This window comes from Siphateles boraxobius, unplaced genomic scaffold (genome assembly GCF_051911475.1).
Source record: "Siphateles boraxobius isolate OS27281-9 unplaced genomic scaffold, OSU_SipBor_1 61, whole genome shotgun sequence".
Classification (NCBI taxonomy): domain Eukaryota; kingdom Metazoa; phylum Chordata; class Actinopteri; order Cypriniformes; family Leuciscidae; genus Siphateles; species Siphateles boraxobius.
The window spans coordinates 13,829,623-13,901,711 of NW_027509188.1; the positions used below are offsets into that span (position 1 = coordinate 13,829,623).

The 72,089-nt window shown below is 41.2% G+C and overlaps 1 protein-coding gene across 2 annotated transcripts; it reads left to right on the top strand.

The window, feature by feature from the left end:
* Window positions 1-13,526: 13,526 nt before the first annotated feature.
* Window positions 13,527-57,850, top strand: kdm5a (lysine demethylase 5A). 2 transcript variants are annotated; one of them, XR_013196302.1, is made up of 28 exons: window positions 13,527-14,129; window positions 25,416-25,493; window positions 25,567-25,689; window positions 27,335-27,505; window positions 27,608-27,748; window positions 30,155-30,218; window positions 30,309-30,403; window positions 30,836-30,994; window positions 32,718-32,837; window positions 32,912-33,070; window positions 41,382-41,563; window positions 42,060-42,222; window positions 42,302-42,421; window positions 42,510-42,704; window positions 45,594-45,775; window positions 45,877-46,001; window positions 46,576-46,729; window positions 47,499-47,622; window positions 47,700-48,055; window positions 49,967-50,105; window positions 50,208-50,387; window positions 51,907-52,611; window positions 52,685-52,813; window positions 53,068-53,212; window positions 53,411-53,631; window positions 54,137-54,538; window positions 56,970-57,337; window positions 57,532-57,850. XR_013196302.1 is itself a non-coding variant. In XM_077209303.1 (27 exons), exons 1-27 carry the CDS (start codon window positions 13,980-13,982, stop codon window positions 57,156-57,158), a joined length of 4,971 nt encoding a protein of 1,656 aa, XP_077065418.1. In that variant the 5' UTR covers window positions 13,527-13,979; the 3' UTR covers window positions 57,159-57,850. The 2 variants fall into 2 exon arrangements, 1 of the variants encoding a protein (XP_077065418.1); XM_077209303.1 differs by having other exon boundaries at window positions 56,970-57,850.
* The last annotated feature ends 14,239 nt before the right edge of the window (window positions 57,851-72,089 follow it).

Sequence of the window (72,089 nt, forward strand, 5' to 3'; positions counted from 1 at the left end):
ACACACAGGTTCCTTTTTAAAACCTGTAACTTAAAGAAATGCAACATTAGCACCTTAAAACAGACATAGCATTACTTAAGGAGAACTCTATAATAGAGTTTTGTTAGTAATCCATCAATTTGAACAGAAATATTAGACCGCAATTGCAAGTTGCATATCTCAATTCTGATTTCAGATACAGAACTCTTAAAAGGCTCACTTTTAAAACATTTCAGAATAAAGAAAAAAAAAATTAAAATACAACTTATAAAAGTTGTGCAGACCTCCAACAGGTTGAGATCGGAAATGTTAACAAAAACATATGCTTTATGAAATAACTCACATTCAGTACTACAGGATTACAACATTTAAACCCTGTTAAATGCTTCCCCTGATTTTATGGCTTGTACAATTACGCATTTAAAGTCTTCATACGTAGTCATGTGCGCTACCGGAAAAGTAATTGTTTGAGTGCAAGCGCTCACTATTGGGTAGCATATGGTGTGCTGTGGCGTTCGCTCTTGACAATCATGGTCAAATTTAAAAACTATGAAGGTAAAATGATGACATAAAGAATCGCATGTGCAGGGTAAGATTTGTGAAAGAGTACATAAGATTGCAAGGGTAAAATAAATTTGCAAACGGCTTCTACGGGGCCATAACATAATATACAAAGTAATGGAGCCTTTTATACATTGTCGTGTTTCTTTAGAAATAAATAATGGACAAATGAAGTCTTTGGACGCCTCAGATGTAAAGTTATTCGCTGTCAAAGTGACGCCAAAATGAATGGGAGTCAATGGAATGCTAACAGCGGGTGATGGTCTGCTACAATGGCGGCTCCCGCGAGGCTTCAGTTTCCGGCTGATGGAGTTTTACAAGCGCGAAGAGGAGGGCGGGTCCACCCTCATCATGTAGCCAATCAGATGAGCTTCTTGCTGACACTCGATTTACTCTGATCTGATTGGATCAATAAACACGCCAGTCACCAGAACACATCTTTATTTGGCTCAGAAATGTTCTCATTGCCGAAATGGTACTTTTAATGCACACATACATGTTAAATAAATGAATGTGAAGGTATGAATTGTTTTCGCTTGTAAATTACTGTTCACAGGCTTGCAGTGCTTTTGGCCGCATTTGTGCGCAGAAAGGGTGGTGATGGCGCAGTGGATAAGACACATGCCTTTGGTGTGAGAGATCCGGGTTCGAATCCACTGTGAGGCACCAATGTGTCCCTGAGCAAGACACTTAACCCCTAATTGCTCCAGAGGCGTGCGACCTCTGACATATATAGCAATTGTAAGTCGCTTTGGATAAAAGCGTCAGCTAAATGAATAAATGTAAACCGTGCCAAAAGTTTAAGCGCGGAAAAAAGTCTGAAGAATTGTAGGGTATGGACCAATCAGACACATACTATTTATTCATTATATACAAAGGTTTATGAAACTCCTCACACAGCCCAAATGAACAAACACAAGTGAAAGAAACAGTGTCATGTTACAGGGCATGACAAGGAGATTTTACGACCTCCGAGGAATGTGGCCACATACTCAAGAGAGACTATGAAACAGAAACCCTCTTTAAAACAGACTTTGCTGCGTTAATCATAGACTAACTGATCTATAAATGAACATGCATAAAACTGTGAAAGAAACAGTGTAAATGGTTTACTGTCTCGTGTACTATTAGGTATATATTATGGTATGTATCCTGGTATACAACCAACTAACGATCAATGTAACCTCACCTGTATAATGCCTCCTACCTAACTAATCCTCATTTAATGACTCACACTTTGATGTACATCACCTTCTTCTAGAATGCAGTGTGGATGTGTTATAGCTATTTTAGCATTAATGAAGGTATAATCATATTATGGGACAAAGATCCGTAAATCAACTAAGAGCCACTTTCCCTCTCAGACATGTCCCCTTTCTGATTGGTCGAGTTCATTCCTTAGGGGAGGATCTTCTCCAGGCCTTATTAGAGACAGTCCACATGTGACCTCCCTCTCTTAGTTTTTTCATCCAGCCGCAACACTGTTCTGGTGAGACTGGGGAGCCCCCTCCCCCTCCACGGGGGCCCCAGGGCCCAGCAGGCCTCGATTCCAACCAGATCCGGCCACATGGAAAAGAGAGAAGACTCTCTCACAAAGAACCAAGGACAATCTCAGGAGTTTTGGAACAAAGACTCCAACCAACAAAGACTCCAACCAACAACGACTCCAATCACCCATCCTTTTGACTTCCTCACTTCTCCTGGGTGCTCGGCGTGGCCTCAACAGAGTCCCAGGCCTTGACCAAACCAATCATGCGTTCCTGGAGAAAGAGAACGCTCAACCAACTTCCACTTGACACTGCCGGAACCATCAACGACTTCAATTTTCAACAACTTCAAGAATTGTTCCCATTACAAATGCAAGTATTCAATTCAATGAAATGTGAAAATGAAATTCTGATGGTTCTTCTCATAGACCCTCTTCCGGTTTCCAATTTCATCCTATCACTAACCTATTTATGTATTCATGTGTGTATGTTGTTTAGTTTATTTATATTCATATAAATATCTATATTTAGTTAATAAAACTTGTACATAATATGTATTTGGTTCTGTTTTGCTTGCAATACAAGTCACTTTACGATCACGGTTTTTGCTACTGGCTCAAAGTACAAGTACAGGCGAAGAAATAATTATTCTTCGGTGGGCATGGAAGATACCCTTTTCTTAGAATAAATTAATAATCAAAAGAGTTCGTTGGAAGAACTGATTAATTGATTGTAATATTAATTCAGCCACATCAAGTTAATCCAATTAACTGACCCAAATATTTATAATTAATAATAACAAGATATTATTGATTATTAATATTTCCAAAAAGCTGAGTTCCTTACAGAATACAGATCTTATTTATTTTGCATTAGCATGAAGCTGAAGCTTCATAATACATGAATTACACTTACGAACAGTTATATGCTGCAAATATTTTTTTCTTACACTTGATAGGCGATTTACACCTTTACAAATCTTCTCTTGCACATGCAAATTTTATTTACGCTTGAAATCTTATGTACTCTTTCACAAATCTTACCCTGCGCATGCGATTCTTTATGGCATCATTTTACCTTCATAGGCCTGGCCCACAGCTGATTTACTAGAAGTATTTCAGTACGACAGTGATAATGTCAGGGTTACATCATCCAGATCACCATCTCCGCCCACTCGTTCCCTTTCACCCAACCAGACTTTTCCCCGTTCATTATCCCCTGAGTACTAATCACCGTCACCTGTGTCCCATCAACCATATGGACTATATAACACTCACCTTCACTGCAGTCACTTGTCTGGTCTCGTCATTCCATGGCTCACAGACTTCCCGATCACTTACCTTCTACTTACCGTCGCTTCACTCATCTTGGATCAACCCATCCGTACCTGCCATCGCCACGCCACCTGCAAGAGAGGGAAAGAAAGAGAGAGACTTAAAACCACAGCTAAGCTTCATTGAACTTTCTATGTTACTTCTTCTCACCTGTTATCTCCGACCGCAATCCTTCTGCAAAATAAACACTGATAACTTACCATCTTGTCTGATTCCTCTGTGATCCGTGACAGATAACCTGAGTTAGCCAGTTAGCAGGAGAACTACACAATATAAAACTCAAAACTAAGTATTTTGAACACCATCTTTCAGGAGAAGCGGTTTGCGAATTCTGCATTGAACTCCGAGATTTGAGAAGCAGTCGTCAGTATAATAAAGGGAACACAGCAGAAGTTTAGGATTATACTGCTGTGGTATCGTGGTAAAGATGAATTTTAACCACTGATTCTTCACATGCTCGTCCTTGGGCAGTGAAAAGAAACTGGCTTTACCTTCACATTGTAGAGCACAGTGTCTTCTGGACATGATATCCTGTATCATAGACTGTAAAAAAAGATGGACGACGCCCCTTCGCTCTCTTCCATTGGCGAGAAGTGAAGCCGCCATTGTTCCGATATGGCGCTGACATCTTGGGACTTGAATCTGCGCACTTGCGATTTCGGGACCAGACATGCGCAGTAGTGAGCAGGAAGTAGAGCCGCGAAATCAACGTCGCGCTCTGGTCCCGCCCTCACTCCCGCTGAATCAAGCGTAAGCACGCACCTCTGCTGCATAACAAACCATTATGTTGGTGTGAAACAATTAATTATAGAAATTTAGATATTAAATTTAATGCTCCAATCTCCTCAGTCCTCCAAAGATCCCGAAGAAAAGTCCGTTGGTGCTTCAGTGACTACTTCGCTCAGAAGACCTGTCAATCACAGCTGTCAATCATGTACGTCACAGCGCCGTTTTTATAGCATCAAATAACTTACTAAAAACAAACCTATTTTAAAAACAAACACTTGAAATTACATCAGCGTGATGAAAACTACAGTAAATGACAGAAACTATCTTTGGAAAAAAGATATGTGAAGTGTAATTTAATTGTATATTTGGTCTCGCGTCCCTTTGAATAACATGGGGAGGCGGGGTTTATGAGCTATACTAGGACCGGCCACTGGGCGGCGATCGAGACGCTTTGGCTTCACTTTTCAGGGCTTGTGCGGCACACTTGTCCTGTATCCACAGGGATCAGCTGCAGTGTTTGAGGTTCAAGTTTCCCTGGTGTCTGCGTGTGAAATACGTGGGCGGGCAATATGTTAATGTTTCGTCTTGACGTCACGACGAAACGGCTTATGACTCGTTTGAAAAACGATTCATTTCATTGACTCAGAGTCGACTCTTACTTTTGAAAGACAATAACTTTATATACGGTAAACTTTCAGATTTAAAACTTGGCAGGATGTTGTCATTCACCTAGAGCAGGGGTAGGCAAGTTCGGTCCTAGAGAGCCGCTGTCCAGCAGAATTTATTTCCAACCCTAATCAAACACACCTGAACAAGCTAATCAATGTCTTCAGGATTACTACAGCTATAGGCAGGTGAGGTTTTTCTCAGTGTTGGTGCCAAACTCTGCAGGACAGCGGCTCTCTAGGACCGAACTTGCCTACCCCTGACTTAGAGCTATGTTAAACACTACATGAAAGGTCATTTTCAAAAATCCATAATAGGGGCCCTTTAATGAAGTTATCAAAATCATGTCTGACCCACTCCATGTCTCCCAAAATATTGCACATCCTATCTTACTCATGCTGTTCACTTTTCATAATCAACATAGATGGAAAAAAATATTATAATATTTTAACAAATATGAAACTAAATGCGCTTATTTAATGGCTACAACATATAGTAGGCCTGCAGACTCTCTATTGTACAAATTGCTGCACTTTCATTTAATTCTGAATTTTGCACACTTAAGTTGAAAGGCATTTTTTATGCATAGTAAAACATATCTGCATTAAGTTCACGGATAATTGTGTGTGCATTTATTAATAATTATGATACTAAAATCATAATAAAGTAGGCTATACTATGTACAAAAAAATCTGATGAGTCCAGAATAACAACGCAACGTGTTTAATTAGCCTACACATTAAGCATTTTCCTCCCATAGAAAACCATTATAAGAACGCTTGGCTTAATGCAGATTGGAATGTCCCAGCAGTTATTATGTTGAAATAACTAGATATTATGTCGAAATAACGACTTAATATCTCGAAATTACGGAGCCCCCCTAGTCCCACTTTGTCAAAACAAAAATTATAACTATCTTGTGGCCTCAAGATAGTAACTCGTGGCCTCAAGATATACTAACTCGTGGCCTCAAGATATACTAACTCGTGGCCTCAAGATAGTAACTCGTGGCCTCAAGATGTACTAACTCGTGGCCTCAAGATAGTAACTCGTGGCCTCAAGATAGTAACTCGTGGCCTCAAGATGTACTAACTCGTGGCCTCAAGATAGTAACTCGTGGCCTCAAGATATACTAACTCATGGCCTCAAGATATACTAACTCGTGGCCTCAAGATATACTAACTCATGGCCTCAAGATATACTAACTCGTGGCCTCAAGATAGTAACTCGTGGCCTCAAAATATACTAACTCGTGGCCTCAAGATAGTAACTCGTGGCCTCAAAATGTACTAACTCGTGGCCTCAAGATAGTAACTCGTGGCCTCAAGATATACTAACTCGTGGCCTCAAGATATACTAACTCGTGGCCTCAAGATAGTAACTCGTGGCCTCAAGATGTACTAACTCGTGGCCTCAAGATAGTAACTCGTGGCCTCAAGATATACTAACTCGTGGCCTCAAGATATACTAACTCGTGGCCTCAAGATATACTAACTCGTGGCCTCAAGATATACTAACTCGTGGCCTCAAGATATACTAACTCGTGGCCTCAAGATATACTAACTCGTGGCCTCAAGATAGTAACTCGTGGGCTCAAGATATACTAACTCGTGGCCTCAAGATAGTAACTCGTGGCCTCAAGATATACTAACTCGTGGCCTCAAGATAGTAACTCGTGGCCTCAAGATATACTAACTCGTGGCCTCAAGATATACTAACTCGTGGCCTCAAGATAGTAACTCGTGGCCTCAAGATATACTAACTCGTGGCCTCAAGATAGTAACTCGTGGCCTCAAGATATACTAACTCGTGGCCTCAAGATATACTAACTCGTGGCCTCAAGATAGTAACTCGTGGCCTCAAGATATACTAACTCGTGGCCTCAAGATAGTAACTCGTGGCCTCAAGATAGTAACTCGTGGCCTCAAGATAGTAACTCGTGGCCTCAAGATATACTAACTCGTGGCCTCAAGATATACTAACTCGCGGCCTCAAGATATACTAACTCGCGGCCTCAAGATATACTAACTCGCGGCCTCAAGATATACTAACTCGTGGCCTCAAGATATACTAACTCGTGGCCTCAAGATAGTAACTCGTGGCCTCAAGATAGTAACTCGTGGCCTCAAGATAGTAACTCGTGGCCTCAAGATAGTAACTCGTGGCCTCAAGATATACTAACTCGTGGCCTCAAGATAGTAACTCGTGACCTCAAGATATACTAACTCGTGGCCTCAAGATAGTAACTCGTGGCCTCAAGATTGTAACTCGTGGCCTCAAGATAGTAACTCGTGGCCTCAAGATAGTAACTCGTGGCCTCAAGATAGTAACTCGTGGCCTCAAGATTGTAACTCGTGGCCTCAAGATAGTAACTCGTGGCCTCAAGATATACTAACTCGTGGCCTCAAGATAGTAACTCGTGGCCTCAAGATAGTAACTCTAGCCTCAAGATAGTAACTCGTGGCCTCAAGATTGTAACTCGTGGCCTCAAGATAGTAACTCGTGGCCTCAAGATAGTAACTCTAGCCTCAAGATAGTAACTCGTGGCCTCAAGATAGTAACTCGTGGCCTCAAGATTGTAACTCGTGGCCTCAAGATAGTAACTCGTGGCCTCAAGATAGTAACTCGTGGCCTCAAGATTGTAACTCGTGGCCTCAAGATAGTAACTCTAGCCTCAAGATAGTAACTCTAGCCTCAAGATAGTAACTCGTGGCCTCAAGATAGTAACTCGTGGCCTCAAGATTGTAACTCGTGGCCTCAAGATAGTAACTCTAGCCTCAAGATAGTAACTCTAGCCTCAAGATAGTAACTCGTGGCCTCAAGATAGTAACTCGTGGCCTCAAGATTGTAACTCGTGGCCTCAAGATAGTAACTCGTGGCCTCAAGATAGTAACTCGTGGCCTCAAGATTGTAACTCGTGGCCTCAAGATAGTAACTCGTGGCCTCAAGATAGTAACTCGTGGCCTCAAGATAGTAACTCGTGGCCTCAAGATAGTAACTCGTGGCCTCAAGATAGTAACTCGTGGCCTCAAGATAGTAACTCGTGGCCTCAAGATAGTAACTCGTGGCCTCAAGATATACTAACTCGTGGCCTCAAGATAGTAACTCGTGGCCTCAAGATATACTAACTCGTGGCCTCAAGATAGTAACTCGTGACCTCAAGATATACTAACTCGTGGCCTCAAGATATACTAACTCGTGGCCTCAAGATTGTAACTCGTGGCCTCAAGATAGTAACTCGTGGCCTCAAGATAGTAACTCGTGGCCTCAAGATAGTAACTCGTGGCCTCAAGATTGTAACTCGTGGCCTCAAGATAGTAACTCGTGGCCTCAAGATATACTAACTCGTGGCCTCAAGAAAGTAACTCGTGGCCTCAAGATATACTAACTCGTGGCCTCAAGATATACTAACTCGTGGCCTCAAGATATACTAACTCGTGGCCTCAAGATATACTAACTCGTGGCCTCAAGATATACTAACTCGTGGCCTCAAGATATACTAACTCGTGGCCTCAAGATATACTAACTCGTGGCCTCAAGATATACTAACTCGTGGCCTCAAGAAAAAAAAAACTTTTTTACTCGGACAAGTGGATGACAGATTTATTCATGAAATATCCATGCAACGGTCATGTTGTGTAAAGTCAAGAAATGGTTAACAATATTGAACATAGGTCAGTTTGTGTTTGTCTTATGTTCCAAAGACCACAGATGGAGAAACGGGTCATGTGACGCAGTCGACCAATGTTAACCTCGAAAATATGCAAATAAAAACAAATACAGAGTATAATTAGAAAGCTTGGGTTCAGGATAAACTCTTATTATACATGGAACCAGGATTACATTACCTAGGTTAATAATGACGTGGGTTTGTGTGAGAAAAGAGCATTAATATGTTATTATTTACACATTAAAGCTTTACTTCTACAGTCACAGCAGTTTTTTTTAGAAAAGTTATATGGCTTTGGGAAACCCCCTAATCTACTCCAGTAAAAAAAATTCTGGAGGATGACCCACCCACATTGTTTTTACTTCTGACGCCCATGCACTGCAGTCTCATGTGAAAATGCGAACCGAACTGAAAGGCCTGTTTACCGTTGCCTCTCTAATTAATTATTTTTAGTAACAAACTGAGCAGAACACAAATGTTTTTCTTGGTCATCATTACAGATGCAATCAAAAAGTGGAATAGCAAGGCCACTGATCACGAGATCTACAAAGCCGTGGGAGACCACCTTAAACGCCCCTGGACGATCTGGCGGTGGAGGATATGTTAGGGTGACCACCATCAAACAAACCACATGTGGGACAATTATAAGTTTGTGTGGGACAATGTGGGACATGTTACCAACACTAAAACATAACCTGAAACTGTTATATATTTATCTAACTTAATAAAAACATTTGTATTCTGCATTTCAGCTGATAAAAATGCTTTGTTCTTTAGTCCCTTCCAGAAAACACCATTACATCACAATATAACATAACATGTCTTTATTTTACATCAGGCAGGCAGCCAATGATCAGCAGGCATCATGCAGATAACTACAATTTCTGACCAAGTCCAACTAAAATCCAACTAAATAAATAATGAACAAATAGAATATTGTCACGGCTTCCAGTCCCGCTGTCTCTAATAGTAACCGGCAACGAACGCCCTCGCCTGAATACTAATATCTCCAGTACTACAAATCCCATTATGCATCACTCGCACTGATTGCCTGTCACCTGTGTCTAATGATTACCTGTCTGTTACCTATATCAACCATGCCCACGGCTCACTCTGTGCGAAGTATTGTTTCACAGTTGTGTTGCATGTCCGAGCCCTTCCCTGAAAGCTTACCTGACTCTACCCCTTGCAATCCTAGATCTTCGTGTCTGTCAGCAGCCTGCCTATTGACCCTCTGCCTGTCCCTGGACTTCGTTGGTTTGCTGCCCGCCTCTCGATCCCCTGCCTGGCTTACTTCACGTTTCTGCACGCCCCACTACACTGGTTAAAGCTGTCCTGTCTTCTGTTGAGCGACTTTAATAAACGTTGTTGCAAATGGATCTGACTCCGACTTCTGATTCACAACAAATATAAACCAACATGAATTTAATATATTAAATATGAATATATTATACCAAAAACGTTCATATTTTTTTTTAGGAAGGATGTGAATTAAAACAACCACAGCAGCAACAAGTTGATAAATTGTGTTAAATTTAAATTTACCGAATTATCTGTTTGTTTTCTGACAGAAACACATGAACGAATTACCGCTCCACATTTTGATTGACAGCATCACAGACCTCTAGTGACTGTGTTTACTCCAGTGCTTTCAACCATAAGATAGGATTTTAAAAACGGCTGTTGTATTTGTACTTCTGACGAAGCGCTGTTAAATACAGGTGAAAAAACTACGCCGCAAAAAGAATAAATAAACTTGCTTTCTTAAAAAGGCAAAAGAACGCATGCACGTTTTCTTAATATGATAATTAAAAACCAGCAGACCGATGAAATGCGGGACATTTTCTCAATATGTGACGTGCGGGAGGAGCGGTGACGCAGAGCGGGACGGGCGCTCACACTAGGATATCTGGCTAAACAATAATGAGTTTTACCTGTGTTTGTCAATAAATGTTTTCTTGTTATTTTTTGTCAGTTGTTAATTTTGACAGTATTATTATTAATAATAATATATATAATATAATGAATATATTACATTATAATGAATTTATGCTTGAAATTAGGCTAAAGTCAAGCCTGAAAAAGACATCACTTTTCAACCCAATTTCGATTTAAGATGGGCATCTATAATAGGTCTTTTTAACCTGAAAATGACGTCTTTTCCCCTATCACTTTTCAAACAAATTTAGACCTAAAATTTATAGATGTCTTTTCAACGACCTAAAAAAGATGGCTTTTCACCTTTTACTTTTCAGCCAAAATTTAACGTTGTTTAGACGTCTGGCAAAGTCGTCTTTTCAACGAGTTTTTGCTGGGTGGGTTCAAAGCATACTTTGTATTTAGTATATTATTGTGCACTGCTGATGTAAAAATATAATTTTAATAAGTGTATTTAAAGTGTATAACTTTTACAAATGTACTTGCTTATATTTAGAGTATTGTAGGGGAGAGCCGGGACGATTGAAACGCGGGACGGATGAAACATACGTCAAATTTCGTCAGCGATGCCGACCAGACCCGCGAAAACATTTCTTCTTTACGTCATGCCGTTTTAAAGTTAGAGCCGGAAAACTGTTTTTGAGTGCAGTTAGTGAATTCTTTCGTGCAATACTTTTTTTTGACTGACAAGTTGTATTTATGTTTTCATGTGCCATTGTAATGATAATACGGCAGGTGTATTAGACCTGCAACACACACTTAAGTGTGTAATATCCCAGTGGGATATTGATGTTTAAAAGACATCAAATTGATGTCAAAATCAACGTCAAGGAACAGGTCAAATATGCAAATCAAATTGTCGTCAAAACCAATCCATGACATTGATTTGATGTAAACTGAATGTCAAACATATTGACCTGCATATACATAAACCAATTTCAGTGTGGGTATTACCTTTCTCTTTTCATCTAATTACCACTGGAAGACATTTTCTTTTCAAACTGACCTTAAAATTATGTACTATAATATCTTGATCAAGTCTTGACCAACTTTTAACGTCAAATTGATATCATGGTGGGATCAGAGTTTTTTAGTTTAAGGGCAAAACAGGATTAACTGGCAGGAGGCGCTGTCGGGAGGGTTGAAACAAGTGTTTACAGCGCCTCCTGCCAGTTAAACCTGGTCACCGATGGTGCAGAGTAGGAGTGCGCCAAAATATCGATAAGGCGATATCTCACGATATTTACTCCCGTGATCGATTCTCGATGCGCTCTTGCCAAGTATCGATCTTAAAAGCCGTTATAAAACGCTCTATTCATTATCCCTTGATGAGACCCATCTCCAGAAGTAGATACGCGTAGAGTACGCCCGTTGCGAGTTTGGCTGTTGTGGGCATAATGGTGTGTTCACACCGAACGCGAATAGAGCGTCAAATACGCATCTATCACGTCTAGCTAGACGCTTGAACATTCGCTCGAGTTCAAATTTTTCAACTTGCGTGGAAGACGTTCGCGGCAAACGTGTCGCCCAATTCGCGTCATTCACGACGCCCAACGCGAATGATCCGTCTATTCGCGTCTTTGCATTGACTTTGTATGTAATCTACTCGCGCAAATAATTAATTATCGGTGTGAACACACCAAAAGAAGACGTACACACACACGTACGTCAAGCGAGGAAAGTAGAAGTGAGAGCAAGAAGTTAAAGGACGCTCCAGCAACATTTAAATACAAAGTGTGGGCTCACTTTGGATTTTATAGCAGTGCGGACGGGGCAAAGCTAGAAAAGGCCTATACGTAATATGCAAGAACTGCTTTGCAAAAGTCCGCTACACGGGAGACACGACCAACATGCACGGCCACCTCACGTACACGGCATCACCCGGAGCTCTGTGAGAAAGCCGTGGTTGGTGCTGGCTTGAAGCCGATGCGTATAGTGTTGTTTACACTGAATCTGTCCTCAGCCTTACAGCTATTTTGCACCCAAATGGTGTCACCGTTTGTCGAAGACGGTATTACTACTGATTGCAGCAATGTTCCACTAAATAGTGTCTGTGACTGTTTTGTTGCAACTGATAAGACACATGTTGCTTTTGTTATTGTGTTTCATCCAAGAAAATAAATGGAGATTCATTTTCATAATTAAAAAATAAATATTTGTATTTCTTAAAACATGATATATTGTGAGTTATTACTGATAATATATCGTTTATCGCCATATCGTGATATTATCGGTATCGTGAACAATGTATTGCTTATCGTATCGTAAAGTACCCAGCGATTCCCAGCCCTAGTGCAGAGGATTACATCTGTGACCATTGTGACATGAATTAAACCTGTTATTTATATATTTGTTTATATTATATATTATAACAAATATATAAACAATATATATATATATATGCTAGTTTAAATATTATATTATATATTTGTTATTTAGCCTATAGGCTTCATAAATGTTTATTTAGCCTATACTGCTCATAGATTCATATACTGTTCCATGTTATCTCTTTAATAATCATCAATTGTTCAATCTTCAATAAATTTCATTTATCGTCCGGTTGACCTAATTTTCGTCATAATAACAGGCTATTCAACTAGCAAACATTCAATATGACTCAAGGAAGAAATGTAAGAAAACTAATTGTGAACGGATTTGTCTGTCTTCTTCAAAATAGCCTATTAGTAAGACTACGCAACATGCGCATAGGCTAATCGCCTATTGTTTATTGGGCGACAGAACAAAAATGTTAATATGAACCTTTAAATAAAGAATATGTTTTTAACAATATGTACATAAGTTACTTATCAGGTGTTGTTCATAATAACAAGTATTAGATCAATAGTTACTGTTTAAACAAAAAATGTTTCATCCGTCCCAGCTGTGTTTCAATCGCCCCGCTCATGGAGCGATTGAAACAAAGCACAACTACCGTTCAAAGTAGAATAACACATGATACTAAGAGAACACATGTGAGTTGTTGATCACAAAAAAAAATTCTATCTGTAACCTTATTTTAGAAACCGTTTATCTGAAAAGTGTTTCAACTGCCCCGGCTCTCCCCTATACTTTATTTTGACCCGGGTCGCGCTAACCAAAGATATCATATAGAGACCCTAACCCTAACCCTCAGAGTGAAGCGGAAGTAGAGCCGTCGTGGCGAGGTGAAAGGTAACACTTCCGGAAACACTCGAGCAGCGGCTAGGCTAGCGGAAGAAGCTGACCGTGTTTGCGTGTCCGTGGGTCTATTATTGCAGGAGTAAACCCGTTCGGTCGCTCGCAGGGCTCACGGGTATGATCGCTGAAGGCTGAAGGAGAACGGGTGTGAACCGGGCAGGTATGCGCGCGGAGACGCGGTGAAGGGACCCGGAAGCGGCGGAGGCTTTTGTTCGACCCGAGGACAATAAACACTTCAGCTCCAGCATCGAGCTAACGAGTCCCGGGGCTCGTGTTCGTGTGTTCCCGCAGCATATGGACGAAAGCCTTCAGAGATGAGGAGCTGACGGGTACAAACGACTGAAGATCGTCTCGTCGATGTAAACACGGCCCGATGATGCGCGTGGCGTAGCGGTCTGTGTGTGTGTGTGTGTGTGTGTGTGTGTGTGTGTCAGTCAGATGATGTCTCAGCTCGGTGAGTTCGTGGCTCCTCCGGAGTGTCCGGTGTTCGAGCCCAGCTGGCAGGACTTTAGCGACCCTTTCGGGTTCATCCACAAGATCCGAGACATCGCAGAGAACACGGGCATCTGCAAGATCAGACCCCCGACGGTAACCATAATCACACAATACTCAATACTGTAAACATGAACACTATAATAATAACAGATCAGATGATCAATACTTTAAACATGAACACTATAATAACAGATCAGATGATCAATACTGTAAACATGAACACTATAATAACAGATCAGATTATCAATACTGTAAACATAAACACTATAATAACAGATCAGATGATCAATACTGTAAACATAAACACTATAATAATAACAGATCAGATGATCAATACTTTAAACATAAACACTATAATAACAGATCAGATGATCAATACTGTAAACATAAACACTATAATAATAACAGATCAGATGATCAATACTGTAAACATGAACACTATAATAATAACAGATCAGATGATCAATACTTTAAACATAAACACTATAATAACAGATCAGATGATCAATACTGTAAACATGAACACTATAATAATAACAGATCAGATGATCAATACTTTAAACATAAACACTATAATAACAGATCAGATGATCAATACTTTAAACATAAACACTATAATAACAGATCAGATTATCAATACTGTAAACATAAACACTATAATAACAGATCAGATGATCAATACTGTAAACATAAACACTATAATAATAACAGATCAGATGATCAATACTTTAAACATAAACACTATAATAACAGATCAGATGATCAATACTGTAAACATAAACACTATAATAATAACAGATCAGATGATCAATACTGTAAACATGAACACTATAATAATAACAGATCAGATGATCAATACTTTAAACATAAACACTATAATAACAGATCAGATGATCAATACTGTAAACATGAACACTATAATAATAACAGATCAGATGATCAATACTTTAAACATAAACACTATAATAACAGATCAGAGGATCAATACTGTAAACATGAACACTATAATAATAACAGATCAGATGATCAATACTTTAAACATAAACACTATAATAACAGATCAGATGATCAATACTGTAAACATAAACACTATAATAACAGATCAGATGATCAATACTGTAAACATAAACACTATAATAACAGATCAGATGATCAATACTGTAAACATAAACACTATAATAACAGATCAGATGATCAATACTGTAAACATAAACACTATAATAACAGATCAGATGATCAATACTGTAAACATAAACACTATAATAACAGATCAGATGATCAATACTGTAAACATAAACACTATAATAACAGATCAGATGATCAATACTGTAAACATAAACACTATAATAATAACAGATCAGATGATCAATACTTTAAACATAAACACTATAATAACAGATCAGATGATCAATACTGTAAACATAAACACTATAATAACAGATCAGATGATCAATACTGTAAACATAAACACTATAATAACAGATCAGATGATCAATACTGTAAACATAAACACTATAATAACAGATCAGATGATCAATACTGTAAACATGAACACTATAATAATAACAGATCAGATGATCAATACTGTAAACATAAACACTATAATAATAACAGATCAGATGATCAATACTGTAAACATAAACACTATAATAACAGATCAGATGATCAATACTGTAAACATAAACACTATAATAACAGATCAGATGATCAATACTGTAAACATGAACACTATAATAATAACAGATCAGATGATCAATACTTTAAACATAAACACTATAATAACAGATCAGATGATCAATACTGTAAACATAAACACTATAATAATAACAGATCAGATGATCAATACTTTAAACATAAACACTATAATAACAGATCAGATGATCAATACTGTAAACATAAACACTATAATAACAGATCAGATGATCAATACTGTAAACATAAACACTATAATAACAGATCAGATGATCAATACTTTAAACATAAACACTATAATAACAGATCAGATGATCAATACTGTAAACATAAACACTATAATAACAGATCAGATGATCAATACTGTAAACATAAACACTATAATAATAACAGATCAGATGATCAATACTGTAAACATAAACACTATAATAACAGATCAGATGATCAATACTGTAAACATAAACACTATAATAACAGATCAGATGATCAATACTTTAAACATAAACACTATAATAACAGATCAGATGATCAATACTGTAAACATAAACACTATAATAACAGATCAGATGATCAATACTGTAAACATAAACACTATAATAATAACAGATCAGATGATCAATACTGTAAACATAAACACTATAATAATAACAGATCAGATGATCAATACTGTAAACATGAACACTATAATAACAGATCAGATGATCAATACTGTAAACATGAACACTATAATAATAACAGATCAGATTATCAATACTGTAAACATGAACACTATAATAATAACAGATCAGATTATCAATACTGTAAACATGAACACTATAATAATAACAGATCAGATGATCAATACTGTAAACATGAACACTATAATAATAACAGATCAGATGATCAATACTTTAAACATAAACACTATAATAACAGATCAGATGATCAATACTGTAAACATAAACACTATAATAATAACAGATCAGATGATCAATACTGTAAACATAAACACTATAATAATAACAGATCAGATGATCAATACTGTAAACATAAACACTATAATAATAACAGATCAGATGATCAATACTGTAAACATAAACACTATAATAACAGATCAGATGATCAATACTGTAAACATAAACACTATAATAATAACAGATCAGATGATCAATACTGTAAACATAAACACTATAATAACAGATCAGATGATCAATACTGTAAACATAAACACTATAATAACAGATCAGATGATCAATACTGTAAACATAAACACTATAATAACAGATCAGATGATCAATACTGTAAACATAAACACTATAATAATAACAGATCAGATGATCAATACTGTAAACATAAACACTATAATAATAACAGATCAGATGATCAATACTGTAAACATAAACACTATAATAATAACAGATCAGATGATCAATACTGTAAACATAAACACTATAATAACAGATCAGATGATCAATACTGTAAACATAAACACTATAATAATAACAGATCAGATGATCAATACTGTAAACATAAACACTATAATAATAACAGATCAGATGATCAATACTGTAAACATAAACACTATAATAATAACAGATCAGATGATCAATACTGTAAACATAAACACTATAATAATAACAGATCAGATGATCAATACTGTAAACATAAACACTATAATAATAACAGATCAGATGATCAATACTGTAAACATAAACACTATAATAATAACAGATCAGATGATCAATACTGTAAACATAAACACTATAATAACAGATCAGATGATCAATACTGTAAACATAAACACTATAATAACAGATCAGATGATCAATACTGTAAACATGAACACTATAATAATAACAGATCAGATGATCAATACTGTAAACATGAACACTATAATAACAGATCAGATGATCAATACTTTAAACATAAACACTATAATAACAGATCAGATGATCAATACTGTAAACATAAACACTATAATAACAGATCAGATGATCAATACTGTAAACATAAACACTATAATAATAACAGATCAGATGATCAATACTGTAAACATAAACACTATAATAATAACAGATCAGATGATCAATACTGTAAACATAAACACTATAATAACAGATCAGATGATCAATACTGTAAACATAAACACTATAATAATAACAGATCAGATGATCAATACTGTAAACATAAACACTATAATAACAGATCAGATGATCAATACTGTAAACATAAACACTATAATAACAGATCAGATGATCAATACTGTAAACATAAACACTATAATAACAGATCAGATGATCAATACTGTAAACATAAACACTATAATAATAACAGATCAGATGATCAATACTGTAAACATAAACACTATAATAATAACAGATCAGATGATCAATACTGTAAACATGAACACTATAATAATAACAGATCAGATGATCAATACTTTAAACATAAACACTATAATAACAGATCAGATGATCAATACTGTAAACATGAACACTATAATAATAACAGATCAGATTATCAATACTGTAAACATGAACACTATAATAATAACAGATCAGATGATCAATACTTTAAACATAAACACTATAATAACAGATCAGATGATCAATACTGTAAACATGAACACTATAATAATAACAGATCAGATTATCAATACTGTAAACATAAACACTATAATAATAACAGATCAGATGATCAATACTGTAAACATGAACACTATAATAATAACAGATCAGATGATCAATACTGTAAACATGAACACTATAATAATAACAGATCAGATTATCAATACTGTAAACATAAACACTATAATAATAACAGATCAGATGATCAATACTGTAAACATAAACACTATAATAATAACAGATCAGATTATCAATACTGTAAACATAAACACTATAATAATAACAGATCAGATGATCAATACTTTAAACATAAACACTATAATAACAGATCAGATGATCAATACTGTAAACATGAACACTATAATAACAGATCAGATGATCAATACTGTAAACATAAACACTATAATAACAGATCAGATGATCAATACTGTAAACATGAACACTATAATAATAACAGATCAGATGATCAATACTGTAAACATGAACACTATAATAATAACAGATCAGATTATCAATACTGTAAACATAAACACTATAATAATAACAGATCAGATGATCAATACTGTAAACATAAACACTATAATAATAACAGATCAGATGATCAATACTTTAAACATAAACACTATAATAACAGATCAGATGATCAATACTGTAAACATGAACACTATAATAACAGATCAGATGATCAATACTGTAAACATAAACACTATAATAACAGATCAGATTATCAATACTGTAAACATGAACACTATAATAACAGATCAGATTATCAATACTTTAAACATAAACACTATAATAACAGATCAGATGATCAATACTGTAAACATGAACACTATAATAATAACAGATCAGATGATCAATACTGTAAACATAAACACTATAATAATAACAGATCAGATGATCAATACTGTAAACATAAACACTATAATAATAACAGATCAGATGATCAATACTGTAAACATGAACACTATAATAATAACAGATCAGATGATCAATACTGTAAACATAAACACTATAATAATAACAGATCAGATGATCAATACTGTAAACATAAACACTATAATAATAACAGATCAGATGATCAATACTGTAAACATGAACACTATAATAATAACAGATCAGATGATCAATACTGTAAACATGAACACTATAATAATAACAGATCAGATGATCAATACTGTAAACATAAACACTATAATAATAACAGATCAGATGATCAATACTGTAAACATGAACACTATAATAATAACAGATCAGATGATCAATACTGTAAACATAAACACTATAATAACAGATCAGATGATCAATACTGTAAACATAAACACTATAATAATAACAGATCAGATTATCAATACTGTAAACATGAACACTATAATAATAACAGATCAGATTATCAATACTGTAAACATAAACACTATAATAATAACAGATCAGATGATCAATACTGTAAACATAAACACTATAATAATAACAGATCAGATGATCAATACTGTAAACATGAACACTATAATAATAACAGATCAGATTATCAATACTGTAAACATGAACACTATAATAATAACAGATCAGATGATCAATACTGTAAACATAAACACTATAATAATAACAGATCAGATTATCAATACTGTAAACATGAACACTATAATAATAACAGATCAGATTATCAATACTGTAAACATAAACACTATAATAATAACAGATCAGATGATCAATACTGTAAACATAAACACTATAATAATAACAGATCAGATGATCAATACTGTAAACATAAACACTATAATAACAGATCAGATGATCAATACTGTAAACATGAACACTATAATAATAACAGATCAGATGATCAATACTTTAAACATAAACACTATAATAACAGATCAGATGATCAATACTGTAAACATGAACACTATAATAACAGATCAGATGATCAATACTGTAAACATAAACACTATAATAATAACAGATCAGATGATCAATACTTTAAACATAAACACTATAATAATAACAGATCAGATACTCAATACTGTAAACATAAACACTATAATAATAACAGATCAGATTATCAATACTTTAAACATAAACACTATAATAACAGATCAGATGATCAATACTGTAAACATAAACACTATAATAACAGATCAGATGATCAATACTGTAAACATGAACACTATAATAATAACAGATCAGATGATCAATACTGTAAACATGAACACTATAATAATAACAGATCAGATGATCAATACTGTAAACATAAACACTATAATAATAACAGATCAGATTATCAATACTGTAAACATGAACACTATAATAATAACAGATCAGATTATCAATACTGTAAACATAAACACTATAATAATAACAGATCAGATGATCAATACTGTAAACATAAACACTATAATAATAACAGATCAGATGATCAATACTGTAAACATAAACACTATAATAATAACAGATCAGATGATCAATACTGTAAACATAAACACTATAATAATAACAGATCAGATGATCAATACTGTAAACATAAACACTATAATAATAACAGATCAGATGATCAATACTGTAAACATGAACACTATAATAATAACAGATCAGATTATCAATACTGTAAACATAAACACTATAATAACAGATCAGATGATCAATACTGTAAACATGAACACTATAATAATAACAGATCAGATGATCAATACTGTAAACATGAACACTATAATAATAACAGATCAGATGATCAATACTGTAAACATGAACACTATAATAATAACAGATCAGATGATCAATACTGTAAACATGAACACTATAATAATAACAGATCAGATGATCAATACTGTAAACATAAACACTATAATAATAACAGATCAGATGATCAATACTGTAAACATAAACACTATAATAATAACAGATCAGATGATCAATACTGTAAACATGAACACTATAATAATAACAGATCAGATGATCAATACTGTAAACATGAACACTATAATAATAACAGATCAGATGATCAATACTGTAAACATAAACACTATAATAATAACAGATCAGATGATCAATACTGTAAACATGAACACTATAATAATAACAGATCAGATGATCAATACTGTAAACATAAACACTATAATAATAACAGATCAGATGATCAATACTGTAAACATGAACACTATAATAATAACAGATCAGATGATCAATACTGTAAACATAAACACTATAATAATAACAGATCAGATGATCAATACTGTAAACATGAACACCATAATAATAACAGATCAGATGATCAATACTGTAAACATGAACACTATAATAATAACAGATCAGATGATCAATACTGTAAACATAAACACTATAATAATAACAGATCAGATGATCAATACTGTAAACATGAACACTATAATAATAACAGATCAGATGATCAATACTGTAAACATGAACACTATAATAATAACAGATCAGATGATCAATACTGTAAACATGAACACTATAATAATAACAGATCAGATGATCAATACTGTAAACATGAACACTATAATAATAACAGATCAGATGATCAATACTGTAAACATGAACACTATAATAATAACAGATCAGATGATCAATACTGTAAACATAAACACTATAATAATAACAGATCAGATTATCAATACTGTAAACATAAACACTATAATAATAACAGATCAGATACTCAATACTGTAAACATGAACACTATAATAATAACAGATCAGATTATCAATACTGTAAACATAAACACTATAATAATAACAGATCAGATTATCAATACTGTAAACATGAACACTATAATAATAACAGATCAGATGATCAATACTGTAAACATAAACACTATAATAATAACAGATCAGATTATCAATACTGTAAACATAAACACTATAATAATAACAGATCAGATGATCAATACTGTAAACATAAACACTATAATAATAACAGATCAGATTATCAATACTGTAAACATGAACACTATAATAATAACAGATCAGATGATCAATACTGTAAACATGAACACTATAATAATAACAGATCAGATGATCAATACTGTAAACATGAACACTATAATAATAACAGATCAGATTATCAATACTGTAAACATGAACACTATAATAATAACAGATCAGATGATCAATACTGTAAACATAAACACTATAATAATAACAGATCAGATTATCAATACTGTAAACATGAACACTATAATAATAACAGATCAGATGATCAATACTGTAAACATAAACACTATAATAATAACAGATCAGATGATCAATACTGTAAACATGAACACTATAATAACAGATCAGATTATCAATACTGTAAACATAAACACTATAATAATAACAGATCAGATGATCAATACTGTAAACATAAACACTATAATAATAACAGATCAGATGATCAATACTGTAAACATAAACACTATAATAATAACAGATGAGATTATCAATACTGTAAACATGAACACTATAATAATAACAGATCAGATGATCAATACTGTAAACATGAACACTATAATAATAACAGATCAGATTATCAATACTGTAAACATGAACACTATAATAATAACAGATCAGATGATCAATACTGTAAACATGAACACTATAATAATAACAGATCAGATGATCAATACTGTAAACATGAACACTATAATAATAACAGATCAGATGATCAATACTGTAAACATGAACACTATAATAATAACAGATCAGATTATCAATACTGTAAACATAAACACTATAATAATAACAGATCAGATGATCAATACTGTAAACATAAACACTATAATAATAACAGATCAGATGATCAATACTGTAAACATAAACACTATAATAATAACAGATCAGATTATCAATACTGTAAACATAAACACTATAATAATAACAGATCAGATGATCAATACTGTAAACATAAACACTATAATAATAACAGATCAGATGATCAATACTGTAAACATAAACACTATAATAATAACAGATCAGATTATCAATACTGTAAACATAAACACTATAATAATAACAGATCAGATGATCAATACTGTAAACATAAACACTATAATAATAACAGATCAGATTATCAATACTGTAAACATGAACACTATAATAATAACAGATCAGATGATCAATACTGTAAACATAAACACTATAATAATAACAGATCAGATTATCAATACTGTAAACATAAACACTATAATAATAACAGATCAGATTATCAATACTGTAAACATGAACACTATAATAATAACAGATCAGATGATCAATACTGTAAACATGAACACTATAATAATAACAGATCAGATTATCAATACTGTAAACATGAACACTATAATAATAACAGATCAGATGATCAATACTGTAAACATAAACACTATAATAATAACAGATCAGATGATCAATACTGTAAACATAAACACTTTAATAATAACAGATCAGATTATCAATACTGTAAACATGAACACTATAATAATAACAGATCAGATGATCAATACTGTAAACATAAACACTATAATAATAACAGATCAGATTATCAATACTGTAAACATGAACACTATAATAATAACAGATCAGATGATCAATACTGTAAACATAAACACTATAATAATAACAGATCAGATGATCAATACTAGGGATGCTAACCGATGACCGTTTGACCGATGGTTGACCGTATCAACGTTAACCAATCAAAGTTGTCGGTAGTCGGTTTAAAAAAAGAAAAAAAAAGTGATCTGTAAATTAGGCTATTATAGACAGTGGACTAAACGCTACTACAGTTAGCCATCTCATTCCAAGATATTTTTGTGTGAAGTGAACAAATCCGTCACACTCAATTTTTCAAAACTCGCCTGTTTGTACTCAATAAACCAATAAAAACAGAGAGCCCTGCGCGGGACTGTTTTCTTCATCCCGCCCGCGCCCGCCGAATTTCTGACCATTACCGCCCGCTCCCGCAACGTATATGTGTTACACTCCCGGCCGCTCCCGCAATATGTATGTCCACTCCCGCCCGCACCCGCAAAACTTTGAGAATTTATTCCCGCACAATAATAGAGATGCATTGATTTTGTGTCTTCTCCCGTCCCGCAGGAAAAAACAAATATTTGTATTGCTATTATTAAAGAGATTCATGGGGTTGTTTGTTTCGTTTCCCTGGCCTGCATGTATACTGACGCACTGATCAGGAAGATGAATAGTAGGCTAGTCCAAATGTCAGCCTTGCTTAGGTTTTGTGCTGTAAATACCTGTTTGAGGTTCTTTTCCAATTCATTTATTGACATCTCCATCATGTCGACTCGCTAGGCTACCTCCCGATCCCGCAGTTGTTTTTTTTAGCCGCCCATTCCCGCCCGCAGCAAAGTTCAAACCGCCCGCTCCTGCGAGATTTGCGTTGGGTCCCGCGGGACCCGGCGGGACTCAATCCCAATGCAGCCCTCTAGTGTGTGGGACCATTTCACCAAAAAGAATGACACGGATGTAAGTTGTGTGATACAGTGCTTAAATACAGTAGTAGCACATCATCTATGATGTGTCACCTGCACATCGCGACACCCACATTAGATTTGGAAATACATTACATCTACTTTTCAGTGGTAACAGATAAGGTGATGATGATCATCATCTTTCTTTATTATTGTTAGCACTACCTCAAACTAAAGCGGCGTCTCTTCAGAGCTGTCATTTTCTTAAATGAGCCGCGGCAACACTAATCAGACCACAACAATAACTCCTCAGACACACAATCATACTGTAAATAGCCTATAAACATTATCAGGATACATTACGAAAACTAACCATGGTTTCGTTATAGCAGTGGTTCTCAAAAACTCTTGAGTGAATGATTCAATGACAAACACGTTTCCACAACATCACTACCGTAGACATCAGGGTTGATATTGGAATTGGAAACTTTTATCCCAGTACTTCTGAGATGATCGAGATCCCGTGGATGTTTAAATCGAGGTCTCGACCTTTTAATGATTAATCGAGCCGCTCTGCTGTGTGTGATGCTGATTCTGATTCTGGTTGTCGTGGTGACCGTGTGTGATATGCTGGTTCTGGTTACCATGCTGACCGTGTATGTGTGTTGTGTGTGTTTCAGGGCTGGCAGCCTCCCTTCGCCTGTGACGTGCGCAGCTTCCGCTTCACTCCACGCATCCAGCGCCTCAATGAGCTGGAGGTCAGTATCAGCATCTCCCCGCGAGTGTGTGTGTGTTTGTGTTTGTGTTCCTCACCTCCTGTCCTGCCTTCAGGCCCTCACCAGAGTCAAGCTCAACTTCCTGGACCAGATCTCCAAGTTCTGGGAGCTTCAGGGCTGCAAGCTGCGCTTTCCTCATGTGGAGAGAAGAGTGCTGGACCTGTACCTGCTGAGCAAGGTGTGTGTGTGTGTGTGAGTGCTGGACCTGTACCTGCTGAACAAGGGGTGTGTGTGTGTGAGAGAAAGAGTGCTGGACCTGGACCTGTACCTGCTGAGCAAGGTGTGTGTGTGTGTGAGTGCTGGACCTGTACCTGCTGAGCAAGGTGTGTGTGTGAGAGAGTGCTGGACCTGGACCTGTACTTGCTGAGCAAGGTGTGTGTGAGAGTGAGAGAGTGCTGGACCTGTACCTTCTGAGCAAGGTGTGTGAGTGTTAGAGAGAGAGAGTGCTGGACCTGTACCTGCTGAGCAAGGTGTGTGAGTGTTAGAGAGAGAGAGTGCTGGACCTGTACCTTCTGAGCAAGGTGTGTGTGAGAGTGAGAGAGTGCTGGACCTGTACCTTCTGAGCAAGGTGTGTGTGAGAGTGAGAGAGTGCTGGACCTGTACCTGCTGAGCAAGGTGTGTGAGTGTTAGAGAGAGAGAGTGCTGGACCTGTACCTTCTGAGCAAGGTGTGTGAGTGTTAGAGAGAGAGAGTGCTGGACCTGTACCTGCTGAGCAAGGTGTGTGTGAGAGTGAGAGAATGCTGGACCTGTACCTTCTGAGCAAGGTGTGTGAGTGTTAGAGAGAGAGAGTGCTGGACCTGTACCTGCTGAGCAAGGTGTGTGTGAGAGTGAGAGAGTGCTGGACCTGTACCTTCTGAGCAAGGTGTGTGTGAGAGTGAGAGAGTGCTGGACCTGTACCTTCTGAGCAAGGTGTGTGAGTGTTAGAGAGAGAGAGTGCTGGACCTGTACCTTCTGAGCAAGGTGTGTGAGTGTTAGAGAGAGAGAGTGCTGGACCTGTACCTGCTGAGCAAGGTGTGTGTGAGAGTGAGAGAGTTCTGGACCTGTACCTTCTGAGCAAGGTGTGTGAGTGTTAGAGAGAGAGAGTGCTGGACCTGTACCTGCTGAGCAAGGTGTGTGAGTGTTAGAGAGAGAGAGTGCTGGACCTGTACCTTCTGAGCAAGGTGTGTGTGAGAGTGAGAGAGTGCTGGACCTGTACCTTCTGAGCAAGGTGTGTGAGTGTTAGAGAGAGAGAGTGCTGGACCTGTACCTGCTGAGCAAGGTGTGTGTGAGAGTGAGAGAGTGCTGTACCTGTACCTTCTGAGCAAGTTGTGTGTGAGAGTGAGAGAGTGCTGGACCTGTACCTTCTGAGCAAGGTGTGTGAGTGTTAGAGAGAGAGAGTGCTGGACCTGTACCTTCTGAGCAAGGTGTGTGAGTGTTAGAGAGAGAGAGTGCTGGACCTGTACCTGCTGAGCAAGGTGTGTGAGTGCTAGAGAGAGAGAGTGCTGGACCTGTATCTTCTGAGCAAGGTGTGTGAGTGTTAGAGAGAGAGAGTGCTGGACCTGTACCTGCTGAGCAAGGTGTGTGTGTGTGAGAGAGTGAGAGAGTGCTGGACCTGGACCTGTACCTGCTGAGCAAGGTGTGTGTGTGTGTGAGAGTGAGAGAGTGCTGGACCTGTACCTTCTGAGCAAGGTAAACAAACTCTGTAGTGGGAGTGTTATGCTGAAGCCTCAAGCCGCTAGATCTTGTGTTTATATACACTGCTGTGTGTTTGTAGCTTTTGTCTGCAGAAGGAGGTTTCGAGGTGGTCTGTGTGTGTGTTTGATCTTGACTCTGTGTGTCTCCAGCTGGTGTGTGCAGAGGGAGGGTTCGAGCTGGTATGTAAGGAGAAGCGCTGGTCCAGGATCAGCAGTCGGATGGGTTTTCCGGCTGGGAAAGGTGTGGGATCGTTGCTGCGCTCTCACTTCGAGCGGATCCTGTATCCTTACGAGGTCTTCCAGTCCGGAGCGTCTCTGACGGTGAGTGCAACTCCTCCATGAGACGAGTGTGTGCCTCGCTCCGCTGCTGATTGTGTGTTTGTGTGTGTGTGTGTGTGTGTGTGTGTGTGTGTGTGTGTGTAGGGCGTCGTCCACAGGCTTTACCCAGAAGCCTCTGACGCTGAGGATGAAGGGATAGGAGGAACAGAGGAAGAGGCAGTAGAGGAGGATGAAGAGAAGGAGAGACGGCCGGAGCGACGTTCCCCTCGACGGCTGAAGGACGAGGTGTGTGTGATGCTGTTGGAGTATCTGATCTGATCTGTTATTATATATGTGTGTGTGATGCTTCTCCCTTTGTCTGAGTATTTGATCTGATATGGTATTATTTTGATTATTGTGTCCTGCCACTCCAAACTTCCCCAGTCACTGAGTGTGCTTAAGTCCTGCCCCTTCATGCTTCCCCAGTCACTTAGTGTGCTTGAGTCCTGCCCCTTCAAGCTTCTCCAGTCACTAAGTGTGCTTAAGTCCCGCCATTCCAAACTTCCCCAGTCACTGAGTGTGCTTAAGTCTTGCCCCCCCAAGCTTCTCCAGTCACTAAGAGTGTTTAAGTCCTGCCCCTTCAAGCTTCCCCAGTCCCTAAGAGTGTTTAAGTCCTGCCCCTTCAAGCTTCCCCAGTCACTGAGTCTGCTTAAGTCCTGGCCCCCAAGCTTCTCCAGTCACTAAGTGTTTAAGTCCTGCCCCTTCAAGCTTCTCAGGTCACTAAGAGTGTTTAAGTCCTGCCTCTTCAAGCTTCTCCAGTCACTAAGAGTGTTTAAGTCCTGCCCCTTCAAGCCTCTCCAGTCACTAAGAGTGTTTAAGTCCTGCCCCTTCAAGCTTCCCCAGTCACTGAGTGTGCTTAAGTCCTGCCCCCCCAGCTTCTCCAGTCACTAAGAGTGTTTAAGTCTTGCCCTTTCAAGCTTCTCCACTCACTAAGAGTGTTTAAGTCCTGCCCCTTCAAGCTTCCCCAGTCACTGAGTGTGCTTAAGTCCTGCCCCCCAAGCTTCTCCAGTTACTAAGTGTTTAAGTCCTGCCCCTTCAAGCTTCTCAGGTCACTAAGAGTGTTTAAGTCCTGCCCCTTCAAGCTTCCCCAGTCACTGAGTGTGCTTAAGTCCTGCACCCCCAAGCTTCTCCAGTCACTAAGAGTGTTTAAGTCCTGCCCCTTCAAGCTTCCCCAGTCACTGAGTGTGCTTAAGTCCTGCACCCCAAGCTTCTCCAGTCACTAAGAGTGTTTAAGTCCTGCCCCTTCAAGCTTCCCCAGTCACTGAGTGTGCTTAAGTCCTGCCCCCCCAGCTTCTCCAGTCACTAAGAGTGTTTAAGTCCTGCCCCTTCAAGCTTCCCCAGTCACTAAGAGTGTTTAAGTCCTGCCCCTTCAAGCTTCCCCAGTCACTGAGTGTGCTTAAGTCCCGCCATTCCAAGCTTCCCCAGTCACTGAGTGTGCTTAAGTCCTGCCCCTTCAAGCTTCCCCAGTCACTGAGTGTGCTTAAGTCCTGCCCCTTCAAGCTTCCCCAGTCACTGAGTGTGCTTAAGTCCTGCCCCTTCAAGCTTCCCCAGTCACTGAGTGTGCTTAAGTCCCGCCATTCCAAGCTTCCCCAGTCACTGAGTGTGCTTAAGTCCCGCCCCCCCAAGCTTCTCCAGTCACTAAGAGTGTTTAAGTCCTGCCCCTTCAGGCTTCCCCAGTCACTGAGTGTGCTTAAGTCCTGTCCCTTCAAGCCTCTCCAGTCACTAAGAGTGTTTAAGTTCTGCCCCTTCATGCTTCCCCAGTCACTGAGTGTGCTTAAGTCCTGCCCCTTCAAGCTTCCCCAGTCACTGAGTATGCTTAAGTCCTGCCCCTTCAAGCTTCCCCAGTCACTGAGTGTGCTTAAGTCCCGCCATTCCAAGCTTCCCCAGTCACTGAGTGTGCTTAAGTCCCGCCCCCCCAAGCTTCTCCAGACACTAAGAGTGTTTAAGTCCTGCCCCTTCAGGCTTCCCCAGTCACTGAGTGTGCTTAAGTCCTGCCCCTTCAAGCCTCTCCAGTCACTAAGAGTGTTTAAGTCCTTCCCCTTCAAGCTTCCCCAGTCACTGAGTGTGCTTAAGTCCTGCCCCTTCAAGCCTCTCCAGTCACTAAGAGTGTTTAAGTTCTGCCCCTTCAAGCTTCCCCAGACACAGTCAAGAATTATTCATAAAACGCATTAAACTTTAGTTTACGAAGACGTGGAACTCACCGAGTGTTCTGGGGTGTTCACTGATAAAGCATCCAAAAGCATCTTTTGCAGCGATTTTTGTGTGAGCATATCAGTGAACAGTTTCACGTCTTTGTAAACTAATGTTTAATGCGTTTTATGAATGATTCTTCCAGTGCCCCTATGAAACCATTGTGGAGGTGGGGGAGTGCTAACACAGAAGTAAAAAATTCTCGGGACAGCAGCATTTGTCTAAATTTCATTCTTAACCGTTCTATTTTATCAGAAACTTTCTTAAAACAGGGCTTTAAGTGTAAAATACCGAACTTGTCCTTTAAGTCCCACCCCTTTAAACTTCCCCAGTCACTGAGAGTGCTTCCACGAAAGACTTTCTCTGACCCAGGAAAATGGGTTAAATCATTTTTCATACTGTGCTTGTGTGTATGCTGATGTGACATCAGAGCTGACCTCTAACCCTTGTGTTGTGTCTCAGAGGGAAAACACAGAGCCCAAAGCCATACAGGTGTTCAGCGGATGCCTGGACATCATGGCAGCGGGTGAGACTTTCATCGGCTCGTTATCACACAGAGACATCAGTGTTGGTCATCAAGCATGTACAGACTGTGTTTGTGTGTGTGTGTGTCCAGATGACGATGGCTTCCTCCGGAAACAGAAGCACATGAAGGCTCAGGCGTTCGCTTTTAAAATGCGTCCACGCAAGGAGGTGCTGGAGGTCAATTATGTGAGTATGAGCTATGATGTATTGGATATTGTTTTATTAGTTGTAATTATTTTGACTTGTTTCAGCAGCAGCAGAGCTTTAAAAGGAATTAATGAACAGGAAACTAGTGATGTGACGTCTGACTCGTTTCCACAGATTGTTCATTTAAACAAATGGTCTGAAAGAACCATGATATTTATTTCATTTTATTCTCACAAAGCATGCTGATAAATCCATATGCGGGTGCTTTATGCTGGTTGTCATGTTTATTTGCATGAAATATCTGCTGAATAGATGAATGTGAGTGTAATAATGGATCCTCTTGAAAGCAGCAGCGCTGCGGTCTGGTTGGTCAGAGCAGCTCTCCTGTGAAACATGCAGCCGCTCAGACTTCTTCAGCGCTTGTGTTTTTGTTGTGACATTGAGCTCTCTCGTGTGTGTGTGTGTGTGCAGATTGACCTGTACATGTGCATGGCGTGTGGGCGGGGTGACGAGGAGGACCGCCTCCTGCTGTGTGACGGCTGTGACGACAGCTACCACACCTTCTGCCTGATCCCGCCGCTGCAGGACGTGCCCAAAGGAGACTGGCGCTGCCCCAAATGTGTGGCGGAGGTACTGCACACACACAAACACACACACACACACACACACACACACACACACACACACACACACACACACACACACACAAACACACACACAGACACACACACAGGTTGTGCCCAAAGGAGACTGGCGCTGCCCCAAGTGTGTGGCGGAGGTACTGCACACACACACACACACACACACACACACAGGTTGTGCCCAAAGGAGACTGGCGCTGCCCAAAGTGTGTGGCGGAGGTACTGCACACACACACACACACTAGGGCTGAGACAATGCGCCGACGTCATCGATTACGTTGACGCCAAAAATACGTCGACGCAAAATATGCACGTCGATGCGTCAGACCCAAAACAAAGATGGCGGCGCCGGAGAAGAGTAGCAACATGAGTGGCTCCTCAGACTATCAGAAGTGCAAGACGGCACGCACTCTAAAGTACACACACACAGAAAAATGTGCGTCAGTATCGAGTTCTCTTTCGGGCTTGAACGAACCGTAACACACAAATTATGCCAAACTTTCCGTTTTGTCAAGTGTCCTCATAAGAGCAGTCTTAAATGAGTAAAATAAAGTATTTTATTTTAAAGAGTAAATGACTCACTCAGACCCAGCGGCATGATGATTATTATACCGGTAGCCTAATAATCATGAATGAACTCCGCATCTCCGGCGAACGGCTTCTTCGCGCAAAAGGAAAAAAAATGTCATGAAGCGCAGTGAAATGCAGCGACCTGTGGCGTTTCCTGATGGATCGAGGTTGTTCCTTAACTTCATTTTATACGTGCAGTTCACACGAGCTCTAAGCGCGCGCAAGACTGCTGGAAGTATGCGCTTATAGCTATTAATGTCGTGAAAAATACATAGAGGACACTGACAACGCGCTGACAGACAGGACCAAGAGGTAACATTTAGTAAAGTCTCAACTTTCAAATTTGGTCAGTCAAAGAAAACTAAACCATACATACGCCTACTATTTTGTGGCTCTTTAATGTGTGGTGACAGATTGCACTTTTTTTCAGTAAGCTAGGCCTATTTTCAAAGCTTCAAGGTTTTATTAGTGCTACCTCTGACTAAGAATTCATTACTTTGCACTTGTATAGTCTTTTATTTTGGAATTTTAAGAGCAATAAACATATATTGCAATAAACATATATTTCAATGTTAAGGACTTCATGTTTTTTTTCATTCAGATATGTAAATCAACATGTATAAATTGCTATTAGTCAATTAATGAGGAGATAATCGAATCGAAATCGAATCGGGTTGGAAAAAGAATCATTAGATTAATCGATGCATCGAAAAAATAATCGCTACATTAATCGTTTTAAAAATAATTGTTTATCCCAGCCCTAACACACACACACACCTTCAGGACGTGCCCAAAGGAGACTGGCGCTGCACCAAGTGTGTGGCGGAGGTACTGCACACACACACACACACACACACACAGTGATGATGATGATGTGCTGACACACACAGGAGTGCAGCAAGCCTCGAGAAGCGTTCGGCTTCGAGCAGGCCGTGCGCGAGTACACACTCACACGCACATTTTTATACACACACACAGTGATGATGTTGATGTTGATGATGTGCTCACACACACAGGAGTGCAGCAAGCCTCGAGAAGCGTTCGGCTTCGAGCAGGCGGTGCGCGAGTACACACTCACACGCACATTTTTATACACACACACAGTGATGATGTTGATGTTGATGATGTGCTCACACACACAGGAGTGCAGCAAGCCTCGGGAGGCATTCGGCTTCGAGCAGGCGGTGCGTGAGTACACACTCCAGAGCTTCGGCGAGATGGCCGACCACTTCAAGTCCGACTACTTCAACATGCCTGTTCATGTAAGAATCGTGCACCTGCAGGCTTCTCAGGCTCCACAGCGGGCTCAGACTCAGTGTGTGTGTGTGTGTGTCAGATGGTGCCGACGGAGCTGGTGGAGAAGGAGTTCTGGCGTCTGGTCAGCAGCATCGAGGAGGATGTGATCGTGGAGTATGGCGCTGACATCAGCTCCAAGGACGTGGGCAGCGGATTCCCAGTGCGGGACGGCAAGAGGAAGCTCATCGGCGACGAGGACGTAAGACTTACTATTCTCATTATTCTTTACTTTATTACAAGTATAAAAGTAAACGGCAGTTATTTGTGATTGTGTTTATGTACAATATAATGTCCTTTAGTTTTGATGTGAGCAATGCTGAGGAACGTTACTCTTTGCAATACTGCAGTACTCCCTTAAAGGATGAAGATTCACGCTCTGTCGGCTGCTGTGCTAAATAATACTCGTGGTCCTCCATTTGTTCAAATTTCACTTCTCTTATAACAAAGAACGCTCTTTGCTTCTAATAAACCAGACTATTACTATTACTACTTCATGTTTATTCAACTTAGTAATTCAACTCAGTGCTGTGGGAACGTGTGATTGTGTCATAAAGCACGTGTGAAATCAGTCCAATGACAAGACGGAACGTCATAGGCGGGTGACTTCATGGACCAGGAAACTATAAAGCATACCCAGAAACAGACCGCTTTAGCTTCTGATAGGCTGAAGCAAGTCGATCCCAGGCATGCAGGGAGTATGGCAGTGCGATGCAGCGTCTCGTTCCCTCTTCAGGGAACCAGGGTTACAGTCTTAACATGAGACGTTTCCTTTCAAGGGAACTCGAGCTACGTGGGAACATTATACCCACGACGCCATAATAACCGGAGAGGACCAGCCTGCCGCATCACAAGTGTCCTGAAGGGAGACACCTGACAATAAAGCTTTTGAGGCAGCCATGCTTTGTAAGAATGGGCCTAGACAGCCATTGGTGAATGCTAGATAGTCTCGACCACTCACTTGCTCATCCTCTGCTTAGATGCAGGTACCCTTTTCTAGGTGACCCGAAACCGACAAAGAGTTGATCCGACTTTCGCAGCAGGGCAGCTCTGTGGACATAAGCCAGCAGCCATATCACCTTGTAGCCCAAGACTGGTCCCCCACTGAAGCTAAGCAGGGCTGAGCCTGATTTGTATCTGGATGGGAGACCTCCTGTGAAAACCAGGTTGCTGCTGGAACAGGTGTTAGTGACGCCAGCAGGGGGCGCTCACCCTGTGGCCTGTGCGGGTCCTAACGCCCCGGTATAGTGATCAGGACACTATATTGTCAAAGAGCACCGTCCTTCGGATGAGAAGTTAAACGGAGGTCCTGACTCTCTGTGGTCATTACAAATCCCATGAAATTTGCCCCATGGCCTCTGTCCATCATGTCCTCCTAATCATCCCCATATACTGATTGGCTTCATCACTGTCTCCTCTCCACCAGTAAGCTGGTGGGCTTCTGGCGCAATATGGCTGCCATCGCATCATCCAGGTGGATGCTGCACATTAAAGCACTTTGAGTAACCAGAAAAGCGCTATATAAATGCAATGAATTATTATTATTATTATTTATAAGCATCCAAAGCCATCAGGAGGACAGAAGAATAATGGGACCCACAACATTAGTTGAGACCTTAGGAACATCACCCAACCTAGGGTGAAGGAAGGCACAGTTTCCACAACTCCGGGCGAGGGTGATAAATCATGCCCCCTGCTTTGGACAATCGGTCCCTCCTGAATGGAATCTCCATCGGAGAGCAGTCAAGAAGGGACACCAGGTCCGAGAACCACACTCGGGCCTGCCAGAACGAGGCTACTAGTAACAGACGGGAGCTCCCCCGGGGAGCTGGATACATGAGGGAGCAGGGTGTCCGCGGGCCCTTAAAAAGTCTTAAAAAGTCTTAAATTAGATTTAAAAAATTTAAGGCCATAAAAAAGTCTTAAGTCTTATTTTTACTAATGAAAGGTCTTAAATTTTCAATGGCAATTTGGCTTAGACATATCTAAATGTTTTCCAAATTAAAACCATCTAACTAGCGTACTTATTTATTTATTATTCGTTCTTTGTGAATTTGCTCGTTCACGTGACATTTTGCGTCCCATTCGCGCCAGCATTGCGTCTGTCTCCTGCACGCAAACAGCAGGAGAGGAGAAGAAAGCTGGTTCATTTCAGTTTAAGTTCATTCTTTATGTGCGTAGTGGTGTGCGATGTGTATTGTCTATTATGATATTGTAATCATTGATTTACTTTAATAATGTACGAGTCGAGGGTGCACTGCGAGCTAGGGATGGGCGATATGGCCTAAAATCCATATTGCGATATACACTGCAGCCTCTTGCGATAACGATATATATTGCGATATATAAATTATAATAGAACCATTTCAGAACAGGCTATATAGACCCTTAGGAAAGCCAAACTGCTACATTGTATTGTATGTCGTTTTAAGAACATTTATTGTGCAAAAGCAAAACTGCAATTATACAACACAATTTTGCAGATAAATGGCCTTCTAAAAGGCACTACACTTAATTTGTTTAAGTCTTTGGTTCTTAAATGCCACCCAAGTTGCAGAGAACAGAAAAACTGGTGTCTTTTTAGTTAAGGAACAACATACACACTGTACTGAAAATACTTCCAGTATTAATTAGGCAAAGAAAATTATTTTCTGTAATGCACAGATACTTTAAATAAAACATATTTCAAACCTGCAGCCTAAGGTAACGCATTTGGTTTTAAACATTTTGTTCTCCTAATGAAATTAAAACTGGTGTCTTGTTAATAAAGGAACGGACACCGTGAATTAGGGATATACTTCCAGTATTAGGCATGGCTATTTTGAATAAAGAAAAGTCTTCCAAGTGTAGTGCATAGATACTTCAAATGAAAACATTCTAAAGTGCTAAATGAAAGCACTAAATAAATAAATAAATAAAATACTTCCAGTACAAGGGACATATACGTCAACAAAAGAAAATTTTTAAAGTATAAAAGTTTCTTTACAGTAGAGCCATGCCATATATACAGTAAAAAGTGCAAATGTAGTTGTAGTTATTTTCTTAAAGGACACAAAATATGCAAAGAACAGAAAAACTGTCTGGTGTCTTCTCAGTTAAAAAGAATCCTAAAATCAGGCACAACACTGAGATTTTGTTTAATACACACCATTTGTCATTTGTAAGGCCCTAAAGATTATTAGCCAGGAACACAAGCTTGTCCACAGTCTCTGGTTTCAACAGAGACCGGTGGCATGTAACAATGTTGCCACCAAAGCTAAATGCCCTTTCCGAAGGAGCACTTGTGGCCGGGATACAGATATTTCTGGGCCAGTCTAGCCACCCTTGGAAAATTAGCTTGGTGCAGCCGCCACCAGTCCAGTGGGTCAGTCTCTCCATCAACCTGCAGGTAACTTTTTAGCTCTATTTCGATGACCTCTCTGTCAGCGAGAGCAGCTGTGCCATCGGAGGTCTTTTTGAAAAAGCTTCCCAGGCTCCGTTTTACCTTCTTTGATTGCCTGAAAGAAGCTGCTTCAGCACCATCAGTTGCTGCTTCTGTGCTTGTGTGCGGCAGTGGCTCTCTGACCGTTGCAGCTTGCACCTCCAACAGTGACAGAATTTCTGCTTCCGCTCTGGTGTTGATGAACTCCTGGCGGTCATCAGCTATATATGCATCTTTAAACCGTGGGTCGACCAAGGATGCCATATCCAGCAGGTCAACTGTTTTTGGGTCTGAGTACTTCTCGTTTAAGTACTCTAGGATGACTCTCTTCATGTCCTTGGTCAGCTCTGTGTCATCATCAGCTGCAGCAAGAACAGTGTTGTTGAAAAGATGGAGAACAGGTTTTATGTACGACACACTGACATAATCTTCTCCAGACAGCGCGTCTGTGAATTCCAGCAGTGGGCCGAGGGTCCGGCTTATAGATTCCAAGACATCTGTATCTTGCCAAGTGGGTACCAGGTGTTTGGTTTTCCTGTCTGCTTTCAGTACCTGTGATAGGGCCTTCTCTTGTTCAAGCACCCTCTGGATCATCACATGGCGTGTCCCCCACCTTGTTGGTGTTTCTGTGATGAGCCGATGAAAGGGAAGATGGTGCTCTGCCTGGGCTTTCTTCAACTCTTTTCTTCTTTTCCAAGAGTATGAAAAGGCACTCACAATCTTCTTGCATACGCCAACAGCACGGTCAATTCGAGGGTCTTTCACACTTTTTTCTGTTGACAAATTTGTAAGATATTATTAGTTAATTTCATCTATAAATCTCTCTCTCTCTCTCTCCCCACACACACTGAACAACTATCATTACACCTATTGAAATGCTTGATTAGGATTGATTGAACATCATTTAACACAAATGCAACATTAAAATAGCACCATTGGGTATACAACTGAACAGAGGCAAATTCTCTAAACGTAAATGCAACATTACTGTGCAGTAATATAGGCAAATATTATAGTAGTAGTATAATGTTAAAATATAATTATGCACTATTATATGAATATTATATTAATTATTTATATATATATATATATATATATATATATATATAAACAAAAATAATTAATATAATATTCATATAATACCAAGTGGGTTTATATAAATATTTATTAAAATATTAATATTATGCATATGCACAAAATGTTTTAACCTACCGATGGCGAGGTGCAGCCTGTGTCCAAACCATTGCAGCCTGGTCCAATCATTCAGAGACGCTGCCTTGACCACGTTCGTTCCGTTATCAGTAGTAATGCAAACTTGGCTTTCTTCTTTAAAACCCCATGACTCAAGCGCTTCCTTGAGTCCTTGTGCTATCTCCTCGGCCGTATGTTCAGCGGGGAAGTACGACGTCTGCAAACACCGGCTGCCAAGATTCCAATCATCCGTTATATAGTGAACGGTCAGACTGAGGAAAGGCTCCATGGTACGGCTCGACCACAGGTCCGTTGTAGTAGCAAAGTATTTCAAGTCACGCAGCTCTTTTTCAACATTTTCACGGAGCTCGGCATACACTTTTGGCATCTCTGTTTCTGTGAAGTATTTGCGGCTTGGCACCTCATATCGTGGATCAATAGCTCTGATCATGGCTTTAAAGCCGCGTCTCTCTACCGTTTGAAAAGGGACCATGTCCTTACACAAGTAAACAGTTATGGCCCTGGTAATTTCAATCCATCGCGGGCTCTTCCTGATATAAGGAGTACCTTTTGAAAATGACTGTTGGATTGAGGTTTGGATCAGTTCCTGTTTTTTCTGTCCTGCATTCTTCTTCGTACTGGATTTTGCGGTTGGCTGCATTGCCTGGCAATGCTGGTATTCAACGACATGTTTAGTTTTGAGGTGGTTGAACAGATTAGTCGTGTCACCTCTCTTAGCTGGAACTTTTGCCCCACACACTCTACAAGAGTATATTTTCCTGCTGCTCGTCGGACGGCTTAAATCCAAACCAAGTCCAAATAATAGATGTTGCACCCGTCTTTTTCACGAGCTCCTCTGTTTCGCTGACGCTTTCAGCCATGTTTATTCAAGATGACGAATATGATGATGCGTTGCAGCCGGCTGCAGCTCGTGGCTCTAAATTTCGCGGGTAGATTGCGTCATCAACATGCATTATCGCGATAGTGCAATAGAATTAAAATCTCTATCGTAGGCCAATTTTGTATCGTTTATATCGCATATCGTTTATATCGCCCATTAGTACTGCGAGCTGACATCGCGTTGTCTCTCATGCTTGCTTTCACTGCGTGATGTGTCAGTGCAGTTATACGTATGTTCCCTAATGAGTTTTTGTATTTTATATATCATATGTTGTTATCATACAATATTACATCACCAAGAGGTCTGTTTTCCCGTGCACAATAGCAAATATGATATTTATTTTACATAACAGTTAAATGAACATTGTGAGTTACATTTTATAAACAATATTGTTTGTTTTCCCTTTATTTCGCGGACGAGAATTTCAAAATGAAACCGTAGCGGAGTCTCAATGCAAAAGACAGCGATGATTTCTTGACTGAAATCCATGTTTTGAACGAATCATTTTAACGATTCAATGAACAATCACTTACTCTTGAATGAATTGGGCGTTTGAACAAATAGGTTGAATGAATGACTGTCTGGGACAGTGACCACCTACTGGCGGTTTTAGTTTCACATTTAAAGTACCCTGTAATTAAAATGTTACAATTATAAATCAGTTCATATTTAAATATTGAATTAAGAATTGAATATCTCATAGCTTTATTTATGCAATTGTAAATGGAGTGTAAATATATTGATGCCACTTCTGTGACTCCTCTGCACTGCAAAGATGGATTTTGATTTAATGATTTAATTTAACTGGTAACAGTGGTATTGATTATATCAACTTTTTTAAAAACTTAGAGGTATGCATCACCTTTTATGTCAAATTCTAGCATTCAAATTCAATTATATTAGAATAATAACATCCTAATATCATTTAATTTGAATGCTAGAATTTGACATAAAAGTTGATGCATACCTGTAAGTTTTTTTTTAAAAGTCAATATATAGGTGAAAATGCCCCTGGAACTCAATTTAAGGTTGCAAATATTGCCCGTTAATAAAAAATGATAATTTCTGTCACTGCTGTGAAGTGAACACTGCATAGAATATGAAAAATATGAATATCTTCGTGAGTCAGCTGTCAACAACAGGCCTAAACCAGCCATGGTACCAGCACACAAACACAATCAGTAAAATATCATCTAATTATTATCAACAAAACTTTGAAAATATCGAGACATATTTTTGTCAATATTATGCACCCCTAATGTAAGGTATTAATTTAGATTTCTTCGGGTCTTAAAAAGGTCTTTAAAAAGGTCTTAAAAACGTCTTTAAAAGCCTTAAATTAGACTTTAAAAAGTGTGCAGATACCCTGGGTAGAACCACACAGGACAGTGAGCTTTCTCTGAAGATGCAAATAGGTCGACTTGTGCTTAACCAAATTCCTCCCATTGGAGCTTCTCCGCCTCAGGGTGTAGTCTCCATTCCCCGGGCCTCAGCCCTTGTCTTGACAGGATATCCGCTCCCTGATATTGATGTCCAGGGATATATACTGCCCTGAGAGAGAGTAATTTCCCTCTCCCATAGGAGGATCTGATGAGCCAGTTTGCATAGGTGACGTGACCTCAGACCTCCCTGATGGTTGATTTAAGAGACCACCGATGTGTTGTTCCGTGCGGACAAGCACATGATGGCCCCTCAGGTGTGGGAGGAAGTGGTTGAGTGCTCGGAACAACGCTATCATTTCTAAACGATTTATGTGCCAAGGAAGTAGATGGTCCTTCCACAGTCCTTGTGTTGACCCACCGTAGGGAGGATCCCTAGAAATCTGGGTGGACGAGAACCGAACTGAATTCTGTAACCCTTTTCTATTGTGAGCAGGTCTCTTCGAGATATATTTGGCAGTAGCTTCCACGTTGCCAGAAAATCTACTAAGGGGACCAGCCTCTCAAGACTGGCCTCTGGTATTGGTTGAAAAGCCACTTCGGCACCCTGAAAGGGCAAACCGGTAGGGAACACCGAACTGGCAGCACTGCTGCCCTCCTCGGAGGATCGCCCCCTAGAGGGCGCAGAGGAGAAACGGGCAGCATATAATGTGGTGGAATCTGCTTCTTCCCAGAGGGCACTGCCTCGGCATGAGTCCTTCCTCTTTGTCAAAGCCGCCTTGGAGGTAATGACAGTCCTCAGATCCTGCCTGTCTCTTGAAGGCTTCGACTGCGACCGCCAGACCCCCCTGATTGTGGAGGAGCCCGAGTGGTCTTTGCTGCACTCTGTGATGCGAGTAGCTCGTAGACGGCTGAGACTTCTCCCGCACAGCAGTCTCAGGGACATTAGATCGGCGAGGAAGAAACTTCTGAAACGCTGCTGCTTGTTTCTTTGCCTCCTGAAACATCTCGACAACAGTGTTGACAGAGCAGCCAAAGAGGCCAGAAGGCAAGAGCGGAGCGTCCATTAAAACAAATCTATCTTTCATGTCGGATAGATTTTACCAGAGATGCCTCTCCGTGGCCACCAGGGCTGCCATAGATCGGCCTACTGATTTGGCCGTCTCCTTGGTGGCCCGAAGAGACAAATCTGTAGTGCGACGCAACTCTCGAATTGTATCATCGGCTCACTTCCTTACTCTCATCCAGGTCCCTTAGCAGGCTAATATGCTTGCAATATAGACATTGTGTGCAAGCATTCTGCAGCCTGACCTGCTGCCGAATTCGCTTTACCCACCAGCGTTGATGTAGCTTTAAGAGGCTTGGTGGGTACACTTACTTCGCCAATAAAAACAATAAATCTAAAGTGATTTTTGCTTGTGGTTTCACTGAATCGTCGAAGGTCAGCAGCAGCAAGACATTGGTCAATAAAGTGAAATTAAATGCATAAAAATATTTGTTTTATTTAACATATTTACTTTTGTTTGCATAGTTTTTCTGAGTTTGCATTTCACTGATTTCTTAATTTTGAGGAATACTGAATCTTTTTTGTCCCTCATGTGTTGCATATGAATGTGTGCAGGAATATGCGAACTCGGGCTGGAACCTGAACAACCTGCCGGTGCTAGAGCAGTCGGTGCTGACGCACATCAGCGGAGACATCAGCGGCATGAAGCTGCCCTGGCTGTACGTGGGCATGTGCTTCTCGTCCTTCTGCTGGCATATCGAGGACCACTGGAGCTACTCCATCAACTTCCTGCACTGGTGAGAGTGCTTGTGTGTGTGTGTGTGTGTGTGTGTGTGTGTGTGTGTGTGTGTGTGTGTGTGTGTGTGTGTGTGTGTGTGTGTGTGTGTGTGTGTGTCTCTCTGAAGTCAAGTCACCTACACTTATATAGCGCTTTTAACAATATAGATGTTTCAGAGCAGCTTTACAGTGATAATAGGAGATTACAGTAACAGAGATTGTTTTGGCTTTACAGCAGCTCTAGAATAAAGTTATTGTCCAGCTAAAGTTACTTTTGATTGATTCACTTCCGTTGTAAAGATCATAAGTTATTAACTTAGGGGCCGCTAACACACACCGTTCTAACAGAAAACTCTTAATGTGTTCCAGCCGTTCATATGCACAACAACTGTGTTTGGTGGCTCGAGAACGCAAACCTTGAAATAGGTTCTAAGATGCAAGTTTTGAAAAATTGTGAAAAACGTTATCTCCGTGTAAACTTCATAAACCTGAGGTGGCACACTGTGTGTGTTTCAGGGGCGAGCCCAAGACGTGGTACGGGGTCCCAGCACACGCCGCAGAGCAGCTGGAGACGGTCATGAAGACAGTGGCTCCGGAGCTGTTCGACTCTCAGCCGGATCTCCTGCATCAGCTCGTCACCCTGATGAACCCCAACCTCCTGATGGAGCACGGCGTCCCGGTACTTCTCCACCCGTCCCGCTCTGACAGACAAGCTGCTGAGTCTGCCGGTGTGTAATCATCATCTCACTGTCACACAGGTGTACCGGACCAACCAGTGTGCTGGAGAGTTTGTGGTCACCTTTCCCAGAGCCTATCACAGCGGCTTCAACCAGGGCTACAACTTTGCTGAAGCAGTGAACTTCTGCACTGCAGACTGGGTACGTCTTACACACCTGTTTACTTGTCGTGAAGCCTTGCCTTTGTGTGTGTGTGTGTGTGTGTGTGATAACCCGTGTCTGTGTTCAGCTGCCCGTCGGGAGGCAGTGTGTGGCGCATTACCGGCGTCTGCAGCGCTACTGCGTGTTCTCGCACGAGGAGCTGGTGTGCAAGATGGCCGCCGACCCCGAGAGCCTGGACGTGGAGCTGGCGGCGGCCGTGGTGCGAGAGCTCACCGAAATGATGGAGGAGGAGAGCCTGCTGAGGGACGCCGTGCAGGAGATGGTGAGAGCCGCCAGGGTTTAGTAACACACCCCTCAACTCACACACTACGGGACAACATAACAGCACAATCATGGCCATTGAAAATGTGCAATTGTTGCATAAAATCAATATGACAAGAAGCAAATGTTAGTCAAGCCCCTTTCTCACAGAGGTTCCGGAAAATACACGGATAAAGGGACCCGGGGTTTGACCCGGGTTCATTTGACTTTGGTTCATTCACACTGCCAGGGATTTTCCGGAATCAGAAAGTGCGTTCACACACATCCCGTAAAAATCCCTTAAAGACACGTGACATCGATGTGACATGTAATGTCTCAGCAGCGTCTATAGTTTGCTTATAAGCTGCGATTTCTTTCTCTCTACGTTCTACGAAACTACGCTTGTGCATTTTTTTCTCTGATTCGATCATAAACTAGCGCTTTAAGTACTGTTTCACTAAAGTCATCATTATGACACGGCATTGATTAGGGCTTTTGTTCACACAGCGCGCGTTCCGGGACTGATTCCGGCAATGTTACTTGATCCCCGACCCGGCATCAATCCCGGGTCGTGTTTGCGTTCACACAGAAGGCGCTGTGTGAAAGGGGCTTCACTTACATTTTAGACATATTTGCTCCAGCCAAATATAATTTAAAGGGGATCTATTATGCCCCTTTTCACAAGATGTAAAATAAGTCTCTAATGTCCCCAGAGTATGTATGTGAATTTTTAGCTCAAAATACCCAACAGATATTTTTTTACAGCATGTTTAAATTGTCACTTTTTGGGGCTCAGAAAACGCATCGTTTTAGTGTGTATCCCTTTAAATGCAAATGAGCAGCTGCTGCCGGCCCAGAGGGCGGAGCCTCACGAGCTCACAGGACGTGTGTCAGGACAATCTCTCATCTCACGGAATGATAATATCAAACATAAACTCTCAGTAGCCGTGTTCATTTCGACCCGGAGTCGGACAATAATGCCCACAGAGCCAGATAATATATGCTGTATGGAGACTGAACAGGTATAGTCTAGTTTAATTACTGTTATAACTTTTTTCTCCATCTTGCTTTTATCAACTATTAGTACAAGCCTGTTGTAGCGGACCGTGTCCGAATGTTGTAAAAATATACTGATGAGTTCAATGAAGTTTATTGTTTTCAGGGGGTGCTTAATACCTGGTAAACTGTATAAGTTATCCGTAAAACAACTCCCATAAACTGTAATAAAGTGCTCGCTCTCACTTTCATTACTGCCATGATCAATAACGTTAGGCCTATCGCTCCAGTAAATAAACAGAGCTATGTGGATTAATACATCCAGCTACACAACACCGACAACGGTTGGGAGACATTCTCGTCAGTGCAGCAATGGCGGATGTGTACAACTCTCAACTCAATGTGAACTCGATCAGCGATCAGGGCGGTTCTATGTTAAAACGGCAGTGTCTGTCAACACTTGTGGCCGGGGCCTGTGTCTGTCAACACTCATGGGCGGGTCCTATGTCTTTCAACACTCGTGGGCGGAGCCTGTGTCTGTAAAGACTCGTGGGCGGGGCCTGTGTCTGTCAACACTCGTGGGCAGGGCCTGTGTCTGTCAACACTCGTGGGTGGGGCCTGTATCTGTCAACACTCGTGGGCGGGGCCTGTATCTGTCAACACTCGTGGGCGGGGCCTGTGTCTGTCAACACTCGTGGGCGGGGCCTGTGTCTGTCAACACTCATGGGTGGGGCCTGTGTCTGTCAACACTCGTGGGTGGGGCCTGTGTCTGTCAACACTCGTGGGTGGGGCCTGTGTCTGTCAACACCCGTGGGTGGGGCCTGTGTCTGTCAACACTCGTGGGTGGGGCCTGTGTCTGTCAACACTCGTGGGTGGGGCCTGTGTCTGTCAACACTCGTGGGTGGGGCCTGTGTCTGTCAACACTCGTGGGCGGGGCCTGTGTCTGTCAACACTCGTGGGCGGGGCCTGTGTCTGTCAACACTCGTGGGCGGGGCCTGTGTCTGTCAACACTCATGGGTGGGGCCTGTCAACACTTGTGGGCGGGGCCTGTGTCTGTCAACACTCGTGGGTGGGGCCTGTGTCTGTCAACACTCGTGGGTGGGGCCTGTGTCTGTCAACACTCGTGGGTGGGGCCTGTATCTGTCAACACTCGTGGGCGGGGCCTGTGTCTGTCAACACTCATGGGTGGGGCCTGTCAACACTTGTGGGCGGGGCCTGTGTCTGTCAACACTCGTGGGTGGGGCCTGTGTCTGTCAACACTCGTGGGTGGGGCCTATGGATGTAGTGGCGTCACTAAAGACGCATTCTGAAAACAGGTCGTTGGGAGACACTGCTTATGATTTATGGGGATTTAAAAAAAAGGAGTGAGTGGATTTTTATCACTGGAGGGTGGTTGTGTACACACACTGCCATCACACATTTATGTCCAAACACCATGCATAAGTGAATTTTGCATAATAGGTCCCCTTTAGACAGAACATCTCCAGGCAACACACACAGTAGTGGCATTTCCTTACTGAAGGAAAATGCTGTATCTGCTGTAAATGCAGGTACACTCACTTACTCGTTCTCATACAATACTTTACTCTATAAGCTTCAATGAACAATATCAATGAGAACATATGTTTACGTTGGTAAGAGTGTTTGCTAGAGGTGTTGTGTAGTGATATAACGTTGGGTGAAGCGGATTATCGTGAATAAAACACAGTTTGACCAATCAGAATCAAGGACCAAGGACTGGAACTAATCGTATTGTAATGCTGAATAACTGCTACTTTAATGATTGAATTATATTACTATAGGTATAAAAAAAGCTGTGTGAGTGAAAGACATTTTCACATGATAATTTATCAGGTAATTATCAATGCTGTTAATAACTGCGGTGTTGTGACGCTGATCTCCTGGGGTCCTGCAGGGGGTGCTGTCCTCGGAGCAGGAGGTGTTTGAGCTGGTGCCGGATGACGAGCGGCAGTGCTGGAAGTGTAAGACCACCTGCTTCTTGTCAGCGCTCACCTGTGTGTGCAGCCCTCAGCGTCTGGTGTGTCTGCGTCACGCCGCTCACCTGTGCAGCTGCTCCGCCAGAGACAAGTGCCTGCGGTGAGAGTCCGGCCCGCACACACACACACCTCACACCAGCTGACTGACCTGTGTGTGTGCGCTGCAGGAGCTGATGACCTGTGTGTGTGTGTGTGCTGCAGGTTCAGGTACCACCAGGACGAGTTCCCTGTGATGCTGTACGGGGTGAAGTCGCGAGCGCAGTCCTACGACACCTGGGCCAAGAGGGTCTCGGAGGCGCTGGCGGCCGATAGCAGGAGCAAGAAAGGTCAGACACAACACGGCCAATGTCAAACATTCAATGACTCATTCATAAATTACTGCCTCAATTTTTAATTGATTAGCCGTTTTAACCAATCGTTTGAATAAATGACTCAATGACTCACTCATGAAGACGGTCGGCTGTCGCCACCTACTGGTGTTATGTGTAATCTGTTTAGTGTTATGTTTAAAAGTGTCATTCTTTCCAACATTTCTTATTTGTATATTCAAAATATATTAAAACAATCTCATAACATTATTTAACCCAGTTGTAATTTTTGAGTGTAAATAATTTTATTTTATTGGTATCAGCCTTATAGTGTCTTTGAAATGAAAGATGAAGCATATATTTAATTAGATTGGGTGGGGGTGCCCTCTAAAGGTGCAGATATGACAATATGCAGATTTAAATATATCAAAGCTGATTGAATATTGCTTCAGAATAAATTCTATTTACAACACACACAAAAAAAAAATTCCGGACAGCCAAAAATTCTTTCCTCGTACGAGTGACTGCCAGATGAATGATCAAATGACAGGCTTGATGTGGGTTAGACACGCGTGTCTCTGGTGCTCCACAGATCTGATCGAGCTGAAAGTGCTGATGGAGGACGCGGAGGACAGGAAGTACCCAGAGAACAACTTCCTGTTCCGCAGTCTGAGAGACACTGTGAAGGAGGCTGAGACCTGCTCGTCTGTGGCTCAGCTGCTGCTCAGCAACAAGCACAGGCACAGGTGTGTGTGTGTGTGTGTGTGTGTGTGTGTGTGTGTGTGTGTGTGTGTGTGTGTGTGTGTGTGTGTGTAGTTTTGAAAATCATGCTTTTCCCAATAATTGTTGACTCACAGAAGCTACACCAGATCTTTTTATACATGTATCAAACAGAGAAACAGGCATATTAGAATAAGGCTACAGACGAGGAGGTCTTTATTCCAGATTTCTCTGTTCCCCATTTCTCTATCCTCTGACACCGCATCATGCCTCTATGTTTCTCTGGGGTTGAATCAGTAAGGATTGAGCTTATGAACACCACTCTGGGACATGTTGCTTATGTTTTAAATGGAACGTATACCTCATGCTTACATATGGTGAAATCCACTTTCCCTCAATATAAACATTAGTGGTACATGTGCATCAGTTGAAACTTCCTTTCCTTGTAAAGAACATACCAACTGAAGTATCATCATTAGTGGACATCTCTGCTCAGTGAACGTGTTACACTGCACACATACCCCTAAGCAAAATATAGAACTCTCCTAGCTCTCTGCTCAGCACCCATGTACAAACATACTCTGACTCATTAAATACATGATGAAATTATTATGAAAATGAATAAAGAAAAATTATTCTACAAAATAACATTAACCAGTAAGTGTTTAGTCTTCAGTGTGTGTGTGCTTGTCTGTGGCTCAGCTGCTGCTCAGCAACAGGCACAGGTCAGTGTAGCTGTCCAGTGTGATATACACATGTGGCCACCCCATCATGAGTGAGTGTGTGTGTGTTCAGGAAGGAGCGTCCTGACAGCAGTGCACAGAAGGCACGCAGCAAACTGACGGTGGAGGAGCTGAAGGTGTTTGTGGAGCAGCTGTACCGCCTGCCCTGCGTCATCAGCCAGGCCCGACAGGTCAAGGTGAGTCTGACCCCTGCAGAGGAGTCCACACGGCCTGACCCCTGACCCCTCACGCGAGTGTGTGTGTTTCCTCGCAGGATCTGCTGGAGAGCGTGCAGGGCTTCCACGAGCGGGCACAGGCGGCGCTGGCGGACCGCACGCCGGACTCCGGGAAGCTGGCGGCTCTGCTGGCTCTGGGCTCGGGGCTGGACCTGGAGCTGCCGGAGCTGCCGCGGCTGGAGCAGGAGCTAACGCAGGCACGCTGGCTGGACGAGGTGCGGCTGACGCTAGCGGAGCCGCCGCGCCTCACGCTGGAGCTGATGAAGCGGCTCATCGACTCCGGAGTGGGTCTGGCGCCGCACCACGCCGTGGAGAAGGCCATGGCCGAGCTGCAGGAGCTGCTGACGGTGTCCGAGCACTGGGAGGAGCGGGCGCGCGCCTGTCTGCAGGCCAGGTGACTCTCTCACACACACACACACACACACATCAGGCCTTCTGCTCGCTCTTCTTAAATCAGGGGTCACTGCACAAAGAGTGCTTGAATTTGGCTTTTTGAAATTTAAAGGTGACACATTATGCTCTTTTCACAAGATGTAATATAAATCTATGGTGTTTCCCCAGAATGTGTCTGTGGAATTTCAGCTCAAAATCCCCCCAGATCATTTATTACAGCTTGATAAATATGCCCCTTTTTGGGTGTGAGCATAAACTTGTGTCCCTTTAAATGCAAATGAGCTGCAGCTCCGCCTCCATTCAGAAGAGGGCGGAGTCTTTACACAAGCTTCAAAAACTCTGGCAATAACAAAACAGGCCAATCTCACTCATCCAGAATCCCAGAATAACCAGTAGCGAGAGCAGCCTTACGGAGAGACTCAAGAAGAGTTTCTGAATGTTAGTGGACACATTTATGTAGTTGTTGTGGAGTTACACTGATCATCTCATCATCATGTTGAACTTCTACACAAGTGTCCACAGTTCCTGAGGTGTTTATAAGACAGCGGTGACATGTTCTGGTCAATAGTGTTCAGTGCTCGTCTGTGCTCAACGACAGAACAGTTTCAGGCTTTGCTGGATCTTCAGCCGGTGCGTTAGAACTGCTCACTGTTGGCGCTCGAGAAACCGAATGCCGGCTGGTGTGTGTAAACGTGCAGATTAAGAGCAGGTAGTATTATAAACGTGCAGATTAAGGGCCGATAATATTATAATAAGATCCCTCTTCATACGTCAGAAGGAGAGTGAAATCTGATCGGCTTATTATTTGACATGCTTGCAGAGAAAGACTCGCAAAAACAGAGTTACTGGGTTTCACTTTTCCCCTTTAAGTCCTGGAAAACCCTTGAAAACAGAAAGACAATATATGGGAAATTTATTGTAAATTTTATTGATAAAACAATCTTTTCAAACGAAATTAGCGCTAAAGCTCATCTGATATAGATTATAGGGGCATTTCACTTGCCTATGAGTGTAATATTTCTCATATAAATCAAAGTATATGATACATCTTTCATTCTTCAGGTCAATCATATATTCATGGGAGAAAAAATCAGTTTGAATAAGGAAAGCAAAATATTTATCATAGTTAAAGTTACCGCAGTCATTCCATCTTCTGCACTTTGTTTGTACCATTTTGTTTTATTTGTTTATTTTTATTTATCCATTTACCTTTTTAAGAATTTAAACATAATAAAGAAAGATATTGTTTGATAAGTGAGATCTCTGATTTTAGTCCTTGAAATAAATTAAAAAAAGAGTAGTACTTGGAAAGTCCTGGAATTAGATTTTACAGTATCTGAACGAACCCTAGATCTTATTCCTCGGTATTTGTGTCCTGCTCTCCAGTGCAGATATCTAAACATCTTTAAAACAAGTCTTGAACAACTGAACACAATTAAGTGAGTTTATAAGTCAATGAGTTATGAACATTTCCCTTTGAATATAGTTGATTTGATTGAGATTTATTGGCAGATATTTGTTCTTGTTTTAATCATAAACTTACTTTATTTTGATCATTTAATCATATTATTATGAACTTAAGACAGTTGCAATGAATCACAAGCAGTAGCGACTCAAGCTATTTTTTTTGTGCAGTGAATTAAAAAGTAATGGATATCTGTTGGGAGTTGTGTTTTCAGACTCTGAAGTGACTCGTGTTTCTCACTACACACATAAAGAACATATTGTGTTTCCTTCAATTTATTGTCTTTATTTGGTCTTAAAGAGGTCTTAAAGTCCTGAATATACCTTGATAATCCTGCAGAAGCCCTGACCTGTACAGTGGACTTTGCTCTGATCCCATCGGTTGTCTTCTCTGTTGAGTGTGTGTTGGTTCCCCCATGTGACGGTAGGTGTCTTTGCTCATCTGCAGGCCTCGCCACAGCCTGCTGACGCTGGAGAGCATCGTGACGGAGGCCAGGAACATCCCAGCGCACCTGCCCAATGTTCTGGCCCTCAGAGACGCCCTGCTCAGAGCCAAGGAGTGGACGGCCCGAGTGGAGGCCATTCAGGTAACCGTGTGTCCCGCAATGACCTGGACATGCTAGTTTACTCACACATGCTGACTCCGCTGTAATTGTAGCCCGTCATGTGACCCATGTCTCCTTGAACAGAACGGCAGCAGCTACGCCTACCTGGAGCAGCTGGAGGGTCTTCTGGCTCGAGGTCGCTCCGTCCCGGTGAGGCTGGATGCGCTGCCACAGGTGGAGGCACAGGTGGGGTCGGCCCGAGCCTGGAGAGAGAGAACCGCTCGCACCTTCCTGAAGAAGAACTCCACACACACCCTACTGCAGGTGACACACTCACACACACACACACACACACACACACACACACACACACACACACACACACACACACACACACACACCTTACTGAGAGAGAGAACCGCTCGCACCTTCCTGAAGAAGAACTCCACACACACCCTACTGCAGGTGACACACTCACACACACACACACACACACACCTTACTGAGAGAGAGAACCGCTCGCACCTTCCTGAAGAAGAACTCCACACACACCCTACTGCAGGTGACACACTCACACACACATCTCAGAAACTCAGAAGCCGATCTCAGAAACTCAGACCGATCTCAGAAGCCGGTTTTAGAAGCCGATCTCAGAAACTCAGACCGATCTCAGAAGCCGATCTCAGAAACTCAGACCGATCTCAGAAGTCGGTTTTAGAAGCCGATCTCAGAAACTCAGACCAATCTCAGAAGCCGGTTTTAGAAGCCGATCTCAGAAACTCAGACCAATCTCAGAAGCCGGTTTTAGAAGCCGATCTCAGAAACTCAGACCGATCTCAGAAGTCGGTTTTAGAAGCCGATCTTAGAAGCCGATCTCAGAAACTCAGACCGATCTCAGAAGCCAGTTTTAGAAGCCGATCTCAGAAACTCAGACCGATCTCAGAAGTCGGTTTTAGAAGCCGATCTCAGAAACTCAGACCAATCTCAGAAGCCGGTTTTAGAAGCCGATCTCAGAAACTCAGACCGATCTCAGAAGTCGATCTTAGAAGCCGATCTCAGAAACTCAGACCGAACTCAGAAGCCAGTTTTAGAAGCCGATCTCAGAAACTCAGACCGATCTCAGAAGCCGGTTTTAGAAGCCGATCTCAGAAACTCAGACCGATCTCAGAAGCCGGTTTTAGAAGCCGATCTCAGAAACTCAGACCGATCTCAGAAGCCGGTTTTAGAAGCCGATCTCAGAAGCAGATCTCAGAAATTCAGACTGATCTCAAAGACTGAATTAAGAAACTCAAGACTTGTCCCAGAAGCTGATCTCAGAAACCGATCTCCTGCTGACGACACATAAAGACACGCGCGAGGTAATGAGGTTCCGTGAGAGGTAATGCATATATGACGTGCTTTCTGTCTCGATCTCTGTCTGGCGCGGGATGGTGAGGACCAATACAGATATCTTTATTAAGTAAATTTTGAAAAATCAGTAATTTGACAACCTTTTGTGAGAAGTGATTTCACAAACAGCTCGCTCTCTCAAAAAAAGTGTAAACAGCTTCAAATCACCACATTGTACGATAATCTATTTGCACAGTGTAAAATTAGCACATATTTATAAGTCATGCCAATTTGACCATTCAAGCGTTCAGCACTCTCTCTGAGAAACGGTGCGCTCATGCACACTTTCTGCCTTGAACACAGGATGCTAGCTAACTGCACGAAAAGCTTTGAAAAGGTTTGTATTAAGAAAAGCGCTATAGAAATGAATGTGAGTTTCCTCCAGAAGTAGCTGCATGCTGATGCAAGGTGTTGTGGTGTTGATCTACACTCACGTGTGCTGGAACTCTTCCAGGTGCTCAGCCCCCGTGTGGACGTTGGCGTGTACGGCTCCAGCAAGAGCAAGCGCAAGCGTGTAAAGGAGCTGCTGGAGAAGGAGCGCGCGGGTCTGGATCTGGAGGGAGCGAGCGACCCGGAGGAGGGAGTGGAGGAGGTGCGTGACCCTGCCGCCGTCGTGGCCGCCTTCAAGGCCCGTGAGCAGCAGGAGGTGCAGGCCATCCACTCGCTGCGCGCCGCTAACCTGGCAAAGATGGCCCTGCTGGAGCGCACAGAGGAGGCGAAGTTCTGCCTATGCCGCAAGCCGGCCGGCGGCTTCATGCTGCAGTGCGAGCTGTGCAAGGACTGGTTCCATGGCGCCTGCGTGCCCCTGCCCAAAGCCAGCTCGCAGAAGAGGCTGGCGGCCAGCAAGGAGGCCAAGTTCCTGTGCCCGCTGTGCCAGCGCTCGCGCCGGCCCCGGCTGGAGACCATCCTGGCGCTGCTGGTCTCTCTGCAGAAGCTGTCTGTGCGGCTGCCGGAGGGCGAGGCGCTGCAGTGCCTGACGGAGAGAGCCATGGGCTGGCAGGACCGCGCTCGACAGGCCCTGGCCACCGACGAGCTGTCCTCCGCCCTGGCCAAGCTCTCGGTGCTCAGCCAGCGCATGGTGGAGCTGGCCGCACGCGAGAAGACCGAGAAGATCATCACCGCCGAGCTGCAGAAGGCGGCCGCCAACCCCGACCTCCAGGCACGTGCCGTTTCACACACACACCTTGTCTGAGTGCACGAGTAAGCCCTCGCTAACTCTGTTTCGCTTCCAGGGCCACATCCAGACCTTCCAGCAGGCCGGCTTCAGCAGGGCCACGTCTCCACGACCCTCGGGGGACTACGACGACGAGGAGACTGACTCCGACGAGGATATCAGAGAGACCTACGGCTATGATGTCAAGGTACGGGATGCTCACATCGCTATTGCTCAAACCTCTAACACTCAGAGTTCAGAGTGGGATGAGTCCAGACATGAGCCAATGATTCCCCTAAACGAGTGTCTTGTTGAGGACGTTCACATGTAGTTAAGCTGGAATAGCATAGAGACATGTGTGCATGAGTGTTTTGATGTAGTGCTGCTGTCAGGATGTTTATGGTGAACATCTCACCGTGATGTGGTGCAGTTCCTCTGTCATCTCAGAGTTTCTTTCCTCAGGACTCGGGAGAGGTGAAGCCGTATTTGTTCTGCGACGAGGAGATCCCAGTGAAGTCTGAGGAGGTGGTGAGCCACATGTGGCCGACGACCCCGTCGTTCTGTGCCGAGCACGCATACTCCTCCGCCTCGAAGTCTGTTCCTCAGAGTGAGACTCCAGCACACACACACACACACACACACACACGCACACACACACATCTCCTGTTCTCCTGATCTCCTGTTCTCCTCCTCAGACCTGACACACACACACAAATCTCCTGTTCTTCTGATCTTCTGTGCTCCTCCTCAGACCCAACACATACACACACACCTACACCTCCTGATCTCCTGTTGTCCTCCCTAGACCCGGCCGGCTCCCGCAAGCAGCCGAGGAAGACCCCGCTGGTTCCCCGTAGCCTGGAGCCCCCGGTGCTGGAGCTGTCCCCGCAGGCCACGCTGCAGCTGGAGGAGCTGATGATGGAGGGCGACTTGCTGGAGGTGTCGCTCGACGAGACCCAGCACATCTGGAGGATCCTGCAGGCCACGCACCCGCCCGCAGAGGACCGGTTCCTGCAGGCCATGGAGGTCAGAGACACCGCCTCCTCTCATAGTGGAGTTTACACTGACACTGCTCCGGTCACTTACACTGACTTAATGATTTCAATTGACTGGTAAAAGCCCAATACTGTTATTATTCCAATATAATTTGAATGTTAGAATTTGACATAAAAGATGGTGCATACATCTGAGTTAAAAAAAAAGCTCTTGTATAGGCAACAATAAATTTAAGGTGGCAAATATTACTCCTTAATAAAACAGTTAATTTCTGTCAGTGCCATGAACTGACCACTGCATAGAAAATGAATAATATGAATGTCTTCATGAGTCAGTCATCTAAACCAGCCATGGTACCAGCACAAAAACACACTCAGCAAAATATCATCTAATTATTATCAGCAAAGCTTTGAAAATATTGAAAAAAAACATTTTTGTCAGGATTGCATTAATTTATATTTCTTCAGTTGTTAAAAAGCCTTAATTTTGTCTTTAGAAAGTGTACAGCAGCCTGTGGTTCTCCTCTCTCCCGCAGCCCGAGGACTCTGTGCTGGACAAGCCGGTGAAGCTGAAGCTGAAGGACGTGGAGAAGAAGAGGAAGAGGAAGCTGGAGCGAGCGGAGCAGCAGCTGCTGATGGAGGCCCGGCCCAAGCCCAGGGTTCTGGAGCTCAAGCCCAGGAAGAAGAAGCTGAAGCTGAGCCCGGACAGGTCCCGCGAGCTGAAGGCGCTGGCCAAGCGGATCGCCAAGCAGGAGAAGGAGCGCAAGAGGAAGGAGAAGGCGGCCGCCCGGGAGGAGGCGCTGGAGAAGAAGACCCAGACCCAGACCCGCAAGATCCTGGACATTCCCTCCAAGTACGACTGGTCCGGAGCGGAGGACTCCAACGACGAGAACGCCGTGTGCTCCGCCAGCAGCTGCCAGAGGCCCTGCAGAGACAAGGTGAGTCTCCTCCACCGTTCTCCACCTTTCACACATTCACTCTGAGCCACAGTGTTCTCCAGAGGCCCTGCAGGGACAAGGTGAGTCTCCTACACCGTTCTCCACCTTTCACACATTCACTCTGAGCCACAGTGTTCTCCAGAGGCCCTGCAGGGACAAGGTGAGTCTCCTACACCGTTCTCCACCTTTCACACATTCACTCTGAGCCACAGTGTTCTCCAGACGCCCTGCAGGGACAAGGTGAGTCTCCTACACCGTTCTCCACCTTTCACACATTCACTCTGAGCCACAGTGTTCTCCAGAGGCCCTGCAGGGACAAGGTGAGTCTCCTACACCGTTCTCCACCTTTCACACATTCACTCGTTCACTTCGTTCTCCACCTGTACTGAAAAACATCACACAATAATAATTACACAGTAATAATTCAAAACAATTACAAGTTTGAAATGTTAACACAGATTCTGTATTTATTTATACTCTCATGGTGCAAACAGTGGCAAAAAATAATGCAAACAGTAAAAAGAAAACCCAAACCATGTTTTCAGATAAGCTACACAATTACAAGAGAGTGAGCAAATAATCAAGCACTATTTAATGATAGAACTTTAATTATTAGAAAATAATTATTTGATCCCCTGCTGATTTGGTGAGTTTGCCTACTTACAAAGAAATGAAGGGTCTATAATTTTTATGGTAGGTTTATTTTAACGGATAGAGACAGAATATTAACCAAAAAATCCAGAAAAAACATTATATAAAAGGTTATAAGTTGATTTTCATTTCAGTAAATGAAATAAGCATTTGATCCCCAAGCAAAACATGCCTTCGTACTTTTTTGGCAAGCACAGAGGTAAGACATTCCTTGTAGTTGGTCACCAGGTTTGCACACATCTCACGAGGATTCTGGCTCCACTGCTCTTTACAGATCTTCTCCAAATCTTAATGTTTCTTGGCTGTCGCTTGGCAACTCAAAGTTTCGGCTCCCTCCACAGATTTTCAGTAGGATTAAGTTCTGGAGACTGGCTAGGCCACTCCAAGACCTTATTGTGCTTCTTCTTGAGCCACTCCTTTGTTGCCTAGGCGGTGTGTTCTGGGTCATTATCATGCTGGAAGACCCATCCGCGTCCCATCTTCAGTGTTCTGGCTGAAGAAAGGGGGTTCTCGGCCATGTTTTTACGGTACATGGCCCCGTCTATCGGCCCATTAATACAGTGAAGTCATCCTGTACCCTTAGCAGAGAAACGGCCCCAGATCATGATGTTTCCACCCCTGTGCTTGACTGTAGGGATGGTGTTCTGGGCGTCATAGTCAGCATTTCTCTTCCTCCAAACACGACGAGTTGAGCTGATGCCAAAGAGCTTCAGATGGGCTTCTACATGTGCCTTCTTGAGCAGTGGGACCTTGCGGGCGCTGCAGGACTTCAGTCCATTGCAGCGTAGTGTTACCAATGGTTTGCTTGGTGACTCTGACCCAACTGCCTTGAGATCATTAACAAGCTCCTCCTGTGTGATTCTGGGCTGATCCCTCACCTTTCTCATGATCATCCGTTCCCTTTGAGGTCAGATCTTGCATGGAGCTCTAGACCGAGGACGATTGATTGGTTATTTTGTATTTCTTCCATTTCTGAATAATCATACCATCAAGTCTCCTTCTCCCCAAGATTCTTGCTGATGGTCTTGTAGCCCATTCCAGCCGTGTGCAGGTCTCCAGTCTGGTCGCTGATGCGTGACCGCTCTTTGGTCTTGCCCATGCTGGTGGAGAGGATGGAATGGAAGATACAATGGAAGTCTTTTATACACATTACGAGCTGATATTAGGAGTACTCTCTTAAAGTGACAGATCTAATCTGTGTTCCACATGGGCATATAACCAATCTGTGGGAGGGAGAATTCTTGCTGGTTGGTAGGGAAACAAATACTTATTTCATTCGATCAAATGCTAATCGAATTATAACCTTTATATAATGTGTTTTTCTGAATTGTTTTGGTTAATTTTCTGTCTCTATCTATTAAAATTAACCTACCGTACTTCATTTCTTTGTAAGGGGGCAAACTTGAAAAATCAGCAGGGATCAAATAATTATTTCCCCTGCTCTAATATTGTTTTATATATCACCCATCCCTAGTGATTTGAGAGGTGCTTCAGAAAATTCAGTGAATGATGACTTATATTTCTCACACAGTGACACTTTATTTTGATAGTATTCTTTAGATATTACTATGTTACTTTGTAACTCCATGTCAGTTTGCAGTCGTTAGAGTATTAGTAGACTGATGCATAATATCTGCTAACTCTTTATTGTGACGCTCCTCAACATGTCCACACACTACTAACACCAGTCTTCTAATGCTGTGACGAGAGTTAGGAGAAAGGCTAAAGTGGCGTGACTCATGTCCACTGCTGTGTGTGTGACTCTGCTGTCTGTGTTCAGGTGGACTGGGTCCAGTGTGACGGCGGCTGTGACGAGTGGTTTCATCAGGTGTGTGTGGGCGTGACGTGTGAGATGGCGGAGAACGAGGACTACATCTGCTCGACCTGCTCGTTTAAAGCCTCCGGTGGTGCCATGACCCTAGTGATGTCATCAGCAGTCCCCCAAACCGACGCTCAGGAGGCCAGTTAACCACACACTCACATTACACAGAAGACAGTTAACCCCCCACACACTCTCACACAGAGAAGAACATCACTTCCTGTCTCTGCTAGGTTTAGCCTGTTGTTATTGTAGTCCTGGAGAATCAAGACTCTACAGAATAAACATGGCTTGGGGAATCGTGTGCTTAACCTGAGTCCTTGGTCACAGTAGACATAGTGGACTTCCTGTTCGCCCGGAACACACACACACACACACACACACACACACACACACACACACACACACACACACACAGACACACAGACACACACACACACACACACACACAGACGGTGTGGAGAATCAAGACTCTACAGAATAAACATGGCTTGGGGAATCGTGTGCTTAACCTGAGTCACAGTAGACATAGTGGACTTCCTGTTCGCCCGGAACACAAGCACACACACACACACACACACACACACACACACACACACACACACACACACACACACACACACACAGACGGTGTGGAGGATCAAGACTCTACAGAATAAACACGTTCTTTCCGGCTCCTGACCCGAGTCCAGTGGACTTCTGTTCGACCGGGTTTTCTGACTGAGGACGTGACTTATAATGGTTGTATTTCATCTATTTATTCTGTACATGGATTTTTAGCAGTTTATGATGGGATGGTGGTTTCTCAGATTTTGTCAAATAAAGAAAGATGATTGATTGATGATGATGATTATACATGTCAAGTGTTTGTGTCACTGCTATAAAAGAGTAAAAAGAAATGCTTAAATAATTTGAGATTATTGATTCCTATGACAGAACACGTGACCAATAACAGCATGTGTAAATCAAAGCAATCACTCAGTTTGTTCTCTTCATGCATGATGTTTTGGGGTGATGTATTCACTACTGTGGATAAAAACTCCTCCGTCTTAAAACTCTTTCACAGATTTGATGGGTCTAACCTTGCAAAAGTGTTTAGAACTGTGATCTTTCATGATCTTACATCTTTACCCTCTGATCATTGATGGGTGTCCAATCCTGCTGCTGGAAGTGTTAGGAGCCGTTTAATTTTAACTAAAAATTGAAAACATTTTTGTGTTTTTTGATCGCTCATTTACATGCAACAGCGTTTTGTGGGCCTGAACTATACCGTTATCATCTCTGTAAACCACAAAAACACTAATTTGTGAAAACTGTGATTGTGTGTTAATGTGTTCAGTCTATATGTGCGAGTAGTGTTTCTTTACGCCACCTACTGGCCTGGCAGCACAGCACAGCATTTTATTCGTTTACGTGGATCTGTGCGAGCGGGGATCGTTTCGACAACGGTGTCGTCTGTACGTGGAAAACAGAAAGGTAAAACTCACGGTTGTAGAGTAAAGGTACCCTGAGCTTATCTCCACCAGCCCCAGTCAAACACACTTGATGATCCAGGTCTGCCAGACTGTGTGTTAGGGTTAACCCAGGGTTAACCCAAACCTAACCCTAAGCTGGCTGAACTCTGCATTACCAGGGTGAGGGTTAGCATAGGCAGACCTAGCTGAACCTAAACCTGTGGAAGTTTTTTTCCTTAACAAAATTTAAATTAAATTTCAAATGCTTAAAAATATGAAATAATAAATCAGTCTCAAAACGTCTGCTCAAATGATCAAATTATTAAATAATAAATCAAACTCTTAAAATGGCTGCTCAAATGATAAATCAAATGCAATTTCTTTCTTTCCTCATTCGGGAAAGCATGAACTGTATCAAATCAAATTAAAACTCAATTGTATTTTCATTATCAACCCGGTATAAACCTGTCATATTTAAATGTATAATTCAATGCATAAATTAAATGCTCAATTTATAAATCAACGCTCAAACCAATATCAAAAATGGAAAATCAAATGCTCAAGCAGACATCGCAAATAATAAATCAAAAACGTCAAACGCAAACCCCAAGCGGCAAATGATAAATAAAATGCAAATGAGGAGTGTCAATCAAGTAGTGTGGGCGGAGCTTTGAGACGAAGAGATCAAGATCTGTGACAATGAGCACTACGGCTTTTCAAGCCAAGGTGTAATTTTACATTTGCATGCCGTCTCCTAAGATGTGTTGTTGGGAAGATTTGATAAAACAGAACGAACGGGTACCGTAGCCACCGTCGAGTGTTTGCCTATCGACGACATCGAGTTTTTGTATATAAAATGAAGAAAAATTTGATAAAACTTTAAAGGGATGCAGCAGAAGTCCTGGAGCAGAACTCATTACTGATAACCGACCCTTGTCCGCATTCGACGACGTATACTCATCTCTGAAACGCCAAACAATCGTGCGATTTCCGCAACCTTTACTCCCTCATTAAATATGTCACAATGGTCTCTGCTGGAATATTTTGAGTTGGTCTCCCTGGCTATGGCTTTCGCCTCAATTCCTCGTTCAGGTTAAGGTTAGCAATCGCAATCAGTCCGCTCCTGCACGTAAATTTAGGTAGGGCAGATTCTGGGTCCCTAGCGCTAGCTTATGATAAACATTTTGTAAGCCTTATATTCTAATCGCTGAACACATAAGACACACTTTTGGCAAAATTCTAATGTCCTTGCAAAACAAGTTAGGAATTACAGTGAGGTAAACAAAGTCATGTCTAATTTCAGAACAAACACAAAACAAACACAACAGAACAACTGTATAAAGGTTATTCACATGAGCACATTTAAACTAAAGAGTTAATACTTTCATTAATGTTATATGCTACTCCACATAGGAAGACCAGACATGCCAGCGTACTGACCTGATGCAGACACAAAGCTGAAGCGGACTGATGGCTGTTGGTCTGAGCGAGGTTTACGCAAGGTCACATGAAAATGTGCGGTGCAGTCTGAAATCTGCATGGCGTATAAATATTTCTGTTATACGGTGATCAGTAGGCTCTCTGAGAGCGCTGCAGTGTCCGTTTTCACCACAGATAATGCCTACATTGAGAGAAACTGTGGCCCAGAGACCGACTGCCCTGCTTGGTATCAGAAACACATGCCTGCCGAATCCATGCGCTACATTTTAATATATCCTGCTCACTTTACCATTTAAAATAGTCGAGAAAATCCTCCCAAAAGTATTTGTTGCAGAATGCTGAAATGCTCTGCCTCATCTGCCCATACAGACTAGTTACAATACAACGCTGTTGACCTCAGTAGGGGCCGACATATTCCCCATTCTCTCAAAGAGATATTCCACTGTTAATTTTCATTAAATCTTCCCAACAACACATCTTAGGAGACGGCATGCAAATGTAAAATTACACCTTGGCTTGAAAAGCCATAGTGCTCATTGTCACAGATCTTGATCTCTTCATCTCAAAGCTCCGCCCACACTACTTGATTGACACTCCTCATTTGCATTTTATTTATCATTTGCCGCTTGGGGTTTCCATTTGAGCATTTGATTTGTCGTTTGCGATGTCCGTTTAAGCATTTGATTTTCCATTTTTGATGTTGGTTTAAGCATTTGATTTAACATTTGAGCAGCTGTTTTGAGACTTTGATTTATTATGTGAATTGTATTAGGAAAAAAGTTCCTGTAAACCTCCTCCTTCAGGAGTAATGTCTCAGTGCTTTCAGGTAATAATATGATAAAGCCATAAAATGTCTTTATCCCACTGGTCCGGTAGGAGCCGTTTGTTGTATGGCAGGGTAATTGTTGTCCACTGAGTGGCGCTGTTACTGTGAGTATAATTAGAGCACCTGAGCAACAAGTGTGTGCGCTGGTAATTGGGAAGCACAGTTTTTGACCGCACACCAGAGTAGCTCGCAAGGTGGATTTAGTCTTATGCTATCTACAAGCTATAGCTTTGTGTGTACATCTGAACAAGGAAAGGTCACAATAAGTTTTGTGAAAAGTTTGTTTAATGGAGCACGAGTAATAAAGAAAGACATTTGTTTGCATCTACATCCGTCTGCGTCACTTTTCATTTATTTTACACTGCATTTGTTTAAAAATATATGGCTATTATAAGAATAATCATATAAAATATTACTATACAATAATATATATGTATATATATAGTGTAAAAAAACACACGTGTGTTTTTTTAATGGACAAGTGAAAGACTTTTACTTGCCCAATCGGACTAAAATAGGCCTACCTAATGTAGGCTACTGACGGTAACAGTTGCGCTGTTGAGGCTTGCACATTTATTATAACATATTAGCCTATACAGTTAAGAAACATCACACGACCAGAGTGCTGTTTTCCTGAATACCATCACGATTGAAAACGAGACACTAATTTCATAAGTTCAATAATCAAATAGTTAATATTAACTCACTTACATTTTAGACCCAATGACTGTTTTTGTTCATTTTCAGCAGCGAAACTAGTTCCAAATAAAGATCACAGCCAGGGCTGGACTGGGACTAAATATTGGCCCGGACATTTTGGCACAGACTGGCCCACTACATATAAACGATCTTTTCACGTCCCTGAATATGTAGGCTATACTAACTCCTATTAAAACCACTAATGCCATGTAGCCTAATGAGTGAGTAGGAATGAGTTAGAGTTAATAGATGAAATAACTACTAATTGTAAAATACAATCGAACTACTCCACAATGATGAATCCTAAAACAAGCTATAAGCTGCATTGGCATAGCAATACCAGTGTTTGACAAAGGATTATTGGTAAATCTGTGATGGGTGGACTTCTGTCCCTTTAGGTGGGTTCGGGGTGCCGATGTGTAAATAATGGGTAACTGGGTAATGGGTTCCTACACTCATCGCCTCAGTGTTCTGAAAGTTGCCTAGTTCTGCTTACCACAGTTCTCTACACTCACTCATTCTCTCCTGATCCTCCTCAATATCCTTATAATAGCCAGTCTAATACTGTGCTAGAGTTATTGTCCCGTAGCTACTTGTTATGACACGCCAGGCGGTTAATGTTGAACCTGTTGTTACGCGTAAATTAGATCCAGAGGCATCGTCTTTGTTGCAATAATACCATTTTTTATTGTCCTCCACACAGATGCACGATACAAAACGTCCACAAGCACGAGGATTCCCAGAACTTAACACGACAACAGCATTTATCAAACTCCGCCGTAGCGGTCAAAAACTGGTTTGCCCTTCCGGGGTCAAATCCTCCCAACTACCTGTTGACCCCTCACATATATATTTGAGCCTACAGCACCATCTAGTGGCCCAACAAAAAGTAAACACACATTTGGCTCCTACACACCGGCCACTAATTGGCATGGTAAACAAACATGACAATTTTTTCAAATAATAACCATAAAGGAGGCCAAATGATTTCCTCATATGTGGCTTATACACAGTAATTATACTCCATATACGATGCAAAGTTTAGAAATTGGTCTCTCAATAATATTGGATTCGGTTTTCAACTTCACAGATCTCACAAGGTCGTGACTATCTGGAAAAACTTCCAAAACTTTTCCAAGAGGCCAAGATCCTCGAGGGGCAGATGGTTCCATAATGGCCACAACGTCTCCAACAGCAAGATTTTTCCTCTTCTCGTTTCATTTCTGTCTTTCTTGAAGCAAGGGTAAATATTCTCGAACCCATCTCTTCAAGAAAAGGTCAGCCAGGTACTGTATCTGTTTCCATCGCCTCCTTCCATACTGATCCTCTGGCTTAAAACACCCAGGAGGAAATGATGGCTTTCCTCTAAGCAGGAGCAGATGGTTTGGTGTTAAAGGCTCCAAGTCATTTGGATCGTCCGAGAGCTTTGTAATAGGGCGCTCGTTCAAAATGGCTTCAGGTTCACACAACACTGTATTTAGCCCATCATCATCCAGGGTTTGTTGGTGCAGGACTGAGTTCAGCACCCTTCTCACCAGTCGGATCATTCTCTCCCAAACACCACCAAAATGGGAAGCAGCAGGTGTGTTAAAAGTCCAATTAATTTCTACCTGTGCCAAGAACAAATTTATTGTGTCCTGGTCCAGTTTGACAAGAGCTTCTTTCAGTTCTCTATCAGCTCCAACAAAGTTTGTTCCATTGTCAGACCACAGATGTTTCACTTGTCCTCTTCGGCTAAAAAATCGTCTTAACGCATTTATGCAGAAATCTGTGTCAAGAGTAGCTGCTACCTCCAAATGAATGGCTCGACTCGCCAGGCAGGTAAATATAACACCATATATTCTGCAGCATGTTCTTCCTCTTTTAATTTCAATTGGTCCAAAGTAATCAACCCCTGTGTTGGTAAAGAGTGGATGGTCTGGGAGAATCCTTGCAGCAGGTAAGTCAGCCATTTTTTGCATTAAGAGACGTCCGTTGTATCGCCTGCAGATACTGCTCTGTCCAATAATCCTTCTCACAGGAGAATTTCCCTTTGTAATCCAGAACTTCTTACCGCCGACAAAGTGTGAGCTCGTCTGGAATGTCCGAGAGTTTGATGAAAGCATTTGAGGATTAATTCAGAGTTGTGTTGTTCTTTGGCCAGGATTATTAGATGTTCAGATTCCTCTGGCATTGCACTTCTATGAAGTCTGCCTCCAACTCTCAAAAGCCCATCCTCCAAAACAGAATCCAACACATAGATGGGACTCTCATGGCTCACGCTGGTGTTCTGCGATAGAGCTTCAATCTCAAACTTGAACCTTTGTTGCTGGCAGTACAAAATGATGAAGAACTCTGCACTCTGTAGCTCTGCCGTGGACAGACTGCTGCTCTTTGGGTCATTAGTGGTCCTCTGGCACCCTCTTGTGTTCATTTTGTGCACAACTGGATTTTTTCTCACTGGAATGTCCAACTGTTTTCTGCATTTACACTTCTCTTTCAACACACTCTTCAATCTCAAGTACCAGGCCACTGCCCTTTTAAGTCTCCTCCAGTCTGAAAAGTGTGCAATAAGCTGGTCTGTGGGAGTAGGAGTGTTAATGCTGATTGTATAGGCTGCAGCCTCCTTCCTGACCTCCTTGTCTCCAACATCCAAAGCCACATCCAACACATTTTCAGGCCACTTTTCCCCTTCTTTCCACAAAAATGCCGGTCCTTCCAACCACGCACTGGTTTTCAGGAAGTCTGAGACCTTCAGTCCTCTAGACACATAATCAGCTGGATTTTCCTTTGTGCTGATGTGTTTCCATTGAGTGGGCTCAGACAGCTCTCTGATGGTTGCAACTCTGTTAGCCACAAATGTGTGAAAGCGCCTGTCCTCATTAATGTACTTCAGCACAGATGTGCTATCAGTCCAAAACACAGAATTTTCCTGTCATACGTTCAGCTCTGCCTTGACCATAGCATCGATTTTTACAGCAAGAACGGCTGCAGACAGCTCAAGCCGTGGAATGGTTATGGTCTTCAGTGGTGTTACTCTGGCCTTGTCAAGGAGAAAGGCAACATGGATGGTGTTTTCATGGTTTGTCATACGAATGTACGTAGCAGTCCCATAGCCTGCTTCACTGGCGTCTGAAAATTTTTGTAATTTTGCATGCTTTATGGCTCCAAATCCGACAGGTTTTATGCACCGGTCCACACTAAATGCAGCCAGCAGGGTCAGCCCCTCCAGCCACCTTTTCCATTGGTGTAAAATGTCCTGAGGCAATACATCATCCCAGCTGTAGCCTCTTTTACACAGTTCCTGCTGCATCATTTTTGCCTGTAATGTCACTGGCGCCAGGAACCCCAAAGGGTCATAAACAGAAGGTTTGAGAAGGTGTTTTTGGGGTTCTTGAGATGTTTTGACATGATCTGACATTTGTGCTTTTTTCAGTTGCTTATAAACATATTAATTGCAAAGGTGTAATTACACTCTATTTAGCACAAACAGGGCGACCATAATATGTGAGCAAAATGTATGTACATGTATGTATTTTTGAGAGAATATTGTTTATGCGTGGTTATTGAAAAAACTAAAACTTAAAGTGTCTGAAATAAGGCCAAGAAACACATACTAAATATGTGTCCACAAGACTTTTGACTAATGGGTGTTGTTGCCTAGAGTTTTTGCTTCAAAATGATCTGAAAATCATCCTGTCTAACCATTTACACAAAACAATACATTGATTTATATTTTATAAGACACCTTTTGTTTGGAAAGGCAATATGCGTGGAGGCGTGTTCACACCTGAGAAGACAAAGGCCGGATAATGTGCCACATACATAATGAGCTGCATATTAATTAGCCTTTCACACAGGTGTGTCACAGGGTCCCAAAGATTGCAAGGACAAAATAAATTATCTATATATACATATTTTACAATAAGAAATTGTAACCAATTACAAGTAGGTTACAATTACAACAACAATTACAATTTTAACATTTCAAGTGTATTCTTTCTTTGTAAAAAGTATAAATTTTATCATACGTATTAAAAAAGTTAAGGATTCATTAGTTTGAATCTTGGAACAAACACTATAATAACATCTTAGTTGATAATTCAATATACCTACTTTATTTTTGACAAAACATCATACTATAGTATATTTAACTATGAGCAGAAATTGGTGAACAAAAGCGTACCTATTTAATGTGACAGTAGTCTTTTTTACAGTCAAAACTTTATAATCTATCCAAAACTAATCACAAAATCTTGTCTAAACATTCATATTTAGTCTATAACATGTTGTGTATGATATATTAGCATATACATGTTATTTTGCAGTTTGTTGCTTATACAGACATTTTATTTCAACATATTAAAGTCTATTTTTATTCATCTTAGTAGGCTATAGCAATATAGTTTGGATGTGTTCAATTACATGTTTACTAATGTAGGTGCGAGAGTGAATGAACGGCACAGACACGCACTGTATAACTGTAGTAAACAAAGCGCGCGCGTCTGTGACGTTCATTCATCATTTAGCCTACACACAAACACGCAATTCATATTTAAACAGTCTTTTTGCAGTTTACAGTCAGACACTATTCAATATCGCGATTAGAACAAAGCACTTAAGAATAAATGACTTACTACATCAGCTGGATCCATTGCTCCTCGAAATGAAACTGCCAGCACTTCTGGTACATTTTCCAGGGTTATAAGTATTATTCCTCACAGGTAGCAAGACGAGGTAAAGTACAAGTTTTGGTAACACTTTATATTACGACCCGCAAACAACTGCATAAGTAAACCGAAATTACGGTGTACGTTTCTGTAATTATAGTGTACCTCCATGTAGGTATAAGGGAACAATATGTTAAGTTTTGGGTAATAAAGGGGTACAACCACATATACAAGCAAATTATTTATAATGTAATTATTTTAAAACTAACAGATACCTATTCTGTTAATATATTCCAGGCAAAAATTGTACGTCTGTTGTATATAAAAGTTTTTATCACATTTGATAAATTTAATTTTTATCATACTGTGCTTACATACAGCCATATAAATATATATATATATATGTCTGTATGTAAGCACAGTATGATACAAATTGAATTTATTGGCTTTTCTTACTAAACTACTTAACGTTAAGCCAAAAACAGTAGTTTCTGCTATGATTTTAATTTAGAACGTAACATGTAGTACTTAGTACTTACCTTATCACATTGTATTGCAATGACACTTAAAGGGTTGGTAAAACGCATTTTTTCGAAGGCTTGATTGTGTTTGTGGGGTGCACTGTAACATGTATTCATGCTTCGTTTTTAAAAATTGCATTATTTTTCATATATTTTACCTTTTATTCTACAGTGCTCTTCCCCTGCTTGTAAAAACGGTCTTATGGTTTCCGGGTAAAATGGCCTCGCCCTGCTTAAGTATTCTCGGAGGAGGGGTTTATGTAAATAATGGGATATGCTGACGTCAGCAACTCCCGAGGAATGGCGTGAAGTCCAAAACCAGATGTTGTTTATGCTCAAACAGCAACATTACACACTAGCTAAAGTTAGAAAAGTTAAATCGTGTTTTACCACCCCTTTAAATGTCAGGGCAAATATACTGTGTAATTAAAATTTTTTTTTAGTTTTTTTTATAAGAGTACCTTTCTCTGTAATTACTGTGCAAATAGTGTTGTTTCGTATTGTTGCATAGTGTTTGTTAGCCGTTTCAACTGTGTATTTACAAGGTAATTGTAACTCCTGCGGGCTGTAAATTAAAGTGGCGCTTGTTACCCCCTTGTTCTGTCTAGTTACAGGGTAAGTGCAGTAAATATACAATAAAGGATCCCATTTAATTTCTGACTTTTATTTTACAAAAAAAATTGAAAACACTTTTTCATCTTAATAAAACATTGTCTTTTATACAGTATACTCAAACAACAAAGTAAAACATTATATCCCCCCCCCCCTTTTATTTGCTTCTCTTGCTTTTCTTGCTCTTCTTTTTCTTTTTCTTTTTGTACCCCTTTATAACCCATAACTTAACATACTGTTCCCTTATACACGGAGGTACACTATACTTACAGAAACATACACCGTAATTTCGGTTTACTTACACAGTTGTTTGCGGGTCGTAATATAAAGTGTTACCCAAGTTTTTATTAAACATGATGTGTTTTATAAACCAGTTGGTGGGCGTTGGCATGTTTGAATGGCTTGCCTTAGATAATTTGCGGTTGAATAAAAATTAGATATTTTAAAAGTACAAATTTAAATGATTATAAAGATATATTGCTCATGCTTGGGTGAATAGTATTCGCTCAGTGTTTTATTTCGATTGTAAGTGGACACATAAAAAAATAGACATTCAACAGTTTATTTTTTTATATTTCTTAAGTCTGTATGACCAAAAATGACAGAGTATTTTAAGTCTATTTTCCTGCTATGTGAAAAAAATCGAGCAAAACGTGTCGGCGCGTTTGTCGACCCCAGAGTGTTAAATGTTGCAGCACAATCAAACACCACACGTAGTGCTCCTTTTCTAGGGTGATGGACTCCATGGTGAGGAATACACCAAATTCTTCCATTGTTACAATGTAATAGATGTTCAGGTACACGCTCTGCATAGCTGCATGAGATGACGTTGTTCATGTACTCCACGTACTCCTGGTGAAAGTGCTGGTTGAATTTAAATCGCTTTCTAAGGCTTTTTATTCTTTGTTTGGCCACAACAAGATTATTTGGTAAATCGACATCCATCCTTTTGAAAGGTAGGTTCAGACAGTACTTTCCTTCCTGCATTACTGCATATCTGTCCATAATGCTGAGAAACTTTAGATCTTCTCTGGACATTTCCTGTTTGTTGGTTGGGCTCTCACAGAAATCATGGTTATAATGCTTCTTGAGCAGTTCATCCAGCTTGGTCACTGATATTCTATTCACTGTTACCAATGAGACTTCTTGATCATCATTGCCATCTAATTGACCATTAACTATCCAGCCGAGAACAGTTCTGACAGCGTATGGACCATTTCTTGGCTGTTGAAGACCTCCCAGGGTTCCATTACCTTGTGGCATTAACACCAATCATTAGGTCAATCTCAGACTGAATGGATGGCATGTAAATGGCATGTAAACCTCTGTCAGATACGGCCACTTTATTAGGTCTTCAGATGTTATCATGTCGTCCCTAGTGACAGGCATTTGTTTCTGTGTGATGACTTCTGGCAGAGGATAGAATGTGTTACTCTCCAGCCCGGCCACCTCAAGATTAAACAGTGAAAATGCTGGACTCGTTTTAGATTGACCTATTGTTCGAAGTAGGACTTGTGTTCGTTTTCCAGTGAGATTCAGTTGTGCATCAGCCATTCAGAACAAAATGTACCGGTGCTGCCTGGATCCAAGAACGCATATGTTTGGATGATACGATGACCTTTCACTGCCTTGATTTTTACAGGGAGCACTGACAGCATGCCATGATCCTTTCCGGCCCCTGTATGGCCACATATTGCGGATGAAACTGGCCGGGGTTCTGGTGTATAGGCTCCATGCTCAGAGGAAGCCATTTGTCGTTTTATGTGCAACACTGTTGGACAGGTTCTATTGCAAATTTCACATGTTAATCGTTCCCTACAATTCCGTCTAATGTGGCCCCGTTGCAGACAGCCAAAACACATTGCTCTTCTCTTTAACAGAAACATTTTATCTTTGTGCAGTTTTCTTTCAAACTGTTTGCAATCCTCTAATGGGTGAATTTGTGAGCAACAAACACAAGGCTCATCTTCATTTCCTTCTATTGCAGCATACGTCTGTTTGGACTCTTCAGGAGCACTCACAGATGTTACAGTGCTGGCCACATTTCTTTTGATCTTGGTACCCAGTTGTGGCCTATGATGATGCTGACCAAGAAGTGTTGTACTTAAACTATAATCTTGTAAGTCACCGAAAAACGGGTCTAATAAGATCTTGACATGACGCTCGATAAATGCAACCATATCACTGAATCCAGCCCTGTATCCAGTTGTCTCCATAATATCATGGGCCTTACTTCTCCAGCTTTCTCGTAGTTTATATGGAAGTTTTGCAAGGATTGCTCTCATATTCACAGGCATGTCGAGCTCTTGCACATATTCCAGCTTGTTCATCACATTACAACAGCCACGCAGAAATAGGGAATAACTCTGGAGTGCCCTTGTGTCCTCATTTCTTATCATTGGCCAAGAAAGGGACTTGTTAATATATGCAGTTGCGGCTTTGTACGGATTTCCAAAATGTTCCTGTAACAAAGTCTTTGCTACTGTGTAGCCATGATCCGGGTCCATGTGTTGGCAACTGCGCACCAGCTCACGAGGTTGGCCTATAGTAAACTGTTTCAGATAGTACAAACTGTCCGCTTGAGTTGCTTTCATTTCCACTCCTTGTTCAAATGCTTTAATAAATGCTTTATATTGCAGAGGATCACCATCAAATACAGGAATTCAATTCAATTCAAATTTATTTGTATAGCGCTTTTCACAATACTTATTGTTTCAAAGCAGCTTTAAAGAATGTGCATTTCAGAAATGTACATAGAAAAAAATACAGTTAGTTAATCATGTAGTAATTTAGGGCATAACATATTGCCGGCGTCGAGTCGACTCTTCACAGGCGTTTAGTCATCTCATCGCAGGTGTTTAGTCGTCTCTTCACAGGCGTTGAGTCGTCTCTTCACAGGCGTCGAGTCGTCTCTTCACAGGCGTTTAGTCATCTTATCGCAGGTGTTGGGCATCTGAAGTCTCCGTGAGAGGCTGGATACAAACTGGAGCTGACGAACGCTATTTACCTCGGTACTAGCGTCCCGAGATAACAGCAGAAGAGCAGATGGGAGATAATTAGCATTCGATCTGATTCAACAGTGGTATAAAAGGTAAGCATTATGTGAATGCTTGGTTAAAGAGATGCGTCTTTAATCTAGTTTTAAACTGGTTCAGCGAGTCTGAGTCTCGTACAATATCAGGAAGGCTATTCCAGAGTTTAGGAGCTAAATGTGAGAACGCCCTTCCTCCTTTAGTGGACTTAGATATCCTAGGAATGACCAGAAGCCTCGAATTTAGTGATCTTAAAGAACGTGATGGATTGTAGGGCGATAGAAGGTCCATTAAATACACAGGAGCTAAACCATTAAGGGCTTTATAGGTCAGTAATAGTACTTTGTAATTGACACGGAACTTAATAGGTAACCAGTAAGGGTGTCACGATTTCGATTTTAAATCGAAATCGTTCGAAATTAGTTCACAATCTCTAAAATCGCAATAAAAAATGGAATCGTCGATGCTGCCACGCCCCCATGTCGCGCCCGTGATGGAACGTTTTACTGACTCTATTGTTCAATCTCGTTCATCAAAATTAACTAATCTTTTTTCTAGTCATTTCAGGGGCTTTAAATGTTATACTTTTAACAGGCTAATTCCCCGAACACATCCACCTACGCAATTGATCATATTCTGAATTAAGAAATCATTATAATGCAGTCAAAAATAATTTACAGGGAACATTAATAAATACTCGACCTTACGAGTCTTTTGTCATTTGTCGCGTGACAGAGGCAATGAACGGATCGTTCATGAACGACTCATCACGGCGCAGAAAAAAAACACACGTGTTGAAAGGCTGTGTCGTCTAACTTAGATTCTATGCCCGAGGCCCCGAGCCGGAACTTGGCCCGACCCGGGACAATATTTCCCGTCACTATCCTCTACCCTCGGGCCGGGCTCTTGATCTACAGACGTGCACTCCCTACGCAATAGAGTGCGGCGCGGGACTAGATTTGATGGCCGAGTGCGAGCGCGGGCGGTAATGCACTCACTCTGTGTGCGCGGGAGAATAAAACAATTCGCGGGGCTCCCGCAAACTAGAAATAGCTATGAATAAAACCTATAAAACTAATACATTTTTATTTATCTGTTGCAGAAAAGCAACAAGAACAACTAAGACAAAATAGAAACTATTTACAGGCCAGAGTTTCTATTTAAAACATGTTTGCAGCGTTGAGCGATTTAGCTAGACTCTCCTCAACGCTCAAAACAGACTTTTTGTTCAGTGCTGAATTCTGCAAGCTGGCAAATCCTCTAATTATAACAAACAAAGTATAGGCTATATATTATGAAAGATTCATTGTGCAGTCAGCTTCATTGATAATAACAGAGATGTGTGAGATCGCGATGAACTGATTTCAGCTTTTTAGGAGTAACAGCAACCTGTGCATAAAAAAAAGAGTAAAAATCGAGAATCGGATCGAACCGTGACCTTAGAATCGAAAATGTAATCGAATCGAGGATTTGGAGAATCGTGACACCCCTAGTACCAGTGTAGAGATGATAAAATAGGTGTTATATGATCATATTTTCTTGACCTAGTAAGAACTCTAGCGGCTGCATTTTGCACTAACTGTAGCTTGTTTATTGAGGATGCAGGACAGCCAGCTAATAAAGCATTACAGTAATCTAGTCTCGAGGTCATGAATGCATGAACTAACTTTTCTGCATCAGAAACAGATAGCATGTTACGTAGCTTAGCAATGTTTCTAAGGTGGAAAAAGGCTGTTCTTGTAATATATGAAATATGATTTTCGAAAGTCAAGTTGCGGTCTAGTATAACACCCAGGTCTTTTACTGTAGTGGATAAAGTAACAGGACATCCTTCTAAATTAAAGTTGT

Coding starts and splice junctions, on each gene's coding strand:
- kdm5a (XM_077209303.1), top strand. CDS start 13,980: ATGATGTCTCAGCTCGGTGAGTTCGTGGCTCCTCCGGAGTGTCCGGTG. Junction 32,838..32,911: donor ACTTCAACATGCCTGTTCAT/GTAAGAATCGTG, acceptor TGTGTGTGTCAG/ATGGTGCCGACGGAGCTGGT. Junction 48,056..49,966: donor CGCGCCTGTCTGCAGGCCAG/GTGACTCTCTCA, acceptor GCTCATCTGCAG/GCCTCGCCACAGCCTGCTGA.